A 72,089-nucleotide genomic window follows, 5' to 3' on the forward strand; every position below is an offset into this window, starting at 1 on the left:
AAAATGGGATGACTGGTTATTCTCTTGGCATATTATTATTTTTACCGATCATGTGTTTCCCTCACCAGCTTCCCGACCTCCAAACCGCCCGGTTCAGCTCCACCGCATGAGAAGAAACAAAGAATTGGGAGCGGATGGCGAGGGAGTGTGAGTTTCCCCATTGGATCTTTACAACTATCTGTGGGTCATGATCACGGAAGGAGGGGGGGGTGTGCGTCTGCATGTGTGTGTGCGCGTGTGTGTGTGTGTGTGTGTGTGTGTGTGTGTGTGTGTGTGTGTGTGTGTGTGTGTGTGTGTGTGTGTGTGTGTGTGTGTGTGTGTGTGTGTGTGTGTGTGTGTTTGTGTGGCGGCGGCGGGGAGCTCTGCCATTATGGGGGGTGCGCCGAAGTAAAAAAAATAAAAAATAAAAATAAATAACTAGTAGGGAGCCTTGGCCACATGTCAGCGGAGCGGTTTTTTACATTAACCATACGTAAGGTGTTCCTTCCTCTCGCAAAGCAGCAGGGCCACGGCCATGTGTGAATAATCACGCCGAGGTCCTTGGAATGGCCCCCACCGCCAAGTGCAAGGGCAGACCAGCGAGTGGGGGAGAAAGAGAGAGAGGGGGGAGAGAAAGGGGGGCTCGGTGGGGCCGGGCCCGTCGTAAATGCTAACACGTTGGAGGATTTGCATGTGCTCACAAGCTTGGCTCATTAGCCGCTAATTGGCAAAGCTCTCTCTCTCTTTCCCCGCTCTTGCGCGTTCTTTGTTCTGCGTTATGTTTCTCTGTTTGTTTTATCCGGCATGCGGGGTAGGGGGGAGGTGGAGGGGGGTTTGAGAGAGCGACGGACACACAAGGTAAGCAAGAAAGGGTGCGAGAGAGAGCGAGAGCGAGGGAGAGAGGACTGTGCTATGCATTAGATCCTCCATTTTTCAAATGTAAGGACCTAAGCCCTGAAACGCAATGAGGGATCAAAATTGAGCACTCAACCTGCTTGAGCAAATTAGCAGTGAGATCAGGAGGGGGGGATAGTGCAAAGAGAGAGCAAAGGAGAGAGAGAGAGAGAGAGAGAGAGAGAGAGAGAGAGAGAGAGAGAGAGAGAGAGAGAGAGAGAGAGAGAGAGAGAGAGAGAGAGAGAAGGGCCTCTTCTCTTTCCATCTTCTCCCTTCCTTCACTGCTCCCAGCTGGGAAATGGTAGGAAAACATCAACACAGCTAAATGGCAAATTATTACCAAAGCTCCCCCAGCGCTGAAGCAGAAGTAGACGTATTGGAGTTGTCATGCAGGGCGATGGCCAATGCTTCCCTATGATTGTTCTCACTATTGGACTGTTTGATCAACATTAAACAAGACAATCAAATGCAGAGGTAAAGGTAAATGTTCCTGCAGCAAAGGAGATCGGGGGGTGTAGGGTGGGGGCTATAGGACGGGAAGAAAGAAAATAGGTCTGAAATGGCCTGTGAATACATACTTGGCAGCCCCTCCATTGCGTGAACCCTTCCCAGAAGGCCTCAGGGCAGCAGCCATTTCATGATTGGTGATTTCAAAGGGCTGGGTGCACCTCCAGGATTTCTGCTGTCATTGACACTTTCTGTTTCCGCATGCGTCTCGCTCACTTTCTCTCTCTCTTTCCCCAACAGGACCACCAGCCAGAGGCCGGTGGATGGGGGGGGGATAATTGTCTGTTCCTGTTGGTTTAGGATTTTATTTGTTTTTAAAAAGATATAAGATTTCAGGACTGAATGTGGTTTTCTTTGAGTAACCCAATGCCACAACATTGACACTGCAGACGGACATGCAGACTGCCAGCCAGACAGACAGACAAGACAGGACAATGGAACAGGGAGAACTCTGAACGGATTTGTATAATTGAATAAGAGAGTGAGGAAGAGAATAAAGAGTATGGATTAGGATTAAACATCGGTCTCAGTTGCTGCTGAACACACTGATGCAAGCAGTCATCAAGACTCAAGTCCCACCATCTCCTTTCACCACCAAGTCTACAATCATATGAACACACATCGGATCAGAACCCCAGCGGCCAAAAAAACACCGTCCCTGAACAACAAACGCCTTGCAGTGATTGCCTTGTTTTGGTCGGGCAGCTTCACCGGGACTCGGACAAGTGGAGAGTGTGACCCCGAAAGAGGACCAAAGAGTAGGGGCCTCAAACAGACTGCACCTGAGTATCTTAACCAGTATAAAGCGTGTCAAGGGCTGGGGAATAAAGCCGTTCAGACACCGACCCCGGCGAGACCCTGGCGACTGAAACAGCCCTAACAAGGCCTCAGCAACACTGCGTCTTCGGACACGCAGCTGTGAGGGAGCGTGTTCCGGGCACCGGGCGGTCGCAGGCAGCGAGCTGGCGGCGGCGGCGACGGCTCCGGGGTCACAGAGTCAGAGCGATAAAGGACGAGAACATTTCAGTTAGTGTGCGTGTGTGCGTGTGCGCGTGTGTGTGTGTGTGTGTGTCACGGGACTTTTCCTTTTGCCATACCAAATTTTGCCATCGTAGTATTGAGTTCAGTTTGTCCTCTAAAACGTGATGTGGTTGCATGTGATTGTGTGTGTGTGTGTGTGTGTGTGTGTGTGTGTGTGTGTGTGTGTGTGTGTGTGTGTGTGTGTGTGTGTGTGTGTGTGTGTGTCTGGAGGAGAGAGAAGCCTCATCTGTTAGCAGCGCGGCGGGGCCGGGCGCCGCGTGAAGGAGAGCGACAGGGCGTCACCGACGACGACATTGATGGATGCCCTGAATTCCGTAGGCAACTTGGGCAATTGGACACATTAACAACAGGCACCTGCTTCCCCCACCCGTACAAATCTATTAAAAGATAACAGCAATGGCGGCTCCCGCGCTATTAGTAAATTATAGCCTCTGTCTGTGAGGTAAGTGTAGGCCTGCCTTCTCTGACCCCCCACCCCCACACACACCACCACCAACTCCCCTCCTAATACACCACACACACACCCCATAGGCGGTGTAATAATGCCACCTAGTGGCCAACGTCGGTAACTAATATATAGATATCTTTTTGTCATTCTGCTCCATTGAAAATGTCTGATACCCAACATACATTGTAATAATGTTTAATGCAGTGAAAAAATTGTTGTCCCATTAAAAAATAACATAATTAATCAATCTAAAACAAGCTTTCCATGCCTTGCGTCGATCAAAACCGGGAGTTTTAAGAGTGCGTTTGGGTGGGCTTCCATGAGTGAATACACATGAGCGTGTTTGCGTATGTGTTTTACAAGGGTTGTCCGATAGCCCTGGCACAGTAAAAACTCTTGTTGGGACAGTTCAAAGTCCTTCATTGTTATTTCGCCCAAGTACAAAGCACAATGACACAAGGTAAAGAAAAGCATCACTTGCAAGCGTGTGTCAAACCCCAAACATCTTAACATTGAACACTCAAGTTCAACAGATCACTGATAGAGGACATGCGATACATATAAAACTGCCCCAGCATTAATAGCCGATTTACATCCTGACCGCGGGGCTTGAAAACACCAAGTTCAAGAAAACATCACATACAGTCGTTTTGAGCAAATACATTTCAGAGTGATCCCTGTCTGTTTGTCTGGTGTGTGTGTGTGTGTGTGTGTGTGTGTGTGTGTGTGTGTGTGTGTGTGTGTGTGTGTGTGTGTGTGTGTGTGTGTGTATGTGTGTGTGTTTGTGTGCGTATGTGCGCGTGTGTTCGCGTGCGTGTTAGGAATGGACAAGGTGGACACAAACCATAAATACTTTAACCCAAGGCAATTTGTCAGGATGTGTAAATGTCTCCAATTCCCCAACAGCATTGCAGTAAAATGTACAGTCACATCAGAAGTAACAATCCACAAAAGGATCACACTTTTAACTCTCTCTCCTCTGCTTCAGACCAGTATAAATCTCCCTTTGTCTCCCCACCCCCTCACAAGATCGTCTGCTGTTGTCAGATATCATGCTTTGACAAAGGCTTCCACCATCATTCTCTTGACAGAAATATGATATGTGAAACTGCAATGTCACATCTCTTAACATGATTTAGCCCAAGCTAGCCAGCACCATTTTAATCAATCAGACTTGTCACCTTTTTTTTCGCTGTAATGATGGCAGAGGTATAGGATCTCTGTGTTAGGCTGATCTATAAGACTTATCTGGGCTACTGATTTATGACTTCTTGCAGCTAATGTACCACCAGAGCCTCTTCCTGTGAGCAAGGCTTCCATCAAATTGGCAAATAAGTTGAACAGCCTTAGCCCTTTGGCAAAGAAACACATTTTTTGCCATTGATTCAGATTTTGAATACTATACATCCCTATTCACAGCAATAGGACAGGCTCTGTTCACACGCCCGGCATATTTGTATCTCTCTTGTATCTCTCTAGGAATCGAGCACAAACATCTCTGCCCAGAGAGGTTTAAATGCTGCATACCATAAAAAAAACACCTTCATTTCCCATGACTACAATACAATATAACTTTTCCACAAGGGTTTTTCACAACTGCCTTTCGCATTGGATTACGAACATAAAAAAACACCAAAATCCTTTTAATCTTTGAATGTTGGTATCATCTGTTGCAAAGTTAGAGTTGAGGCACAATGCCTAACTAAACTCAAAGGCCTACTTTGAGTACGACTGAGGAACCCATGATGACCGTACCTGTGCACACAATGGAGTGACTGGATCCACAAGCCAGCAGCTTCACCTTCCCCATGCAGCCCTGTGCAAACGGCCGGAGCGGGAGATCCTCGTTGGCTATCGCCCCTGGTCGGCCATGCCCATCGTGGCCCAGCTCTCTGCTGCCCCAGCTCAGCAGCTCTGAACCCAGCTGACACTGCCCTCCCTGGGGATGCAGAGAGGACGGGGTGGAAGTGTTAGCTGTTAGGAATCATGGTTAAACAAGTAAGAGACTTGCATTGGATCAAAGAGACACAATAAATGAAAAAGTATAATACTGTTATGAATGCTAATTTAAAGACAAGTTTCACTACCACTGGTATAAGAGTATTTATTTATAATGAACATTATGTTTCCATGAAAAGTTTTCTACCATGCTTTTGAAAAAAACAGCATATCTGAAAATATAGTGTGTAGGCAGGTCATCAATAGCCTCATATTTATATAGAATGTGCCTTCTGCACTTACAGATCCTTACTCTGGCACCTATACACACAAACACACATACCGGCATCATTCCCACATGTATGCAAACTCTTACACGAACACTCCCACAGCAATATTACTAGCACAATTCCATCCGACCGATATTGGATTTTTCTGAAAGAGTAAACCAATAGATAACCTATTACAAAACTATAAAGGGTCGATAGCTAATTTCGTTGCATTGATTACCACTTGGACATTTAACATGCACCCTGTGGCCACAATATGTTTTCAGCAGGCTTAGATCCCCATTGGCCCTCATGAGTATTACAATTATTGATTGAGACAGAGGACTAAAAATGTCAAGCTGTTCATTAATCTTAATAAAGAGTGGACTTGACCAATACACTTTTCCCCCAATGACACACACACACACACACACACACACACACACACACATACACACACTTTCTACAAGAGATGTGATTTAAGTATTTCCTATTAGTAGATTAACTACACAGGAACACGTTTGTTGTATTATTGCTTACTTTTGGCTCTTTTGCAGCTCAAAATAACTAAAAACTAAATATTAACTGATTTCTTATTGAATATAACTCAACTATTTTAATATATAACAACTTTACAACAGTACAATATTAACACTTTAAATTGGAAAAAATTGAGTGTTCATCAGGAGGTTAACTGATATATTTATCACAAATCAAACCTGCTTTTAAAACCATTTCTCATAATTCTATGTATTTTGTGTAGGTACGCATGAAGTGTGGGTCGATTCCAGAAATAGTCTTGCTGTTATTTGTTGGTTAATTTGTTCAAACCTATTTGAGTTTCTGACCAACAGAAACTCAAATGCGGTATGCAAAGGAGAGTTACCAAGGCAACCCTCAGGTTAATTATACAGGGCAGAAAAATTAATCATTGGCTACAAAAAATGAATATGATGTTTAAGTATAAATAGACTTATGGATGAAGGCATGTGTAATCGCCATTGTTAGTGCATAATTTTACAAGAGAGGAAAATCAAAGATAAACTTCAATGTTAAACAACTTTAACAACTGACCTGTGCTGGAGTTGAAGGATAGGGCTCTCCCATTATTATGCCATCATGCCAATCAATATCTCGTTTGATCTGTGAAAGGTATGCCTCTGGTACAATGTGTGTTTCGTCTGTGAACCTAACATGGTTTGCCCGGTATCCATGACTCCGCACGCCCCACCGTCTCCATACAGTGCAAGCATATTGCCACGGTAACCGTCTCCATAGTTACAGTACCACCCATTTAAACAACCCAGACACAAAACTTGTAAATCTTTTTTTTTAAAGACATTGCAAAGCAGATTCTTAAGTTGGTAGTATGCGGGAGCATGCAGTGGTCATGTTTATTCATAATGGATTGTAAATAGAATACCAAATGTGTATATTGTTTATTACTTAAGTAGTAAGTAGAGTTTGTTTTTCACTTTAGATACGCTGTTTCAATTGAGGGGATAAGGTGGAGCCAAGGGTGGTGGCGATCCGTCTGGGGGAGTAGTAATGACATGATAAGGGGGCTGCCTGCATGCTGTGCATGATGCAAAGATAACCAAGTTAAAGCTGTCAACAAAGAAAGGTCAGAAAGGACGCTCCAGTCGCACGAGTAAACTGCAAAGATTACCTTGTTGGCACAACCCAGATGTACGACTGAAAATAACCCAGCTCAGTGAATGGGAGCAGCAAACACAGAAGCTGAGCCAGAATCGTGCCTGAAACTGAACACCACTGCATACAAAGTCACAATCTGGTCCAATCTGTAGCTTCTCATAGGCCTACTACAGGTGCCTGATCAAAACTAAAAAGCACTTTGTAAGCATTATTTTTAAAAAGTGTTATTCACTAGTGTATATTATCATATTTTCATTTTTATTCCCCATTAGTTTCAACAAACAAGCAGGCACATTGGATGGAAGTTTTTTTTATTTTATTATTAAACTCACATCATGAGTTTATGTGGAATATGTGGATCGTTCTTGTTAATTACTTTGTCCCTTTGTTTCTTCCAAAAAAATATGTAACACGTTTTTTAATGCATTGTTAACGGTAATCACGGATATACGAGGTAACCCTATCTATCCGTAACATATCGATCCCCAGTTATTAGGTTGCCTACTAAAAGAAATAACGTCCGGGTCTTTTCAAGCACGTGTCAAAATTATACAGCAGATGGCGCTAGAGTTTTGCTTTCGACGTGTGAATATTGAGATGGCAACAAACCTCACCCTGCAGTGTTGCGGAGCAGCAGGCGCTCATGCCAATCTCAGATTTCAGTATGGGCGTGGCAAATTCCACCATAGACTCCTCCAGCCCAAAACAAACGGTATTTCCGCGTTTTACCTCTACTACGACAATGCCTAGAATAAAGGATTTAACGTTGACTTACGATGCACTTAACGAGGAAAGGACGTTTTCCGAGGGAGACACTTTAACGGGCACAGTGACGATGTGCATGGAAAAAGATACGAAAGTTGAATCCTTTTTCGTCAAACTTAAAGGCGACGCAAATGTGCATTGGAGCGAAAAGAATGGTGAACACGATGACAGTTATAATGCACACAGGCGGTACTTCAAACTTAAACAATTCTTGATTCCTGAAAACACTAAAGGTAAGTGAAACGACGGTCTATGTCTATGGTGGTCGGAAACGTCATAGCATCCGATACATGTTTCCACCATCCGCTAGAAATAATGAATGGTGGTGAGAAAGTGGTTCATGTCAACAAACAACAGTGAATTTACCCATATGGATTTTTAAATCATTCCAAATATCTTATGGAATACGGATGTGTTCTTGGAGCAGCATTACCAGATGGGACATGTGAAGCCAAGCTGATGTCGTCTCCCTATTCGCCGCCAGTGATGTGCGATCAGGAAACAGTTATTTTAATGACATACTGGTTACCTCTGGTACTGTGCAATTATAATTGATTTAAAAAAAAAAAGTATTTGTAGTCTATTCTGTGTTATGCCATATATCCCCAGTAAAGGATTCAGTCTGGCCCAAATGGTTATTCCCACTCAGAACCAATCACTCGCCTACAAATCAATCAATGTTGGTTAAAGATTAAATGTATGAATTGCTGATGGGGTTGGCTTTTATAATAATCAATCTTATAGCAGTGGCCAAACATTGAAACCAAAAGCATAGCTGTTAATAAACTAAAGGCTGTAGGCCTACTATTAAACTATAACAAAATGTGTTGTAGCCTTTTCAGCATGTGGGAAGAGATGCCTTAACACAGACGGAGGATCCATGTTTTAAGAAGCTTGACTTAGCTCCCGATTCGTAGACCCTGAAATCAGACTGAGCCTAGTATTCGCAGCTATTGATTTTTGACCAGTAACGAGTCGAACAGTTTATTTTTTAAGGACAAACTGGAAATACTAAGTTACCACTGGTACAGTGACACGTGTACAAGGGCGTAACCATGGTTTAGACATTGGGGGGGTCCAATTTTTTATTATTATTTGTTAAGTGCATTGCCTACAATTCTATATTTATATATGAAAATGTGGACATTTAGAACATAGTTTCGAGGACTACATTGACCATTTGAATTCACATCTAAAGGAATAGTGTAATCATGTAATGTCTGCCCCGCCCCCCCCCCCCCCCCACACACACACACACACACATACACACACACACTTTGTTTTGGTTAGTTGCTTACTGACCTTAAACACACCTACCAATTACAATTATGCTCTTCCAGTAGTACTGTAGCAAAAAGGATAGCTTCCAATGGAAAAATACCACAAACCCAAAGCATGTTTTTTTAATGTTATTTTAATTAGGACAACTACTGATGTACTTTTGTGATGTACAGACTTTAACAAAAAAATTTGCTGAGGACTTTTAATTCCAGGGACTTGCACAAAGCATGAAACTTAAAATCTTGATTTTTACTATAAAAAGCAAGTCTGATTATTTACACTGAAAATTATTTACATTGACTGGAACACAGAAGAGAAATGAACATGGGATGTCTATGTAGGTGTAAAAGTGCTACAGCCAAAGGAAAGGCAGCATAGGACTGAGATGGAAAAGTATTAACTAAATAAATGACCCAAAAACCTGGAGGCGTTCATTATTAAGCTCAACTAAGCTCTGACAGATCTGTTTCCTGTCCAAAGCATCCAACTTTTCCTGATGAACATGGCAAATGGCAACGTTGTTCAGCCGGGTCTGCGTCATCATGGTTCTCAGCCATGTCTTCAGCCGTCTCAAGGCGCTGAAACTTCGCTCTGCCTCTGCTGAGGAGGCAGGAACAACCATCAGCAGTCTCAAAAGGATCTCGACTTGCTTGAAAAGATGTCGCACCTCTGGCACCATTTCCCGGGAAAGTGTCTGCTACCTCTGAGGAAGTTGTACAAGTGTAGTTGGCCTGGAACATTTTCAGCTGCACTTCTAAAGCCATGGCATCCAACTCTGGGTATTCATCCACAACTGCATCAATGTTCCCAGAGATGAGTACATCCTCTAATTTTTGCAGTCTTTGAAGCCCGTCCTGGCTGAAGCGCTCATTGCATTGCACCACAGCAGTGTCCAAGGTATTGTAGTACTGCATTCTGTAGTACGCTTGGGCAGTGGAGTGAGAATGTGATGTGGCTGGACCAGTGAAGCGCTTCGGAGGCTGCCGCACATGAGGCATCTTGATTGGCTGCAGATTAAGAGATGTGACAATCTGAGAACCTCTGGAGTACAGCCAGTCAAAGTGCACTTCAGATCTTTTGGCCTGGAGGCCTCTTTTCACATGGTCTACAGCAGCCAGCATCCCTGATGTAGTTTGGCTTCTCTGCTGCAGAGAAATGTTCAGCTCCTCCATGACAGCCATGACATCTTCTGCCAGAATGATGCCGAGAATGGTATTGCCCCTCAAAAAGCTTTTGTGAAGGCCACTGGCTCTTGCAGACATTTCCATCGTGGTGGATTGAGACATCTCTTCTGTGGCTGTGAGCACAGATTCATATTGTGAGAGGACAGAGCGCATGGCTGGCGTTCGGACTGTCCATCTGGTGGGGCAGAGAGGCTTCAAAGATGTATGCGTAGCTGTTCGATCTGACTTTGCTACAGCTGTGAAGATAGCCTTGAACTTCCCAGACTGATTGAATAAAACGCCCAACTCATGCACTAACTGCATTGCATCTCTTATAACGGGGGCGGATACACAGGCAGCTTGGGTGATCAAATTGACACAGTGTGGCCCACAATGAACATATACTGCAAGAGGCTGCTCTTTCTTGATATGAGCCTGCACACCTTGCATCCTGCCAGACATATTGGCTGCCCCATCGTAGGTTTGACCTCGTAGCTGTGAAAGTGGGAGATTTAGGCGAATCAAAACATCTTTAGCTACACTAGCTATGTTTTCTCCAGTTGTGGATGTGACCTGATACAGGCCTATGAATTCCTCTCTGGGCTGCAAGTTTTTGTCAACAAAGCGCAGACAGAAGGACTCTTGCTCAACTCCTGCTGCATCCTGTGTCCCATCAATTATAAGGGAAAACTGAACCACTGGCAATGAGTGGATTTCCTGTGTTATTTCGCGTACAATTGTGTTGCTGACAATTTGAAGGACCTCATTCTGAATTTTGGGGCTGGTGAAATTGTTGTGCCGCTGAAGCCAGCTTGAAAGTTCTTCATCACCCTCTGCCTTGTACTTAATTAACTGGTGGAAGTTGCCCTCTTTGTTGTCATGCCCCCTTAAAGCATTGCCCTGTCTGGCCAAGCACATCACCCCCCCCACAATCTTCAAGAAACTATTCCTGGCCACCTGCTGCTGCTTTTGCAACTGAGAGGAAAGTTGAGTACTGACAGGCTGTTTTTGGTGCAAATATGTTGTCACCGCTGCTGAATGGCAATCGCTGTCTTCATGTTCAGAGAACCTTTGGAGAGCTTTTTTCCAATTACTGAAACCAGTGTTGATAAAAGCACCATCAGCCTTACTGGCTAAAGCGGATTTCTGTTCTCCAAAATATTTGGAACAATAAAAACAAAGCACACCTTTCAGTGAGGGACTGTAGTGAAGCCATTTGTACTGCCTAAACCAACTGTCCTGAAATTTGAGCGTTTTATTTTTCAGGGACTGAGTTTCGATAAAGCGGGTATTGGGCTGGTGTGGGCAGGTACCAAGCTCCTCCTTATGCTGATCTAAACCACTGCCTCCTCTGCCTGGCTCTGTCTCTCTTTCCCTGTCAGTCTCCTGAAATATAACGTGTAGCGTTGGAATTACCTGTATATTTTCACTTATCATACACAAGATGCAGGTACCTGTAATGCCTTACTTAGCTTCATACTTAAAATGACTGTCTTTGTGCAATACTAAATTGCATTATATTTCACATTCATTCCTCACCTGATCATCTGCATGTCCAGAGCATACCCCTGTCTGGCCACTGCTTTCAGCCTGCCTCTCTGCCTCCCTGTCTGTCTGTGCTGCCTGCATTGTGACCACATGTCATTATGTTATCAGAAGAACAGTGGCTGACCTTCGTGATCATTTTGGTCTATATACTCTGCTTGTATTAGAAGTAGGCTACTTTTATGTATTGCTGACATGTAGGCCCAGTTTATAAACAATGTTGTAAGGCTGTCTAGTCTCACATTCAAAATTCTCACCTTATCACCTGCATGTCCAGTAGGGCTTTGACTTTTGCCCAAAAATCATATTCGAATTTCGTTTGTTTATTAATATTAATATTCGAATATATTCGAATATTTATTAATAATATTTTGACCATTAAATGCCTTCAGTAATACCTGGGCTGAATCCGAATACTTAGTACATACTATTTATGTTCAGTGTCTATGTCTACTACTTGACGGTCTACAGCTATGCGTAGAACGCCTAGAATGGTCTTCTACAGCTATGCGTAGAACGCCTCTTGCGTGTTCCAACGGTTTATTATGTTTCTAATAAATCCCTGTCTAATCAATACTTCATTCACTGCCTCTTCCGTGGTCGTTACAATATTATGAATAGACTGCATCGGGTTCTCCGACGTCTCTCCCTCTTGGCCTGCCCATAAAAGGTTCGAATATTAAGGGCTGCCTAATATTCGTTCGAATTTTGATTTATTGTTTTGATATTCGAATTATATTCGAATCACGAAGTTCGAAGTCAAAGCCCTAATGTCCAGAGCATGTCCCTGTCTGGCCACTGCTTTCAGCATGCCTGTCTCTCTCCCTGTCTCTCTGTGGTGCCTGCATTGTGACCCCACGTCATTTTATCAGAAAAAACAGCGACTCATATTTTAATTAGGCTACTCGTTTTATTTACTCACACATTTAGCTCGGTATCAAGCTACTAATTGTCTGGAGAAAAAAAAAACGTGTACGCTCGGCTGCTGGTCCAGTTTTATCCGCTTTTTAAGTAACCTTAAATTGTCCGTTACCTCCTCTCCAACACGTTAAATAACGTTACTTACATTCAAATGACTCACCTGATCACCTGCATGTTCAGAGCACGTCCCTGTCTGGCCACTGCTTTCAGCATGCCTGTCTAGGCTGTCTCTCTCCTTCTCTCTCTGTGCTGCCTGCATCGTAACCATGTCATTTTATCAAAAGAACAGCGACTGACCTTCATGAGCTATATTTAATATTCTGCTTTTACGAGGCTACTCGTTTTATTTGCTTACTCAAAGCTCGGTATCAAGTTACTTACTGTCTGAAAAAAACTCCGTATGCTTGGCTGTTGGTCCAGTTTCTTCTGCTTTTTACGTACCGGTAACCTCAAATCCTCCATTACTCTTTACTTTCTTGGCTCTCACTGAAGAAAGAGTGTGGGGTAACCATGACAACGCAGAAAGTCGCGAGGTGGTTTCAAACTAAATCGCACAAGTGTACAATTAGGAGGGGGGATTCTTAACAAACGGAAATAAATTGAAAATAAATAAGACATAACAAGAGACCGATCCATTGACAGGGTTCATAAAAAGAGAACATGTCATATATTTTACATTTTATCCTGCTGTATATTGGGGGGGACAGGTTAGTATTTTCTCAACATTGGGGGGGACACGACCCCCCCAAAGAATGCGTGGTTACGCCGTTGCACGTGTATTGATAAAACAATGAATTTGTAATCTATTCAGTGTTTTGCCATATATATTTTTCCAGGAATAAGATTCAGTCTGGCCCGAAAGTTTTCCTGGTAGGCCTAACAATATCATTAGAACCGGTCTTAAAAACGGCCTTTCACGGAGTAAAACTATTTGGGCAACTCAAAACATGCCCGTGATATACTAAGCAGGACTATCTGTTTAGAGTCTGGTCTAATAGACAGCTGAAAGGCAGCTCATTTTTTGCATTTAAAGGAGACATATGTCATATTATGGTGTTTTCCCAACAAGTAAACATAGTATATGAGTCCCAGAAAACATGTTTTTGAAGCTGTTTGCTGGAAATAGCTTTTAGGAAAATAAATCTTGCCTTTTGGCATTATTGAACATAAAAACTGGAAAATGATCGTACAAAAATGATACTGTCGTATATCTCGCAACGCTGTCTGAAACTATCACAATTATCTATGAAAAATCTAAATTGAACAATGGTATTTTCTTCAATAAGAAGATATTTTCTTAAATTGCCACACCCTCTTGGGAAACTTTCCATATGTCTTGTTCAATCAGTGTGACACAACTCAGTTTAACCTTTCACCATGTGAGTTTAAGAATGAGCTTACACAATGCTTGCCTTACTATAGCACTCAAGTGCACTGTTATTTTAAAACCAAGTATGACCGTATTCCATTTTCATACTCTTATCATGCTAACTATATATTTAACACAATGACATTTCTCATGCAGACACTGAAATCTCTAAGGGAAATCACTCATATAAATTCAGCTTCAAATTTCCATCCGGGTAGGTAATTTAATTCTCAATCCAATTCTTATGAAGGTAACGGAATACACCAAGCCTTACATCCCCAGGCAAATTCACTAATGCATGTGAGACTGGGACTTCTCAGTTCAATTTCGATTTACATGGGGCTTTATCAACAGAGGCAGACCCAGAATGCAAATTCATCGGGTTTCTAAAGTGCAATACATCCTATATGTCACATCAGTTGAAACACACCAGCCACTTACGTTACTTTTTTCTCACACATGGACAGTTCTGATTATTTGAGTTGTTCTGCTCTGTGTGCTTTAATAGGAGTATGCCCTCATCCTTCCACGGGTATTATGGTAGGATTGTCTACAGACTGGAAGCCAAGCTTTCAAGAAGCTGGAAGTTGGACAGTTGTGTAAAACAGAAGATCAACTTTACATCGAAGGCCATTTCAAACCTCAGCCACCTGATGGTATGTAGCGCTGGCGTATTTGGCCTGGTAACAGGATGGGTGGTACAGTAAGAATGTCATTGGTTCTATGGGGGGGGGGGGGGGGCACCTTTCTGTATGGAGTCAGTACGTTCTTCTCGTGTTCAGTTAGGTTTCCTCCGGGTGCTCTAGTTTCCATCAACATCGAGAAATCCATCCATGGTTAGGTGAATACTCCTGCCGGTGCCCTTGACCTTGGCACTAGGGTAAAGCCCTGCACTGTGTGGCTGCCCCCTGCTCCTAGTGACGGGATCAATTCAGAGCCCTCACTTTCCTTCTGGATCAATTCGGTATTTAAAAATGTAACTGTTTGTGGAGAAGAGGAGGCCAGATGTTTATGGACATATCCAATCTATATTTAAATTATTTAGGTATGTCACAAGGTCATCATCTGGGAGTTGAAAATGTGGCTTCATTCCCCATTCCTCTCTGGACAAAGCCCTGAACATTTGGACAGCAACAAGCAATAATGTATATTCAACTACAATTACAAATCACTTAACTTAAATCAAAAATAAGTTCACATTTGTTTAAAAGAAGAATATATTTGTATTCACATTTGGTAGAGCTGAATTACTTGACTAACTAATCTTATAAAAAAAAGATTAAGAAGTTACTTAAAGGAGGTTATAGAGAAAAGTATGACCATTGTATGGATCCAAGTTACTTAAGCCATGTATCAGAACGGTTCACCTACCTGTAGCTGGTCAGTTAAGTCAACATTTACGAACATTGTCCCTGCTCACCATGTTCTACTCTAGACCCGCCAGGTTGGCCAAATTGATAAAGACATAGGAATCTTCTCCAAAGGATCCGTACACATGGAGGCGTTTGTGGAGAGTGGAGTATATGCCCCGGGTAATGTCTCTCTTACACTCACACACGCACACACACACACACACACACACACACACACACACACACACACACACACACACACACACACACACACACACACACACACACACACAGTGTGGACTTATCTGTTAATTGATTTTTTTTTTTTGTCCATAGGTCAAACTGTGGCAGTTACTGTTAAAGTCAAAAACAAATCCTCAAAAGACATGACCCCCAAGTTCTCTTTGAAACAGATTGTTACGTTTCATGCGCAAGGCCATAGAAAGTACAGTGGGAGTGAAATCTGTAAGTTAGTTGGGGAGGTTATTGAGAAGAAAAGTGAAAAAACACTCACTTTTGCATTGAAGATCCCTCCTGACACGATCCTATCCATCCAGAACTGTGAAATCCTTTCAGTTGAACATCATTTTAAGGTATGTGCTGAATGTGATGACAAATGTTTATACTATATGCCTAAATTCAAAAAAGGTTGTGTAAATGAAGTGCCGACCGTTCGAAGTAGGATGTTCCCCAATATAGTCCTACCCAAATTATCTATATTTTACATTTAAAAGTCATGCACATGATGAATGGGTATTGGGTTTACATCTCACTGTGTACTCGTTTCCTTAGGTGTACTTGGACATCAGCTTTGCCTCAGACCCACAGATCAAGTTTCCACTGGTCATTGCCCCTTCCGGCTTCATGGTAAACCCAGGGCCCGGGGGAATGAACCAGCCGTACCCCCCTGTAGCATACGGGGGCCCAAGCAACAGCGACTTCCCTCCCCCCGCCGCCTGCTTTCAGCCAGCTCCGCATCAACAGGCCTATGGTCCCTCAGCAGCCTTTGGGCCCCAAGCAGCCTTCGGGCCCCAAGCAGGCTACGGGCCCCAAGCAGCCTTCGGGCCCCAAGCAGCCTACGGGCCCCAAGCAGCCTACGGGGCCCAAGCAGCCTCCGGGCCCCCAGCAGCCTGGGGCCCGGGCCCCTCTGCCCCCGGTGCCATGGGAGCAGCTTATTACCAGCCCGTGCCACAGAACGTGTCTCCGTATGGACCCCCGTCCCAACCCTCGTCGCACGCCCCCGTGGTCCACCCTCCTCCCCCTCCGAGGGGCCCGGTTCCTCCGCCGGCGGCTCCGGGGGCTCTGGCCTCTGCGCCGACGTTCGACCCCGGCCAGTACGCCCCGCCGTCATTCGCCTCCTGCTACAACGCCCCCACGTATAGCATGCCGCCGCAAATGCCGGGAATGGGCACCGATTTTCTATCCCAACAAAATGAGGAACCTCCTTCGTATTTGTCTATGTTCCCCCCGGCAACCAACGATAAACCGCCAAACTAAATGAACGATAAGCGCTGATGATTCAATGTCGTGGTTTTCGAAACATGGAAACGTGCCATGTGATAAATGTGTATATATAAATACACCTCAATATGCAACCTATGGTTCATTCATGTAAAGCATACTCACATGCTATGAAAAGCCTCATTCAATGTCTAAAATGTGACAGTTTAAAGGCCTTTTGTATTTTGTGATTTCCTCTCAGGGTTCAACCATGACCAGTGACGTCATTCGAACACACCTGGTTGCATGTGGTCTTCAACTGCCGTAGTGTGGCCACAATAATCCTACAATGGACCATTGTATATTGAAGACTTTATTCAGTCATGCATTTATCGGAGAAATGTGTGACGTATTTGAAAATATAAGAAATATAATTATTATACACTATACGTATCAATAAAGTAGTATCATGCCTACATGCTTCATGAAAGTGTGAAAAAACAGTCACCAAAGAGTCACTTCATTTTAATGACGCTCTATTGGACGTACTAATATTAATCATTCGTTTTAAATAATCCTGTATCGTCTACGTTTCCTGTTCTCTTTTCTTATACTTTCCAGGGCACATGTCCTACTGAACTTGGGGTATTATTATTTGGTTGATGGCCCACTCTTTGCTTATTGTAGGGCAGCTCACCTATGTAACCAATAAACACACCCTTGTTTGACATTGGAAGGTGTTCCGCGATGTTGGTGGAGGGTGATATACTGAACTGGTTTTCTGAAGTACGGGATGGCTTGAAATAGAATTGCCTTTTAACCTCAAACAAATGCATTAGCTTCGGAGAAACCGTTGTACTACCTCTTGTATAAGCCTGTTTAAATATATATTTATGATTTTTCTTTGTATGTTTCTCTAGCGTGCCTTTAAAATAACTTTACCAAATGTAGGTGTCTGGACCCTTTTGTAAATTGCTTGCTCTTTGCTGTTAATCAATGAATTGTATGTTAAGAATAATTGTACCAATAAAAAATACAATAAAAACCCACTTCTGTAACTTCCATATCCAGATTTACTGTGGATCCACTTGCACATGAGACACTGAGCACTCTGGGTAATGAGAATAATAGCAATTAAAATAATTTGTGGTTGTACCTTAAACATTCTTGCCACAATACTCACACTTATCAGTACTTAAGCATCACAAATAGCCTATTGCTAATTTAAACAATAAGAAAGACAGGACAAGGATTTGTTAAGGATGTGATGCAAGGTTTGAACGTTGTGATTGATACGCGTGTTGCAAGGTCAGTTTTATCATTTCCTGTACGATTTGCACATAAGAACTAACTAAAACACCTCACATGGCTACCACTTTCATCTTGAAGACTAGACTACCAATATGTCTTTGCTAAAACGTGAACGGAGGCTTTTCAGAAGGAGACAACATTAAAGGAACATTGACCTTTGACTTAAAGAGTGATACAAAAGTTTACTTTGTACTGTTAAGTGTAAATGTACTTTTAAAAATGCTGATGTCTTATTCGAATTTCCATGGTAAAAACAAATTATGTCTACCTGTGTTTCTGATTCATTTTCACAACAGTTTTATCTTTCAGAAACTGAGATTCTGAAAGGCATCCATAGACATGATTTTCTGGTGACAATACCAGAGAGGACGTGAGGATGCTTTACCTTTGCATACCCTAATCCCTTTATCATTCAATTGGAAAACAATCTTTATGTTAGCTCTATCAAGCTATAATCTTTCTGTATTGTTCTCTTCTTTACAGAAATCTACCATCCTCCTTTAAGGGTGATAATTGAGAGATTGTTTACACACTTGAAGCCAAAATTACCAGAAAGTGGCAAATGGATTGTAAAGGGCAGACCGAATTTAACTTATTTTCGAGTTCCAGTTACAACACTTACTTCCAAATGGTAATAGAAACTGTTTTCATTTTACTGTTGAAATTATTTCCATGTTAACATAGAAACATAGACCAACATTATGTAAGCCTAAGCAGGGGCGTGACATTTAATAGAAAAATAAATTAATGTATTATTTTACGTCTTTGCATCCTCAGGTTGGTATAGTGGAAAAAGATGTTGGGGCTTTTACCAAAGGAAAGGTCAGAATGAGCGCCAGCATGGAGAGGGGAGTATATGCATCAGGTAGGCTCAATACAACATAGGATCGATTTTGGCATGTACTCCTTTTTTTAATACCCAAATAGTATGAGTCAGTGTCACTTAAGGACAAAAAATATAATCATGTGTTCCTTTGCATAGGGGAAACATTGGTTGTCGTTGTAAATGTCAACAATTCCTCAAGCGAATAACTTAGGCCGAAATACACTCTATGGCAGGTAGTAGTGACCCAGTTTAAACACAACATTAAGTCAAGCAAAAAGGTCCTCATCAGAGTTTCGGGTAATGTGATCGCACCCAAAATAGGGATGGGCCGATGGTTGATTCTATTGACTATCGACGATAGATGGATTCCATCGTCGATCGTCTCAAGTTACAGATTAAAAAGTTTTGTTTTTTTTTATTCCCGGAAAAACAGCGCTGGGGTATGCTGTGTGTGATGTGGTGGCTACTTTAACAGCTTAAAAAGCCCCGCAAATTGTAATTTAAGTTAGCTGGCACAGGTGGAAACGCACTCTGTAGCGCTGACCTGCCGTAGTCACTCACTGCTACGAGAGGAGTGGAGAGGAGAGGGGAGGGGCTCGAAACCTACCGGTCTGCTCGCAGGGCGAAATGACATCACGCTCCGCTGCATGTCACTTTGAAAAACTTTGTGTTTGTGTGTGTGTGTGACTTAAGACAATGGTGGAGCCATTGCGTATGTGTGTCTTGCCGCGTTTACATGGACACTCCTGATCCGATTAGATTTCTAAACAGAATTGATATATTCCTATCATTCCTATACATTATATTATACATTATCTTGCTTATTACACGGCTCCTTGCCAAAACGAAACAATATCTTCACACGTTGTGTCTTTTACAATTACCATTCGTAGTGTTGATCAGCAGAAATATAGTCTGCCAAAGACGTTGACGTCGCTTAGCAACCCGACGCGCTGGGGTTGATAAGTTAGCGGACTACTTGCAGAGTGATAAGAAAGAGGTGAATCAGGCAAAAAATCCACTTTCCTTGACAGCGGTCTACTTTGGTGTGCATAAAAGTACAGACGGACCAATTGCAAACTACTACAGCTGCTCTAAGTTAAAAAGTAGCCGCGCCCACCCCAAACCAATCGGAATAGGTGTATACATATTGATTACAGCGGACTACACCACCTTTTCTTTGTATTGTATTCTGAATGAGGCGAATATACATGATCATTTTTTATTCCGATTGAGCTGTTCTTTCACTTCTCAGCTGATCAGAAGTGTCCATGTAAAAGCGGCTATGTGGCAGAGCTATCGCGTGCGTGTGTGTGTGTGTGTGTGTGTGTGTGTGTGTGTGTGTGTGTGTGTGTGTGTGTGTGTGTGTGTGTGTGTGTGTGTGTGTGTGTGTGTGTGTGTGTGTGTGTGCCTGAACGTCCTCACGCTCTGGCATCAACGGAAATCAATGAGAGCAACTGAAAGCTATGCCGGTAAGAAACTAAAACTGTGATTCTGAAAATCGATCAGATCGACTATTGACAATCGCTAGGATGCGCAATCGGACGATGGAAGCTGGTAGACAATCGCCCAATCCTAACCAAAAACACAGAAAAGAGTCAACTGTTCAGTGCAGATTCCTGTTGAATACGGGTAATAAGCTGCTCCCATGGCACCGGGCGCAGCGGGGTCGGGGCCCCAGGCTGCTGGGGGCCCGGAGGCTGCTTGGGGCCCGTAGGCTGCTTGTGTTGGCAGCTTCAAGCTCCTCTCTGTAGAGTACATCATAAAGGTATGGCATCTGATTGTTTAAAAGCAATCAAAGTGAACCATTTCCACCATCTGGGATGACAAACATCAAGAGAGCGTTACGTCTTTTAATGAGATGAACCGTTTCTCTCCTCACCTCACAGACACAGAGCCACGCCCCTTTATTCGCACACATTTTTCAAGTTAGCCCATCTGAATCACTTCATCACACCCTGCGCTGCGACAGACTTTTTAAGCCAGACCTGTGACCACACCCCTTTCCTTTGTTCAGAGCCACTGAACACCGTGAGAGTTGTGAGACTCTGAACTCCTTGTGTCAATGTGGTCAATGAATTTCGTTATGTAACCTTCTAAGGCTTGTTGAAAGATTTATTGCTTAACGGAATTGTGGCAATGCATTGTGGAGCTGATTGTTGTACATTTTGTTTGTGTCCTAGAAACCACTCATCCTACCTTAGCCACACACCTTACACATCCTACCTAACCACACACACCTATCTACACATTATCATCCTACCTACACATACCTACACACATCCTTACAGTCCTGCACCTTTGGACAATAAAATCTAATAACTTGTAACTCTGATTGGACAACCTTGTGTTCTCACCGACACCCCCATTGTTCTCAAGCCAGCACTTAGAGATTCCCAAAGCCTCCACTTCACACTTGTATACGTGTTTAGCCAGGTGTATTTGGACGTCAAATTGAGTTATGATCCTGAGATAGCATTTCCTCTGGTCACCGTTCCACCTGGTTCAACGGATGTTGGTCAGATTGCTATAGTATCCGGTCTCTACCCCACCGGGACAACATGTCTTTGCATCATGTCATTAGGAGTAGTGACATGAGAAGAGGGCCGCCTGCCTGCGGTGCATGATGCAAAGATGACCAAGTTAAAGCATTCAACAAAGAAACGTCAGAAAGGACTCTCCAGTCGCACGAGTAAACTGCAAAGATGACCTTGTTGGCACAACCAGGATGTACGATGGATTAACACACAAGCAGAGGCAGAATTGTCCCTGAAACTGACAACCACTGCATACAAAGTACAATCTGTAGCTTGTCATAGGCCTACTAACAGGTGCCTGATCAAAACTAAAAAGCACTTTGTAAGCATTATTTTTAAAAGGTTTTATTTACTAGTTTATATTATCATATTTTCATTTTTTATTCCCCATTAGTTTCAACACACAAGCAGGCACATTGGATGGAAGTTTTTTTTATTTTATTATTAAACTCACATCATGAGCTTATGTGGAATATGTGGATCGTTTTGTTAAGTTACTTTTTCCCTGTTTCTTCTAAAAAAAAATTAACACTTTAATGCATTGGTAATGGTAATCATGGATATACGAGGTAACCCTATCTATCAGTAACATATCGATCCGCAGTTATTACGTTGCCTACTAAAAAAAACGGCTAACGAAAGCATCGTTAGCCTAAGTGGTTTTTGAAGTGCGTCGTACGAGCATCGTACAGTTTTCACACCGTTTCCAGAAAGCATCGTTGGTAACGAACGTAGCTAACGAGGACTCCAGGAGTAGACTACTCGTAGGGTGCTAAGAGCATCGGTAGCCTACTATAGCCTCAGTGGCGTCACCAGCGGACATTCTGTGTATTGGATGTGTGTTATTAAAACACATCCAATACCACGGAATGCCCAGCTGGCGCTGTAACCAAGTGGCGTCTTGCCACACTTGGTTCACATAATGAACTGTGAACCTAGAGGGTATAGGTCTCTGTTCTCGGTAGCTAAATACTTCAAGCCATAGTTCGCGCAACCAGGCGATGAGGCAGCGCCGAAGATATGCACCTTCATACGGTACTCCTGAGGCTGCGCGCTGAGATCTCCTTTCCTCCACCAAAGGAAGCGCAGATAGTCCTGGTCCATCTTGCTCACATGAAATTGGTGAAACATCCTTTCTACGTCGCACATCAACGCCGTGGAGTGTAGTCGGAAGCGAAGGAGAACACCATTGAGATTTTTCATCAAGTCGGGTCCGGTGAGCAGCTGATCATTTAGACTGGTTCCCTTGTATTTGGCAGAGCAGTCGAATACCACGCGCAGCTTGTCTGGCTTCTTGGCGTGGTAGACGCCATGATGAGGTACGTACCATTTTTCTCCTTCCTTCCCACCATCATGGACTTCCTCTGCGTCACCCTTTTCTATGACATCCTCCACGAACTTGATGTACTGTTCCTTGTACCTTTCATCCCTCGACAGCTTCCTCTTGAGATGGTTGAGACGAACGACGGCAAGCTGTCTGTTGTCAGGTAAGTTGGGTCTCTCCTTAAAGGGTAAGGGCATTTCGTAGTGACCTTGGCTATTTTTCCTGATGCCAGTTTTCAGTTTGTCCAGGAACAGGATGTCTTCCTGGGACACCGTTTTCCCATCCTCCTTGGCATCCTTAAAATCGGATTCCAGAACACGAATAGCATCTGCAGGGGTGACTGGAGGGAGCTCCTTGACAGCTATCCGGAAACACCGTCTTGCCACACGCCATGCCTTGACGCCATGCGTCAAGGCATGGCGAAGAGCATCCAACTATACTCCATCCTAGATCGGTACAAACTGCGTAAGGCTCTTAATTTCCTCCTGATATTACATCTCTTGGTGCCATTGCCCTTGCACAGTTGTATCCTATTAAAAGACCAACCTCACAATCCTGCAGCGGTGGAATCTTGTCTACGATTGTGGAGAGATGATTCCATTGTCTGGCCGTTTCGCTTGTAGGAATGTGGGTGCGGTTCACTGGAATACAGCTTTTCGTGTAGGCAGGAGGAAGGTCGATGTGGATGGGGGACTCGTAACCTCGTATACGAAGCCCCGAAACTCGTTGGCTTTTCACAATGGTGTCACATCCTATCATAGTTGTTAACTTCAGTGTTACTGGACAGGAGTCTACCTTTAAAGTTTTGCTCACTTCCTCGTCGACGAATGTGGTGTCACTTTGTGTGTCCAGCAGGGCGTAGACAAGTGTTTCAGTTTGTGAGTTATTCTTGGATGACACCCAAACAGGCACAATCATCGACGTGTTGGTAGACTGTCCAGTCGTGACGGCATGTGACATCGCAGTCGTGGCAGGATCTGTTCGATGTGTGTTGCTTGGGGATATGGTTTCCCAAGGTTTGGACCGTTCCCTTTTTACATAGTTTTCATCGTGAAGACAGGTTGGATGTTTGCCTTTGCAGGTGTTGCAGGAATGTCTATGTCGGCAGTCCTTTGCACTATGGCCAGGTTTGGTACAGCCATAGCAGAGCTTGTTCTCTTTCACAAATTCTCTTCTCTCTGCCAGAGTCTTGGCGATGAACTTGGGACATCCGTGTAGCCTGTGTTGAGTGTCTTGACAGAACGCACAAGGGGGCTTTTCCTTCCCCTTCGCTGGCCTTTGCCTTTCACCGTCGGCTTTGGTTTCGGTTTGAGTACTCAGAACACTCGCCTTGTTCCTCTTGGGGTCCCTGTTATTCCTTTTAGCTGGGCTAGACTCGGAGTTGTGGAAGGCATATGGTGAGGTGATCGGATTACAGGCAATCCTTGCCTCCTTTGCTATGAAGGTGGTGAAGTCCTTAAAACTGGGGAATTCTCGAATTGAGTCCAAGGCTTCCGTAGCCTTCCTGTTCCATCTAGATGCTATCCAGTCTGGCAGTTTGTGGACTAGCTTCCTGTTCTCTTCACAGTCGTTCAGTATTTCAAGGTTTTTCACATGTGACATTGCATCTTGACAGGCGTTCAAGAAATCTGAAAAGTCCCGAAGCCCCTCTGCATCCTTAGGTTGGACTTTCGGCCACTCTGTCAGCCTATCTCTAAAGGCTCTCTGTATAACAAAGGGGTGGCCATATATGTGGTTCATTTTGTCCCAAGCGTCCCTGTAAGCCTCGCTATCATTTCTATAGAAGGTCCCTTCCAGTGTCTTACGAGCTGGACCGCCTACATACTTCCTCAGATAATAAAGCTTATCTGCTGAGGCGATGGCCTTTGAGTCAATGAGTGACATAAATGAAGTTTTCCACTCAATAAACTGGATAGGGTCACCATTAAATACTGATGGCTCTGGCACTGGAAGTCTATTTAGGGCCATACTATCTTGGAGGGCCCTGGCTAGGGACGACATATTTAGCTCAGATGACAAGACTGTGACGTTAGGGGGTTGTCTACTTGGAGCTATGGAGCCACTATGACTATTTGAGGAGTGGACGCTGCCCTCTTGTGGAGCTTCCTGGTTGTAGACTTGTAGTCTGGCCCGAGCTGCCTTGATTTCCTTCTCGGCCTGTATGCGTTCAAGAGCGCGTTTTTCAACTTCAAGCTGCTTCCTTTGTTGCTCCTCTAGTGTCCTTTGCTGCTCTTCTAGAAGTTGGATCTTCTCCCTTTGTTTCTCTTCCTCCAGAAATCCTTCCAACTCAACTTCCTTCACGGCAAGCTCTGCTGCAGCGTTCATGCGTTTGGCTTTTAAAGTGTCTTCAGAACCGTTGACTGACTTTGACATTCTAGAGACAGTGGATCCATAAACGGAGCGCGCATAGCCGTTTTTCAGTAGCTCCTTGAGACGGCGCTGTGCTTGTTCTGCATCAAAATCTAAATCGATGTCTACAATCCTCTCGTAGGCGATTTTCTTAATTTCTGTTGTAGCTGCCTCACATGCGTCAACATGGTTTCTCAATACGGCTGACGGTGTGAAGTGAACTAGTGCTTCGGAATATGTTTTCACCACTGACTCTTTATCTTTCTCCAGAGCATCGAGCAGAGATGCCAGCTCACTTTCATTGAGGTCTTTCTTTAACTGCTCTCTTGACTCACGGGCTTGACTCTTCCATTTTTCATACGCTGTGAGGATCTTTCTTTCCTTCTTCTTCGCCTCATCTTGTTGAAGTTCAAGCATTTTTGGAGTCAGGATTTTTGTTCGAGTTGAGCGTCGGCGGCTATCCTCTTCCTGTTCTTGAAGTTGACCTTGGAGGCTACTTAATGTTTCTTCTCTACTTTGAATTTCCTTCTCTAAACGTTCTCTCTCTGTAGTCACCGGTGTTTCATCAAGAGCCCCTTTAAGCCTTCCTATTTTATGCTGTAGGCTATCTATCTGTTTCTCTAGATCTGACTGTGGGGTAGGATTCTCTGCTCCTTTAATATTAAATTCTGCCATTATTGATATGATAAAATGTTCGTCTTTACAATAGCCTATAGACTGTACAGCGGGAAGAAGAATCCTTAATATTTAGACTACACGAAGATAGGAGCAGATAATCTGACATAAATACAGACCACTCAGAGGACTAGAGCCTATTACTGTAGGCTGATTGTTAAATGATTGACTGCAATGTTAATGAAATCAACCTCTCCAATTAATACAAAATTCAGTTAACATTTAGACTGTACATTGTTACACATTGAAACACCCCTTTTTCTTTTTTTTTCTTTTTCTATTTGGAGTTAACAGGAAGGATGATCAGAAAATGTACAGTAGCATAGCAGTCAATAAGCATAAACAAAGTCACAAAATGCACTTGTTTTTCTTTGTGTGAAGAGTACCTTATTTTTTTTTTAAAGGTCCTATAAGCTTTACATTTAGTAGAAGAAAATTCAATAAAGGTCCATTTTTGTTGAAATAATTTTCTTCTTAATTTCTTTCTTCTTAAACCGTTACAGATGAATATGAATGTTCTTAGTGAAGATGAATCGTTCCTTTCCAGTCAATTAAATGTTCCATACCTTTAATGTCTGACCGTCACACCAAACCTTTAAGCCAGCTGCATGATGACTTAAAGTCCCTTTGTCTAGAAGACCCGTAGAATGGAGCCGAGTTGCTCCCTACATGAGGTGTCGGCCGTGGGACATCTATCCCCGGTCTCCCCTAGTCGTGCTGCAACCTGGGTCCGTGGTTCGTCTTCGTAGACCTCTCCTCTCTGGCAGCGTGGTGGCAGGGTTGATGAAGGGTCTAGCTCTTACTGTAGCATTCCCAGCTGGACTTTATTCAGACTTTAATTAGCGATGCACTCCATAAAGATGACTGATGGCCCATGGTGCGGTATCAACCATTTATTTTCACACATCCACACCACAGATACACCGTAAGAGCTGAAAGCAAATAAAAAGGCACAATCATGCACTCGTAATATGACCATGCTTTCCCCACAGCTAGCTACCACCACGAGGTGAATAGCACTAGCTAGCATTAGCTAACTCCAAAAATGCATACTCTTACACATATCAAAAACAAAACGTAACAGAACTTAATTCCACAGTTTATCAACACACATACCTGTTCGCCTTCCAGCTAGGTGCTATTAAAAGGATGAACAATGCTTCATATGTTTTGTGAACAGTTCTAAGCATGAACAAACGTGTTCACCTCTTAAACCTTCCTTTCCGTCTGAGTCGCGCACCGAGAGACGGCAGGTAAACGTCTCTGTGGCCTTTCAAAATAAAGGTCACACAACAAGGTGCAAGTAAAATTCGCTATGAATATTAATCAGAAACATATTTAGGGCACCATACAAATTTGAATGAACAAATGTGATATCCAAGGCACTATAAACCAATCTCAATAATATAAAATATGATAAAACAAAATTATATGGGTCATTTACAGGCGCAATTTCGCAATACACGCCGATACATTACTCATAGACTACTGTTAGATTTAAACAGCAAAGACGGAGACATGTTAGAAGTCAACAACAACATAACTTATTGCAGCAATTTAAAATTCCAAAAATAAATGCGCAGCAGAAAAGTACCGATCAAACGCCTCGTCTCAAGGCATATAATAAAATCAAATGATTCCATTGCACTTGCTGTCTCCCTCTGATTTTAATTCAACAATCGTGGTTAAAATGTCTCACATTGATCAATGACCGAAGACATAGCCTAGTGTACATGAATCATGCTGAGATCAGCGGGTGTCGGTGTCGCGTTTTTTGTTGTAATTGATTGCATTAAGCACTGTAAGCGCTTCGGTGAGACTGTGATGAAGTTCACTATTTATTTGACCGTGTCTAGACAACGAACATCCTTGACCATAGTTAATCGCGTTTGTAGTCTACACTCAAACGTGAACTCATTATTGCATGCGGGTGTCTTCATTCATAAAAAAATAAAAACATCCGGGAGTATGCAAATTATTCTAAAGAGGTCTAGACTCCGTGTGCAGCCCGTCTTCTTCAGTGAACCAAGAAAGAAATTTTACCCCCTCGGTTTTACACAGGAAACTTGAGATAAGAAGGTGAAATCGCCGGGCGTGCCAAGCTGTGACCGAACCGGCTTGGCAGTGTAAAAAGGCCTATACATCATCCTGCCCAACAATATGGGCAGGATCTAGACCAAGCTCTCCTAATCGGGTCAACAATAGCCGTGTGTCAATGCCTAGCCTCTGCGTTTGAATGATTATGAATGAATGGCACGTTGCATTTTTAATGTCTACAAATATTCCAATCAATGAAACCTTATGCGGAATCAGATAAAGTCGTCTCTTTGCTGCGCAAAGCATGTTTCAGAAATCAACACATTGAGATAAATGTAGTTGTCACACAAGCTATTTTAGATTTTTGTAATAGGGAATTATTTCAGGGGGGAAAATGCCATGAAAAAATGTACGCACAGTGCGTTCAGGATTAGGACTGATAGGCCTACATATGTCGGGCCGGCCTAGGCCTAAACAATTGTGTTTTAAATATCTTTAGCATTCATATTATTGCAGTCTATTCTTTTCGTAGGCTATCGTACCTTGATGGGGAGATATTTTTACCCTTTTTAACCCCATTTTCCTGCGGAATTCCTGAGCCCCCCACTCCTACAGAGCCCATTTCAGCACCGTGTCAGTGGACAGTTACAAACCTACGAACGTCGTTAGTGCAGTGCACGCGCGTTCATGTTAAGAGGAGTTTCGGGAAACGCTCCAAAGAAATTTACGATGGTTCGCAAGATCCTTCGTGAGAAAGATCGTGCGAGCGTGGATTCATCGTTGTCGGGAAACTGGGCCCTGGGCCAAGGTCTTCTCAAGCACTTGTCAAACTCAAACAGCAGACGGCGCTAGAGGTTAACTTTCGTTGGGGACCAGCCATGGACCTATAAAGCAGGCGCTCATGCCACTCAGATATCAGGTCTAGTATGGGAGTGGCAAACGATAGACTCCTCAAGCCCAAAACACACGCTATTTACGCGTTGGGTAGTTCTTCAATAAGGTGTTACCGCTACTACGACAATGCCTACAATAAAGGATTTAACGTTGACTTACGATGCAGTTAACGAGGAAAGGACGTTTTCCGAGGGAGACACTTTAACGGACAGTGACGATGTGTTTGAAAAAAGATACGAAAGTTAAATCCTTTTTCGTCAAACTTAAAGGCGAAGCAAATATGCGTTGGAGCCGAGGGATTGGTGAATAACAAATCATTTATAAAGCACACTGGAGGTACTTTAAACTTAAACATTTTTTTTTCTAAAGGTAAGTGAAACGACGGTCTATGTCTTTGGAAACATCAAAGCATCCTATACATGTTTCAGCCATCCACTAGAAATAATGAATGGTGGTGAGAAAGTTGCAAGAGGCTCATGTCAACAAACAATAACAATGAATTTGACCATATGGACTTTCAATCATTCCAAATATCTTATGGAAAACAAATGTCTTCTGTGAGCAGTATTACCAGATGGGACATGTGAAACCAAGCTGATGTCCTCATCCTATTCCCAGCCAGTGTTGTGTGATCAGGAAACAAGTCGAGTTTTTTCGAACATAGTTTTCTTAATGACATTAACCCTATCTATCCGTAACATATCGATCCGCAGTTATTACGTTGCCTACTAAAAAAAATAACGTCCCTGTCTTTTCAAGCACGTGTCAAAATTAAACAGCAGATGACGCTAGAGGTTTACTTTCGAGATGGCAACAAGCCTGCAACGGTGCGGACCAGCAGGCGCTCATGCCACCGATTGGTCCATGTATGCCACAAGTCTAGTATGGGCGTGGCAAATTCCACGATAGACTCCTAAAGTCCGAAACAAACGCCATTTCCGCGTTGGGTAGTTCTTTAATAAGGTATTGCCGCTGCTACGACAATGCCTACAATAAAGGATTTAACGCTGACTTACGAGGCACTTAACAAGGAAAGGACGTTTTCCGAGGGGGACACTTTAACGGGCACAGTGACGATGTGCATGGAAAAGGATACGAAAGTTGAATCCTTTTTCGTCAAATTTAAAGGCGACGCAAATGTGCATTGGAGCGAAAAGCGTGGTGATTACCGTCACCATTATTCTGCACACAGGAGGTACTTCAAACTTAAACATTTTTTTATTCCTGAAAACACTAAAGGTAAGTGAAACGACTGTCTATGTCTATTGTGGTCGGAGACATCAAAGCATCCGAGGGTGACCAGATCCAAATTCACCAGATGTGGGACAGTACGTTTGTGTGGGACAATGTGGGATACCAATGCATTGAGGTAGTCTAAAATAACTTTAAAAAAACAACATTTCTATTCTGCCCCTTTGCTTATAACATTACTATGCTTTGCCATCTGATTGATTCAGTCGCACACAACAGCCTGCAAATAAAAACGTAACAAATATATCTTATTTAAATGGAACTTTCCCAAGTTCTCTCACTGAGAAAACATAGTAAGCATGGAGCTTTTATGCTATTTCACAGCGCCTCAAGTTAACACACCTGACTGTATACAATCAAACAGAAAAGACAGTCAACGCTACAATTGTTATTTCAAGTATCGTACTTTAATGTGCCTTTTCTCCAACAACAGAGAGCAACAACCTAACCCCAGCAGAACTCAAAACACCACATTAAAGTGTTTGCTCTAGTAGAACAATAAACTGAACCACATATTCAAGTAGAGCATTCAGTGGATTAGGCTACATGGAGTAAATAGGCTGATTATCTGAACAAAACAAAACTCAGCTCAGAATCACAGATTAACTACACAAAATAAATGCATTTGAAAATGATCTGCATTTACTGGACAATGCCAACTAAAGGCACACCTGGGTATACAATTAGGCAATAGGCACTGCATAAAATAATAACGTTGTTTGTGAGTCCCGCATTGTCTGTGTGGTTTCACGTCGTATTCCCCCGTGTGAAATGGAAAAATTACTCAAGCAAACTTCACACAAAACTTTAGCTGCATTTCCTCTTCTTAGCCGTACGAGTCGTGCTTTCCTCCGTCTCGTATGGGGTCAGAACAGTCTCATTAATAATGAATGCACAGAGAAGGATTCACAATATTTATATATATGTAACCCAAATGTCCTGCTGTCTCTCTATGACCCTGGACTCTGCGTTGTGTTTGGTTGTTTGGTGTGATGGGTAGAGAAGGACCACGGGACACAGTTGTTCGGGATTGTGGGAGACGCTTGGCAATTTATTCCCCAACAGTGGAAAGTCTTCAATATAGCCTTGTATCTTGTATCCATGAGGGTCAAACACAAAAACAAGAATTAGAAAAAACTCTTTGACCCAACAAAATGTAAAAATAAATACATATAACTATAAACTATATAACTTAAGAAACATTCTCTTTCAAATAAAAGACAAAAACATTAAATTAAACAGTAGACAAAATCATATCGTACGAGATCATATAAGACGCACACACACCACATATAACACTCAACAGGTAAACGAACATATTTTAATATATGCAACATATTGACCAAACAAACTGAACGGATGGGTGGTTTATATTAAAAATATAGCTTGTGCAAGATAACTTGCTCACCTTGTATCCATGAGGGTCAAACACAAAACAAGATGCCACCCACACGAACTACGGTGGCGCACAAGGGACACAATATTAAAATCGCGGTAAACAGCGCTCCATGGTGGCCTGTCTAATTAACAACCTTACATATAAATGACTCTTCTCACAAATATATTTCAATGCACACACGGATATTTACGGAACCCGTAAAGGGACATGGGGAAAAAAAAAACGTTTCTGTTGAGCACGAGAAAGTATCTGGTGCGCACGGGAAAGTATCTGGTGCGCATGAGAAAGTATCTGGTGCGCACGAGAAAGTATCTGGTGCGCACGTACGTATATCAGTGTGTGTGTGTGTGTGTGTGTGTGTGTGTGTGTGTGTGTCGTCAGCGAGTGAGTGGACGAGCGAGGAGAGCGAGCGATAGCGTGCGTGTCAGTTTAGTGAAGTAATGAACGAGTCCAGTTGCGTGTAAGAATAAAGTACCCAGCCTGTCAAGAATCGGCCGCTTCATTCAAACCATATTCCGACCTATAAGCAGACCCACTGCCGGTCAAAGTGAAGGGTGTTGCCCCCGAGAGAGCATCGGCCCTGGAGGGAACGTCTCCCCTGTGCTCTTCGGTCTGGGAGCAATCAGTAGGAAAGGTGTAACTAACCATCTCGTAGTTGGAGGCGGAGCCAAGAGAGTTTACGTGCTCCAATAGTGCGAGATAAAAATAAAGCACATAATTTTAATTATTTTAGCTTGTATGTGATTTATAGCGGGCACGGGCACACACAAGCTAAAATCGTTCAAATGAATCTGCTTTATTTTTTTCTTGCACTATTGGAGCACGTATACTCTCTTGAGGTGCTGCATGCAGAAGCATGACGGCGGAAGGATGTAGAGGTGCTGTTGGTTGTGTTAGAATTCGAACAAAACCAGATATATACACAGCTGCTGATGGGAAAGTTATTGTGGAAGACTAACTCTTAAACTTTCTTTCTGTCATAATGAAAACTGTCAAGATTAAATAAGAACAACTTTCCATTTGTTCACTTGCTTTAATTAACGACAGCAGTGAAATGACAATAACCAAACATGTCACGAGCAGCTGAAAGTGCTGGCAGGTTTTCATCTAACAGAGTCATTAACTTCCTGTTCCGCTATGTGCAACACCATAGAGGTCCGTAGTGCAACAACATAGAGGACCGTAGTGCAATATTCCCTAAAGATGACATTGTTTTAATGGCTGTAAAGCACTTCGGCTCCGAGTGGTTTGAGAACTCCAAGAGAGTGTTTGAACTCTGCCCAAACACTCAGCGCAAAGTGACACACAAAGGGACGCAAAAAGGGGCAAACAATGTCAAAAGCTGTTTGAAACTGCTTAACGAGGTTGGTGAAAATGTCCCTCGTTTTGTGGCTCATTACCTCGACGAACTCCCGCCAGTGACTTTCAATAGCCTGGATGTTTCTTGCCTGCTTGGCAGGATTGAACATCTTAGAGCGGAGGTCGCTGTTATGAAGCAGGCTATGTTTACGCAGACAAGTGCCTGCGAGGATCTCCGTGCAGTAACAGCGGATATTAGAAAATGTCTGTGCGTGATCGAGAAGCCTGGTACGAGCGGAGTGACTGCGCATACTCCCCGGGCTCGTGAGGTGAACCAGGCCGGCGGAAGCGGGGAGACTGTAAGGGCTCGAGGGGTCTCCGTGGTTACGCAGTTGAACAGCGCATTACGCAGTTGAAGAAGTATAACCACCCCTTAACGTGCTTCCCTGCTATAAAACTGGACTGAATTGAGTTTATGATTGGTAAACTCGAAACAAGGTTGCTGATAATATCAATATGGAAATAGTCCGTGATAGTAGAAGTCTTTGCGTGAGTGAGAGAGTAAAAACCTAATAAACTCAATTCAGTCCAGTTTTATTGCAGGGAAGCACGTTAAGGGGTGGTTATACTTCTACAACTGCGTAATGCGCTATTCAACTGCGTAACCACGGAGACCCCTCGAGCCCTTACTGTGCATTCACACCAAACGCAACATTTGTCGCCCGTTTGCGTTGTCGCCGAAGTTTTGTCGCGCCACAAATCGTAATCTGTCGCTGTGCAAGTTTTGTCAGGCGAATTTGTCGCGCCACAACTTTTGGCCGCCAACGGCATGCCAATTCATTCTCAACCAAGGCCGAGATAACCACCATCGCATGTCTTTACCTTTTGTGGAAGAGGGAGAGACGTCGGAGGACCCGACGCAGTCTATTCATAATATTGTAATGACCACGGAAGAGGCAGTGAATGAAGTATTGATTAGACAGAGATTTATTAGATAGGCCTACCTAATAAACCGTTGGAACACACAAGACCGGAAACCATAGCAACGCCGGTAAACAAACCCCGAGAAGCCCAATCCCTATGAGAGCTCCTCGCGCTACGGCCATTGGAGGCGCACAGAGCTTTTGGCCGTGATATTATATATACTATTATATTATATTATATTATATACTATTATATATAGAGCTCCGGGAGTCGTAAACGGCAACAATCACTTTCTCCTCCATGCTGCAGTTTGCCGGTTGAACGCTGATTGGCTGTTACGTTACACACGTCACTCAGTGGCCACGCTGTTGAACGCTGATTGGCTGTCATCACTCGAATTTCGCGTCAAAGTTGAAATATTTCAACTCGAGGCGACAAATCAAAACTTGTCGCCGGTTTTCTCTAGCGAATAATTCGCCCGATACGCGTGTCTACGCACAGTTAAGGTGAAGGCTGTTTAGCTTTTAGCGTAACGTTAGCCCAGTGGTCCGCTTTCTTCTTCTCTGGCTCTAGACGCTCAGCAGACTGTAGCGAAACTACAACTCACGACTACTAACATTACTGTGAGGCCCAATACGTTAGCAGCAGCTGTCTGTTCCTATGATAAACACTGATTATTAAAGTGAAGATGCTGTAGGCTATTTAGTGTTTTTTAACGGTTTAATCAGTTGAAACAAGGTTGCTGATAATATTGATAGGGAAATAGTCAGTGATAAAAGTAAGAAGTGTGTGTGTGTTTGTGTGAGAGAGAGTAAAATTCAGTTCGTTTTATTGCAGGGAAGCACGATGAGGGGACGGCTAGAGAATTGTGTGTGTGTGTGTGTGTGTGAGCCACATGAGAAGCTGCAGAAACTGACAGCAAAGCACCGTCTGTCTGACAGAAAATTGTCGGGCAATAATGGCTGTTTAACTACCAATTTTACTTGACCTTTTTCTGTGTTGATTGAGAGATCCCAAGCAGCAGAAAATTACATATTGTGAGATATAATATCTGTCCTGAAGCTGTCTTTGAAAGTATTTTGTGGAGAGGAGCAGGGTATTGCTGTTCAAGACTTAATACATAATGTAACTGCATTATGAAGCCTACATGAACTGCATGGTGTTCAGGGATGAATAGTCTCTCCTATTGCTATTGTACTATTTTTTCAGCTATAGTTACATTAATCGTCAATAATGTAGCAGCCTACTTTTGAATGACAGGGTCCCTGCTATCACATGTTGTTAAAATATAACATTTACATAATAAAGTCAACTACAGGCTTCCCAAATGCTGTAGTAAATTAAGCATGATGAGCTGAGTATATGTCAGCATGTGGCCCCACTTTTAACTCTCGTTTTTTCAAACCCTTATTGTAGATGGATAGACTTAAGTCTAAAAGTGCAGTTTGGAAGTATTACACTGAACCAACACCAGCGAAGGCAGTCTGTAATACATGCAATGAAGGTGTCAGTATGGGAGCAACAATGAGGAAAAACAAAAATACCTCAAACCTGTGGTCCCATCTTAGGATTCATCACCCGGAGTTGTATGAAACAGCACAGAAGAAACAGGAATCTGAATCTCATCAGGATGAGGCAACTTCATCTCAGCCAACAATAGAGGACATGTTTCAGAAACAAAGAAAATGGGCAAACTCAGACGACAGGTCGAAACTAATGGACAAACTAGTCATAGAAATGATAGTCACTGACAACCAGCTGTTCACGGTGGTGTCTGATGTTGGCTTTAAGCACCTCATGGCTGCAGCAGAGCCACGATATGCACTGAAAAGTGAGAAGTATTACCGAACTGAGAAGCTGCAAGAAGTTTACCACAAGATTGTGGACAAGATAAAAGTCCTGAATCAACCGGAGAATGCTGGCTACTCTCTCACCTTCACCACAGACTGCTGGTCTGGTGTGACATGCCATTTCATCAACGCTGAATGGACAAGAAAGCAGGTCATCTTAAATACAAGAGCGATGCATGGGTCCCACTAAACTTTGTTCGAAAAAAATCAACTCGTTCCTGGTCGCACATCACAAGCTGCGAATAGGGATCGGGGGCTTTAGCTTCATCCTGATCGTGACACAACATTTTTAAATCATTGTACAATATTGGACTTTTGGCATTATTGAACGTAAAATCTGGAAAATTATCGTCCAAAAATGATACTATCGTACATCTGGCAACGCTGTCTGAAACTATCACTATTATCTATGATAAATCTAAATTGAACACTGGTATTTTCTTCAATAAGATATTGCCACACCCTCTTTGGAAACTTTCCATATGTACTGTTCAATCAGTGTGACACAACCTTTAATCTTTCACCATGTGAGTTTAAGAATGAGCTTACACTAGGGATGGGCATGATTAATCAACGATCGACTAATTGCACCCACCCCAAACCAATCGGAATAGTGTATCCATGTCGATTATAGCGGACTACACCACCTCTTCTATTCCGTGTGGAATTCTATTCCGATCAGAGAATTGTATTCCGATTGAGGCGTATATATGATCATTTTCTTTTCGGATTATGCTGTTGTTCCACTTCTAATCGGACAAGAAGTGTCCATGTAAACGCGGCTATTGTGAGTCTGGCATCGAAGCAGAACTTCAGAACTTTCTGAGGGAGCCCCCCCCCCCCCCCCCCACGTTAGCACGGACTTACCTGTGCATCATGGCAACGTCGGTCCTATTATTATTATTATTATTATTATTATTATTATTATTATTATTATTTCGGGAAAAAACGGGGGTCAGTTGTGTTTATGAGCACCGGCTTCTAGGTACAGGCTCCGTTGCTTTAGAGCACAGTAACGCATATTGAGTGTAACCATTGGAACGGTTCCGGTTTAACTCCCACAAGAGTTGTTTATCTAATAACAAAGATCTCAATGAGGAAAACACGCTGTGTTTTGGTATTTTCATTGCATTTTTAATATAGCATATAAATAGTTAATTTTAATATAAAAATATTAATGATTAATCAAAAATGTATCGTTAATTCTCCCAACGATCGAATAAGACAATTTAATCGAATACCCATCCCTAGCTTACACGTCGCTTGACTTTCTATAGCACTCAACTACACTGTTATTTTAAAATCAAGTATGACCGCATTCCTTTTTCATACTCTAATCATGCTAACTATATATTTAACACAATGACATTTCTCATGCAGACACTGAAATCTCCAAGGGAAATCACTCGTATAAATTCAGCTTCAAAATTCCATCTGGGTAGGTAATTTAATTCTCAATCCAATTTTTATTAAGGTAACAGAATGCACCAACCCTTACATCCCCAGGCAAATTCGCTAATGCATGTGAGACTGGGACTTCTCAGTTCATTTTCGTTTTCCATGGGGCTTTATCATCAAGGGCAGACCCAGAATGCAAATTCCTCTGGTTTCCACAGTACAATACATCCTATATGTCACATCAGTTGAAACACACCAGCCACTTATGTTACTTTTTTCTCACACATGGACAGTTCTGATTATTTGAGTTGTTCTGCTCTGTGTGCTTTAATAGGAGTATGCCCTCATCCTTCCAAGGGTATTATGGTAGGATCGTCTACAAGTTGGAAGCCAAGCTTTCAAGGAGCTGGAGGTTGGACAGTTGTGTAAAACAGGAGATCAACTTTACATCGAAGGCCATTTCAAACCTCAGCCACCTGATGGTATGTAGCGCTGGCGTATTTGACCTGGTAACAGGATGGGTGGCACAGTAAGAATGTCATTGGTTCTATGAGGGGGGAGGGGCACCTTTCTGTATGGAGTCAGTACGTTCTTCTCGTGTTCAGTTAGGTTTCCTCCGGGTGCTCTAGTTTCCATCAACATCAAGAAATCCATCCATGGTGAGGTGAATACTCCTGCCGGTGCCCTTGACCTTGGCACTAGGGTAAAGCCCTGTACTGTGTGGCTGCCCCCTGCTCCTAGTGACGGGATCAATTCAGAGCCCTCACTTTCCTTCTGGATCAATTCGGTATTTAAAAAAGTAACTGTTTGTGGAGAAGAGGAGGCCAGATGTTTATGGACATATCCAATGTATATTTAAATTATTTAGGTATGTCACAAGGTCATCATCTGGGAGTTGGAAATGTGGCTTCATTCCCCATTCCTCTCTGGACAAAGCCCTGAACATTTGGACAGCAAAAAGCAATAATGTGTATTCAACTACAATTACAAATCACTTAACTTAAATCAAAAATAAGTTTACATTTGTTTAAAAGAAGAAGATATTGGTATTTAAATTTGGTAGAGCTGAGTTCCTTGACTTGACTAACTAATCTTATAAAAAAAACAGATGAAGTAGAAGTTGCTTAAAGGAGGTTATAAAGAAAAGTATGACCATTGTACGCATTGTTCAATAATGGGCTACAATTGAATTATACTGGACACATTCTAGCATCACTGTGAGACTAACTGGCATGTGTGTATCTCCACCTAATTTCAGGAAGCTCCTAATTTTAGGATGTTTAAGTTACTTAAGCCATGTATCAGACCGGTTCACCTACCTGTAGCTGATCAGTTAAGTCAACATTTACGAACATTGTCCCTGCTCACCATGTCCTACTCTAGACCCGCCAGGTTGGCCAAATGGATAAAGACATAGGAATCTTCTCCAAAGGATCCGTACTAATGGAGGCGTTTGTGGAGAGTGGAGTATATGCCCCGGGTAATGTCTCTCTCACACACACACACACACACACACACACACACACACACACACACACACACACACACACACACACACACACACTGTGTGGACTTATCTGTTAATTAATTAATTTATTTTTTTTCCTTAGGTCAAACTGTGGCAGTTACTGTTAAAGTCAAAAACACATCCTCAAAAGACATGACCCCCAAGTTCTCTTTGAATCAGATTGTTACGTTCCATGCGCAAGGCCGTAGAAAGTACAGTGGGAGTGAAATCTGTAAGTTAGTTGGGAAGGTTATTGAGAAGAATAGTGAAAAAACACTCACTTGTGCATTGAAGATCCCTCCTGACACGATCCTATCCATCCAGAACTGTGAAATCCTTTCAGTTGAACATTATTTTAAGGTATGTGCTCAAGTATTTGCTAATGCAAATGGTTATAGTATATGCCTAAATTCAAAAAAGGTTGTGCAAATGAAGTGCTGACAGTGCGAAGTAGGATGTTCCCCAATATAGTCCTACCCAAATTATCAATATTTTACATTTAAAAGTCATGCACATGATGAATTGGTATTGGGTTTACATCTCACTGTGTACTCGTTTCCCTAGGTGTACTTGGACATCAGCTTTGCCTCAGACCCAGAGATCAAGTTTCCACTGGTCATTGCCCCTTCCGGCTTCATGGTAAACCCAGGGCCCGGGGGAATGAACCAGCCGTACCCCCCTGTAGCATACGGGGGCCCAAGCAACAGCGACTTCCCTCCCCCCGCCGCCTGCTTTCAGCCAGCTCCGCATCAACAGGCCTATGGTCCCTCAGCAGCCTTTGGGCCCCAAGCAGCCTTCGGCCCCCAAGCAGGCTACGGCCCCCAAGCAGGCTACAGGCCCCAAGCAGCCTTCGGGCCCCAAGCAGCCTACGGGCCCCAAGCAGCCTTCGGGCCCCAAGCAGCCTACGGGGCCCAAGCAGCCTCCGGGCCCCCAGCAGCCTCCGGGCCCCAAGCAGCCTTCGGGCCCCAAGCAGCCTTCGGGCCCCAAGCAGCCTCCGGGCCCCCAGCAGCCTCCGGGCCCCAAGCAGCCTTCGGGCCCCAAGCAGCCTTCGGGCCCCAAGCAGCCTACGGGGCCCAAGCAGCCTCCGGGCCCCCAGCAGCCTGGGGCCCGGGCCCCTCTGCGCCCGGTGCCATGGGAGCAGCTTATTACCAGCCCGTGCCACAGAACGTGTCTCCGTATGGACCCCCGTCCCACCCCTCGTCGCACGCCCCCGTGGTCCACCCTCCTCCCCCTCCGAGGGGCCCGGTTCCTCCGCCGGCGGCTCCGGGGGCTCTGGCCTCTGCGCCGACGTTCGACCCCGGCCAGTACGCCCCGCCGTCATTCGCCTCCTGCTACAACGCCCCCACGTATAGCATGCCGCCGCAAATGCCGGGGATGGGCACCGATTTTCTATCCCAACAAAATGAGGAACCTCCTTCCTATCTCTCTATGTTCCCCCCGGCAACCAACGATAAACCGCCAAACTAAATGAACGGAAAGCGCTGATGATTCATTGTCGTGGTTTTTGAAACATGGAAATGTGCCATGGGATAAATGTGTGTATGTATATATATATATATATACACCTCAATATGCAACCTATGGTTCATTAATGTTAAGCATATATACACGTATGCTATGAAAAGCCTTATTCAATGTCTAAAATGGGGAAGTTTAAAGGCCTTTTGTATTTTGTGGCTTCCTCTCAGGGTTCAACCATGACCAGTGACGTCATTCGAACACACCTGGTTGCATGTGGTCTTCAACTGCCGTAGTGTAGCCACAATAATCCTACAATGGACCATTGTATATCGATGACTTTATTCAGCCATGCATGTATGGCAGAAATGTGTGACACATTTGAAAATATAAGAAATATAATTGTTATACACTTTAAGTACAAAGAAAGTATGATCAGTATCTTGCCTACAAAGAGTCATTTAATTTTAATAAAGCGCTATTGGACGTACTAAAATTAATTATTTGTTTTAAATAATCCTGTATCGTCTACGTTTCCTGTTCTCTTTTCTTATACTTTCCAGCACACATGTCCTACTGAACTTGGGGTATTATGATTTGGTTGATCGCCCACTCTTTGCTTATTGTAGGGCAGCTCACCTATGTAACCAATTAACACATCCTTGTTTGACATTGGAAGGTGTTCCGCGATGTTGGTGGAGGGTGATATACTGAACTGGTTTTCTGAAGTACGGGATGGCTTGAAATAGAATTGCCTTTTAACCTCAAATAAATGCCTTAGCCTCAGATAAACTATCGTACTACCTTTTGTATGAGCCTGTTTGAAAATATACATGTTGTTATTCTTTGTATGTTTCTCTGACATGCATTTAAAATTACTTTACCAGATGCTAGATGTGTATTTTACGAATAATTGTACCAATAAAAAATACAAATATAACCGCAAGCGGTGATTAACGGGGTCCGAGCAAAATTAAAAGTCAAGAACACACTAATGGAAGATATATAAATACAACATATAATTGTCATATTTAAGGAAAGATGTTCCACTTAAATAAATCTGAACTGCAGCCTCATTCACATGGTCAAAATGTCTATTGATAAGCACACAACATCCAGAAAACTCAAAGCACACATTTCACAAGAGAATTAAGGGCTTTCTTAAAAGAGTACAGATCTGAAAATGTGCACTGTTAATGGTATCCACCTAATGATAGCCGTATGGTAGTTATACAATAACAAAATGGTCATATAGGCAAATTGGGTTGAGACTGTGGACGTTTGGTTTTTCTATGAAATTGTGGGAAAAGTAAACAGTTTTGGAGCAGACAGGGTGAAAAAGATGCATCTGATTTTAGAGATTAATATGATGAAAGAAATTTGAGTCCAGGTCAATCTCTTAAGGAGAAGGCTAGTTCATATTTTTTTTAAAAAGCGCCAGCTTTGGGTGCAGTACCACAATTTAGCAGTGGGGGGTATTGGTATCCACCTAATAATAGTCGTATGGTTTCTTTAGTGCTGTCAGTTTAACACGTTATTGCAAACCAATTTTAACGGCGTTAATTTTTTTATCGCGCGATTAACGCTCTTTTGGCTTGGCAAACGTTGTAGTTTTTTAACCTGCTGTCTAGCAACAACTTGTCACGTTAGAAAAACAACAAATGATGGCTGAGCTACACTGGAAACAAAACAACAAGCACGCCGCACAAACTTGTTGGGGCAAGCAAGGATACGGAGCGGATGAAAAACTCCTTAAAAGTGTGTGTGTGTGTGTGTGTGTGTGTGTGTGTGTGTGTGTGTGTGTGTGTGTGTGTGTGTGTGTGTGTGTGTGTGTCACTCTGTTCGAGCCTGCACGAGAGTTCAATGCTGTTACGTCTTTCTGACCAATCGCAGTTCAAGGCCCACCTGGGCTGTACCACTTCGGGAGGGGCCGCTCAGTTACTCCCCTCTAGACAAAATCGACTTGGTTGCGACGTTGAAAGTTTGTGAGGGTCGCGTTTGTTGAGTGAGTGAGAGGTTGCGGGCGCACAGCCCAGGCTGCCGGACGGCACTGCAAGGAACTTTTATAAGCGCAATATTGTTATCCCGCAGTAATCAGTGATTGAAACAAATAAAAGCCTGGGCTATTGAAGTTTTATGGTAGGCCTACCACTGTCATGCACCTACCCGATGTCAAGTGGACCGGGTTGAATTCACTGCCGGTCTCTCTTCTTACTGTCCTTCTCAACACTCTCTGATCTCACTAAAAGGCTAGCAGCACGAAATCAAGGGATATTTAGAATAGAAAAAAATGTGTGATTAATCGCGAGTTAACTATGACATTAATGCGATTAATCGCGATTAAATATTTGAATCGCTTGACAGCACTAGTTTTTTTATACAATAACAAATTGGTCATATAAGAAAAATGGGCTAACTGCTCCAACTTTATTGGCCAATATTTCTCAAATGGAACTAAGTAAAACAAATTTTGTTCGATGATTTTTGTGAGGCTTGGTCTAAAGATTTTATGTGGTGATTTTGGTGAATTTTTGATTATTTTTGTAGCCTGTGAATCTTTTTATCATATTTAGGTTTAATATGAAATTGTGGGAAAAGTATACATTTTTAGGGCATAAGACTGGGGTTTTATAAATGTGTCTGATTCTAGAGATTTATATTCTAAAAGAATTTGAGTCCAGGTCAATCTGGTGAGGAGAAATAAGCCTAATTCATGATTTTTTACAATAGCGTCAACTTTGGGTGCAAAAGTAGTGAGTTGTCGTCTTTTGATAAAAAGTTTAAGTTCATCTTCAAAATGGAACACATGACAAAAGTTGAGAAATCAGAGAAAAGATATGCCCTAGCAACCAATGATGTTACAAGGTCTAACATTCAAGAAATGTACCCAGCGATCCGTCTACTTAGGGGTCATGAAAAGGCTCTGGATAAATAAAATTTCCTCCTACAGGAGAACCTTGATTTGTCCAAATCTAAAAGTATCCCTGAGAGTTTTCCTGACGATGCCTGTGACCGTTGCCTCTGCGGAGAGATCGTTCAGCAAGCTAAAATCTGATAAAGACATACCTTTGTTCCAACATGAGTAATGATTGCTTAACCAAATTAGCAGTAATTTTAATTGAAAAGTGTGGCACAAACTATTTAATTCGATGCAATAGTAGATAAATGGACAAGTGCAAAGGAAATGCACTTGCCCATTCACCCTGTGTTACAATTTAGTCGCAACTAAGAATCTCTAGAATCTTTGCTAGCGACATTGTTACATAAGCTACATTATTGTTAACATAGAGGGTTCTAATGGATCTTTGTTTGTAGGCTTACTTTTGCTTTTTTAGGCATTATGTTGCATTTGTTACAATGATAATGTTTGTCAATTTGTAACTTTATTATTTGTTAACATAGTTAATGTAATATATATATATATATATATATATATATATATATATATATATCCTATAATTATGGTAGGCCTACAGTGGCTGATATACTTGAAAATAAACCTTTTATCATTCAAAGCCCATACGCGATGTCTGGCACTCTGTTTTTTTATGGGGGGGGGGGCGCCAAAATTGTTGCGGCATACCCCCCTGATACTGGGTAGTTGCGCCCTTGGATGCCACGCGGGAAAACCTAAAGACAATGTTACAAAACAAAACGCTTGCTCCGACCACAGACGGGTGGACATCGCTGGCCACACACGCCTACATAACTGTCACAGCTCACTGCATTTCAGACCTGTGGGAACTAGACAATAATGTGTTGTGCACTTAGGAGCTGAGAGGAAGTCACGCAGCTGCAAGAAGCGAAATTAAACCAAACATGTTCCCAAATGGAACGGAGAAGGGAGGGAGCGGGGGATTAATTGTTGCGGCGCACTGAAACCCTCACCGTAGTACGCAGGACAATGTGATAAGCCTAGGGCACCGAAACGGCCAGCGCCGGCCCTTGCTGGATGACTACGATATCTCCCGTGAAGCAGTTGTAGTCATAGCCACGATAATGCTCTGAACTACGTTAACGCCATACGGAATGTAGGGCTTATTAATGTTCCCTGTTTAGCCAAAACGCCAAACCTGGCCGTGTGTGACGGGCTTGAGGTGAAAGCCGTTGACATGGCTCTTTCCCGGCTAAAGCAGACGGCAGCTCATTTTGGGAGGTCTCCGTCCGACACCTGCCTGCTGCAAGAAAAGCAGGAGCTCCTCGGCTTAAAAAAGGAGAGGCTGATAAATGACTGCTTCACCAAATGGAATAACACATATGACATGATATGCCGCGCATCTGATCAACAGGCAGCAGTGGCTGCCGTCATCTTTGAGAAAAATATGTCACATTTAGAACTGAGCAATTCTGAGTGGACTATAGTTGAGCAACTAAAAGACACACTGAAGCCGTTCAAAGTTGCGAATTACGCCTTCTTCACACTACATGCGTCCGTCGACGGACCTCGTTGACTTTGCATGGGGCGCTCCAAAAATGGATTGTGGGTCCGTCCGTTCCGTCGGCTCCGTGGTCAAAAAGTTGAGAAATGTTCAACTTTTCAGGCAGCGACGGATCTGTCGGCCAATCAGACTGCGTTATGCAAATATACGCAAGGACACTGTCCAATGAAATCAACTTTGTAACACAACCCGGAAAAACTCATGGATACGTCAAAAAGCCTCCATCCGTCGACGGACGCATGTGGTGTGATCGGTCCGTTGACGGATCTCATGGACTTTGCATGGGGCAATCCCGAAATGCATTGTGGGTCCGTACATTCTGTCGGCTCCGTCTCCTGCGTTCAGAAGTTGAGAAAATTGCACTTTTCAGGCTGCAACGGATCCGTCAGCCAATCAGATCGTGCCTCCGTCGGCAAATTGTTGGTTGCTATGGCGCCGCGCTAGTGGCAGCCTGTTGCAGCAGCTCCAGTTGCGTTTTAAGTGTTTTTAAGTGTTTTGTTTCGTGTCAAGTCAATTGTTTTAGCCTACGAGTTAGTCGAGATGGACACTAAGTGGATAAGTTGACTCTTTATTACTTTTTTTAGTTCATACCGCTTTTTATAATGTTTCTCGTGTCGGGACAGTATGCCAACGCTAGCGGTAATGTTTAAACGCGCGACGAGCTGTTCGCGCTCTCCAAACCAACACCTTTTAGTTTTACGGGAACGAGACACCAAATGCCAGAAGAGCTAAGGAGTAGACGCCGAGGATGCAGAGCTGGTGTAATGAGGAAAGCAAGGAGGAGATGGTTCAAGCCCTGCATCCCCTCGATTGTCTTGGGGAATGAGAGGTCGTTGGTGAACAAGGTGGACGAACTCGGAGCACTCATAAGATCACAGCGTGAATATCGAGAATGCAGTTTAATGTGTTTCACCGAGACATGGATGCAGGAGGATATTCTGGACGCAAACACAACTATGAATGGATTTATGACGTGCGATTGATGTGCGAGCTGACCGGGATCACAGGCTGAGCGGTAAGAAGAGAGGAGGGGGGCTTGCTCTGCTTGTGAATAACCGATGGTGTCATCCTTCCCACATAACGGTAAAGGAGCACATCTGCACCCCTAACATCGAACTGTTAGCCGTGCGTCCATGCTATCTCCCGAGGGAATTTACCTGTGCTGTTGCCATTGTTGTTTACATACCGCCGTCAGCTGATGCCGACACAGCATGTGACGTCATCAACTCAGTCAATGCTAAAATACCCACACAACATCCAAATGCTTTTGTTGCAATCTCTGGGCATTTTAATCATGCCTCTTTCTTCACACTCACTAGATTCCTTTGACACACAGAGTCAAAGGAAATCAGGTAGAAGGCGGGGCCTTTGGCTACCTCCCCGGCCTCTGATAGCCACACAGACCCTACATCCTCCCCATCACCTACTGCCCCCCCCAACATGTTCTGACCCCCACCAAGACCCATCACTACCCCATACTTCTCTGACCTGTCTGTTTCCAGTGGCCAGGTGAGAATGCAGCTTGAGAGATTAGGCCAGAACAAGGCAGCAGGTCCAGATGGCATCAGCCCCAGGGTTCTGAAAGCCTGCGCAGGTCAACTATGTGGCATTCTACAGCATCTTTTCAACCTCAGCCTCAGCCAGGGGAGGGTGCCAGTGCTGTGGAAAACATCCTGCCTTGTTCCAGTCCCCAAGAAACCCTCTCCCTCTGGTCTCAATGACTACAGACCAGTTGCCCTAACATCACACATCATGAAGGTACTTGAGAGGCTGGTCTTGGCCCACCTGATTCCACAGGTGACCAGCTATCTGGACCCATTGCAGTTTGCATACACTCACACTGCACCACTCAAGGGTGGGGGTTGAGGACGCCATCATCTACCTACTCCACAGAGCCCACTCTCACCTAGACAAGTCGGGAAGCACTGTGAGGGTCATGTTTTTTGATTTTTCAAGTGCTTTTAACACCATACAGCCAGTACTTTTACGTGAGAAGCTGGAGCTGATACAGGTAGATACCACCACAATATCATGGATCATGGATTACCTGAATGACAGACGCCAGTTTGTGAGGCTGGGGAGGTCTGTTTCTGTCAGTGGCACAGGAGCGCCGCAGGGGACTGTGCTGTCCCCTATCCTCTTCTCGCTATACACCTCAGACTTCCAGTATAACTCTGAGGCTGTCATTTACAAATGTTCTCAGACGATACTGCGGTAGTTGGGTGTATCAGTGGTGGAGATGAGACAGAATACAGGCAGCTGGTGGATAACTTTGTTGCATCGAGTGGGGAAAACCACCTTGTTTTAAATGTAACAAAGACCAAGGAAATGGTGGTGGACTTCAGGAGGGCCAGGCCTGAGCTAAGCACCATCTCTATCCTTGGGGATGAAGTGCAGGTGGTAGAGAGCTATGAATACTTGGGTGGGCACATGAACAATAAACTGGACTGGAAGCAACAAACAGAGGCTGTCTACATCAAGGGTCAGAGCAGACTCTACTTCTTGAGGAAGCTTAGGTCTTTTAATGTGTGTAGCAAAATGTTATTTATGTTTTATCAGTCTGTTGTGGCAAGTGCCATTTTCTTTGCAGCCATCATTTGGGGCAGCGGCATCAGGGCTTGTGACTCTAAAAAGCTTAACAAGCTGATTAGGAGGGCTGGCTATGTGCTTGGGACTGCTGTAGTGTCCCTGGAGGTGGTGATGGAGAGATGGATGGTACAGAAATTGTTGAGTATTATGGACGATAACACGCATCCCTTGCACAATCTAGTGAGTAAACAAAAGTGTTTTTAGTGGGAGGCTACGACAGCTAAGCTGCAGAAAGGACAGATTTAAGAATACTTTTTTACCTACTGCAATTGCACTTTATAATAACTCCCCTTTTTAGTATACGAATATTCATTTAAACTTTAGCTTGCGCTGCTTATATATATCAAACTTATATATACTTATATATGCTTATATGTGTATATATATATATATATATATATATATATATATAATTTATTTTTTTATTTTTTTTGCACCTGTTTATTGCACACCTGTTTATTTTCCCACCTGTATATTTGCACACATTTTGTACTGTTATGTCTAAGTAACAGCTACTTCTACTTATGCACATGGACCATTCATTCCACTTTTTCTATCCTAGGCTAGGTATTGTGGGTGCATGGTTTTGTTTAGGTGGGATATGTATGTATACATGTGTTGTGTTGTGTTGTGTATGTATGCTGGCTGCTGGAACACCTACATTTCTCTGCTGAGATGAATAAAGTATATCTTATCTTATCTTAAATACCACTCCCCCATCCGTCAGACACGCCTTCCGTCGTCCGTTGACAGACGGATGCAGTGGGCAAGCTGCAGGCTCTCTCCACCGATACCTTCCCGACAGCATCAGCTGTCCTCCCCCTGCAGCACGTCATGGTGCCTCAGCTGAGCACTCATTAACCACGCATAAACCAGCAATCAAAGAAGTCAGAGGTATTTTCTTTCATGTTTTAAATATTAAGACCATGCCTTAAAGCCAAAACATTACATTTGTGCTGAATTCAGTACAAATAATAATAATGCATTTTATTATTTTCATAGGCCGAATGGTGGCCAATCTGAAAATGTGCTACAAGGAAGGGAGCAGCGAGTGGATGCTTCTCAATAAAGCGGCCCTACTGGATCCCCGGTTCTCTCACTTGGTCGACCTTTCATCTCCTCAAAGAAACCTTGTCACTGATAGCCTATCACACGAGATGACTGACAATGATACTGTATCGCCGGGGCTATGTTTGTTGTATTGCTTATACCAATTCTATTGGTTAATGATGTGTTCCCATCATGCTTTGCTTGAGGAAGTCAGTTAGTGAGGAGTGAGTGAAGACGGTTCGTTAATGTTAAGTGCTCGGTTGAGTTAGGTCTTGGTGTACTCTTGAAACGAGTCAATAAAGTCACTGAAAGAATATAACGCCTCTGCTTTTGACATTCGCTACATTGGTGTCAGAAGTGGGATATTATAAAAATGATACTTCTTACGAAGATTGTGATGTCAAGAAGCTATTTAGTGAAGAAACTTCACAAGATTGAAGTTCTTCTTCAGCACCTTGGTGAAGGTCTTCCTGCGGAGATGAGGGATCGACCCGACAGTGCCAGTGCTCCCCGCCGCCATGCAAGACAGGTGTCAGCCGAAGTTGAGCGCGCTGACCGCCGACGAGTGACCTGCGCAGAGAGACTTTCGCCACTTCCTCTACGGCCAGCGGTTCCTTCTGCAGACAGACCACGCTTCCCTGACCTGGTTGCTCAGCTTCAAGGAGCCCGAGGGTCAGGTGGCCCGGTGGATCGAGGCCCTACAGGACTAGGCTGGGGGAGAGATGTGTGGCAGATACTAGTACACAAGGACTGGTGCTAACGGGTGCTACATGCCGTCCACGGTTCGGTGGGGGCAGGATACTACGGGGTGGCCAAGCCCCTCAACAAGCTGCGCCAGCGTTTTTACTGGCCTGGTTGGAAGGACACAGCGCTTTTCGTTCACTGCTGTGACTCCTGCACTGCTAAGAAGGGGCCGACTGGACGTTCCCATGCCCCTTTGCAGCAATACCAGGTGGGGGCCCCCATGGAGCGGGTTGGGTTGGACATCCTGGGCCCATTCCCCACCACAGACAGCGGGAACCGCTATGATCTCGTGGCCATGGACTATTTCACTAAGTGGCCGGAGGCGTATGCGGTCCCTGATCAGAGTGCGGTGACCACAGCCGAGCGCCTGGTGTGTGAGATGTTCTGCCGGTTTGGGGCACCTCAGGAACTGCACAGCGATCAGGGGCGGAACTTTGAGGCTCAAGTCTTTGCTGAGGTGTGCAAACGCATGGGGGTAAGCAAGACCAGGACGACGCCCCTCCACCCCCAGAGCGATGGGCTAGTGGAGAGGTTCAACCGGACGCTTGCCACGCAACTGGCTATCGTCAACTCACGACACCAGCGAGACAGGGACCGCCACCTACCCCTTGTCCTGTTGGCTTATCGCTCAGCGGTGCAAGAGAGCACGGGGTGCACACCAGCCGCATTTATGTTTGGCAGCGAGCTGCGGACGCCTGTGGACATAGCCTTTGGCGCCCCTCCCGACACTGATCTCCCCAAGATACCGGGCTTCGAGTACCTGCGAGACATTCAGCAGAGTCTGGCAGAGGCTCACGAGTTTGCCAGGCAGCGTCAGGAACAGGCAGGGGCACAACAAAAGCGGGGGTATGACCTCCGTTGCCAGGGCCTCTCCTTCGTGCCTGGGGAGAGGTTGTGGGTCTACAATCCAACCCGGAAAAAGGGGGTCTCTCCCAAACTGACCAGCCAGTGGGTGGGCCCCTGTGAGGTGCTAGAACAACTTTCCGATGTTGTGTATCGGCTGAAGATGTGTGTCCGTGGGCGGGTGGTGGTGTTACACAGAGACCGCTTGGCACCCTACCGCCCCCTGGCGACCGGATGTCCCGACACACCCAGCTCACCCAGCACGGCTCCACTCACACCGACGAGTCCTCCGACTCAAACAGACAATGGGGGGTTGGGGCATACGACCCCACGGGCTCACAGGCAGCAGCGGCAGCCTCCCGGTCGCTATCAGGACAGGCGGCACGCTGGTGAGGCAATGTAGCGCCGGGGCTATGTTCGTTGTATTGTTTATACCACTTCTATTGGTTAATGATGTGTTCCTATCATGCTTTGCTTGAGGAAGTCAGTTAGTGAGGAGTGAGTGAAGACGGTTGGTTAATGTTAAGTGCTCAGTTGAGTTAGGTCTTGGTGTACTCTTGAAAACTAGTCAATAAAGTCACTGAAAGAATATAACGCCTCTGCTTTTGACATTCGCTACAATACAGACACTGCACACAAGAGGGAGAAAAATCTGCTGCTGCCCTGGGTGCAATGGGCAGCCTGTTAGGGGAGAGCAATTCGAGTGGCGGTGGGGGGGTTCGAATGAATTACCAGCATTCGAAATTGTGTGTGTGTGTGTGTGTGTGTGTGTGTGTGTGTGTGTGTGTGTGTGTGTGTGTGTGTGTGTGTGTGTGTGTGTTCTTTGTCAAACCAATTCGTCTTTGTTTTATTACTTGTTTGAGAGTAATAAAAAAGTCTTTGTCTTTCATGAGCTAGACTCCTTGAACGCACTTATTTAGTTTAAGTGTTACAGGTAGTTTATCTACCAGGACAGGCAATTGCTAACAGGATGTCTGACAGGCTGATTACAACGATTACAAGGAGTCCTGGGGTGGTCCCCAAGTTCTTATTCATGCCAACTATTTTTTTTTTTTTTTACTTGTTTGAGAGTAATAATAATAAAAGCGTTGCCGTTACTATTTTTGTGGCAAAAAGTATTAGTGACCGTTTACATAGAGGGGTTGCCACGGAGGTAGGCGTGAACATACGACGATTGACCGAGCCAGGAAATCCCGCGTCTATTGGATAGTGACCGATGATGCAGTGTAGCAAATGTTGTGAGCGGGGTAATATAAATTCGTAGAGAAACACAGTAATTTGAAAAGTGCAGCCACACACATTGGAAACAACGATCCAACCAACGACAACATGCTGATCGGCTGTAAGTATTTCCTAGAACATTGTTATATTTCAGATATATCAGGACTATGACAATGCGTAACTGGTTTGTATCTGATTGATGAGAAGTCTGTTATTAGAAGAGACACTGAGGGGAATGTGATCCACCATCCGGGCCCACCACCAGATATGTTTTTATTTCACAACGGTTATTACCGGTTACTCTATCATTACTTATCATTACTACACTATTATTATTATTATTATTATTATTATTATTATTAGTAGTAGTAGTAGTAGTAGTAGTAGTAGTAGTAGTAGTAGTAGTAGTAGTTTTGTGTAGACAATGGGGATAAAACAAATCCTTGTTATGTGGTAGGTCTGTTTGTTAAATTGAGGATTAAGGTTTACCTAAGTCAAGACCAGCTCTTGGTGATCTGAACAACGTTGGGGCCGGGACCAGCCTTGGTAAGATACCAAAAACATATATATAAAGAATATATGTATATTTATTCTTTGTGTCTCATCTCTACTTCGAAGAAGTTAGAATTGTTTCATACGCATCCTGGACAACACCCAAAAGAAATATGGCTGTACCTACATGACAATCACTATCACTACTTAGTTTTATTTTTAAAATAAAACCTTTATAAAAGGTTTTATTTACTAGGGTATATTATCATATTTTATTCCCCATTAACTTCAACATACAAGCAAGTTTTTTTATTTTATTATTAAACACACATCATAAACTTATGGGGAATATGTGGATCGTTTTAGTCCCTTTATTAGGATGAAACACTTTTTTTTAATGCATTGGTAATGGTAATCACGGATATACGAGGTAACCCTATCTATCCGTAACATAACGATCCGCAGTTAATACGTTGCCTACTAAAAAAATAACGTCCCGGTCTTTTCAAGCACGTGTCAAAATTAAACAGCAGATGACGCTAGAGGTTTACTTTCGAGATGGCAACAAGCCTGCAACGGTGCGGACCAGCAGGCGCTCATGCCACCAATTGGTCCATGTATGCCACTCTCAGATATCAGGTCTAGTATGGGCGTGGACAACTCCACGATAGACTCCTCAAGTCCAAAACAAACGTTATTTACGCGTTGGGTAGTTCTTCAATAAGGTGTTACCGCTACTAAGACAATGCTTACAATAAAGGATTTAAAGTTGACTTACGATGCAATTAACGAGGAAAGGACGTTTTCCGAGGGAGACACTTTAACGGGCACAGTGACGATGCGTTTGAAAAAAGATACGAAAGCTAAATCCTTTTTCGTCAAACTTAAAGGCGACGCAAATGTGCGTTGGAGCCGAGGTTTTGGTAAATACCAAATCATTTATAAAGCACACTGGAGGTACTTTAAACTTAAACATTTTTTTATTCCTGAAAACACTAAAGGTAAGTGAAACGACGGTCTATGTCTTTGGAAACATCAAAGCATCCTATACATGTTTCCGCCATCCACTAGAAATAATAAATGGTGGTGAGAAAGTTGCAAGAGGTTCATGTCAACATACAACAATGAATTTGCCCATATGGACTTTCAATCATTCCAAATATCTTATGGAAAACAAATGTCTTCTGTGAGCAGTATTACCAGATGGGACATGTGAAACCAAGCTGATGTCCGCATCCTATTCACAGCCAGTGTTGTGATCAGGAAACAAGTCAAGTTTTTTCGAACATAGTTTTCTTAATGACATACTGGTTACCTCTGGTATTGTGCAATGTTAATTGAAATAAAACAAGGTATGAATAATCTATTCTGTGTTATGCCATATATTGAGGGCTCCAGACTTACTTTTGTCACTAGGAGCACTGTGGCCCCTAACAGAAAATGTCAGGGGCGCAACCAGAAATGTTAGGGGCACACACCGTTAATCAACAAGCCAACCAAATATTACCATTTCTACTAATTTTCACTGTATTACTAATAAATATTTTGATAATAGATGCAGAAATGACAATGTGCTGTTTCAAATTCAGTGTCACATTTTATTGTGATTCTCATCTATCCCAACGGTTTCCAGGTGTGCGCGTGCATGCATTCGACAAGCAGGGAAGCGACAGTTTCACGGGAGTGCGCCCGCTTGTCGTGCTGCTTGACAGGACGCTGAGCCTCCTCTCTGCCCGCCCGCCTCTCCATTGAGAATGCATTATCAGGCACGACAAACGCCTCCCTTGTGAAAAGCCCTTTTATTGCACCTGAAGCAGAGCCATGCACTGGTTCGGGTGACCCACACACTTTGGATGAAACGAGTCGGTTCGGACGCCGTTTTGCAATTGCGAGCGAGACTTCTCCGGTGCTGGATATATTAATCAGGAGCGGAGGAGTCAACTTAAACCGTCAACAGTGGATGATGTGCTTTTTTAGCACAGCAATCTAAAGCACCATGCCAAACACCAGAAAGTGTAATTCCTCGGCGTTCCATCCAATGTTTCTAATTTTCCATCGGGTGCGGGTCGGGCGTCGATATCAATTCATAGCGAGTCTGGTCGGGCGCAGAATGTAATTCGCGCTACTGTCGGAACACGGGTCGGATGCGGTTTGAAGTAATGCACACTAGCCGAAGGTCGGAAGAACAAGTCAATAGTTCGCTTGCTCATTGTAAACGCACGTAGCAGGTTGTGAAATCTTTCTCCTTTAGTGATGGGTCGTTCGTGACCGAATCACTTCGAATGAAGGAATCTTTAACAAGAGCGAACCGAACTGATTATTCTTTCTCGTTCGTCTCGTTCGTCCTCAGACTCGACTCCTCCCAGACCCACTAGTCGCTGGCTCGCTGTTTGTTCACTGACTGTGAGTGGTGAAGAGGGAAGAGGCTTAGTGAGCAAGCGTATGATTCAATATCAGCGAAATGGGTAATGCATGCTGTCTTTGTACTTTCTGTGTCATGCCAGATTAATCAAATATTTGAATGTCTCGTCAATCTGCCTCTTCGTTCTCCACCTGGGACCCCCACCATCATTGCTGAATCAAGTATATTATCTTGCTGATATGTTAAAAATCCAATAATCAACTACACACTCCATCCTGCTGCATTTGGTTAAAGTTGTAATGTTGTGTTGATTGATGAACGACTTCCACGATGGTTTGAGAATGAGAATGAAGGAGGAGCTGAGTCTGACTGACTCAGCTGAGAACCATGCATTCCATGATTCGATTCACCGCTACCAGAAACTCGACTGAACGAACGAACTTTGGTCGCAAAATGCGACCATTTGGTCGCATTTTGAAACCTCAACGTCTTTGGCGGACTATTTCTCTGCTGATCAACACTACGAATGCTGGAAACACACCAGACACACTATGTGAAGTTATTAAACCCGATTATTGTTATTTATATCCGAGATTATTTAATCTTACTCGATCTAAACTCTATCATGCACCCAAACACGGCGGCGTTTGGGTTTCCTACCTCAGAATCCTAAACACAGCGCAGCGATGGTGGCTGCGTAGGCACGTTGAACCATTTTTGTGACACAATAATCAAGCGGCAGGTTAGGCGCGTTACACGCGTTATCCAACGCGAGAAACACGTTTAGTGTGGCCGTACCTTAACAGTGTTAAAGTTCCGTTTTTGTCGTTTTTGGTAGTAACGGGTGTTTTCTAACGCCATTCGGCGATGACGTCACGTTGGGGAGACGTGGTGGAAGGTAGCCTGAGCCTAGTACTAGAACCATGGCATCTAAGAGGTGGCAAGAACCACAAATAACATGTATGATGGCCCACAGCCGTATAATTTAAAACCTGTGAGACGTGAGAGGGCGAATGAGGAATTGCCCAGAACTGTCAAAGCCAATTAAATGCATGGTCAGAGGAGAATGAATGGAGAGTTGCTGTCATTTAGCAACGCAGCAACGAGCGCTGGAGCTAGTCTATGAACAGCAGAGCATACAATAACGAAACACTTTTTTTTTTTTTTTACTGTCAGTGAATAGCGCCGAATGAAAGTCAACGTTTTCTTTATATCTAGTGACAGTGATTATTTTGTTATTTCGTGCAGATAAGTAGCCTACCGGTGAACCAGAAGATCTAGAAGTAGAAGGCATAATACTAGCTATGGGCTAACTTAAAGTTGCCAGTCCCACCTGTGAAATCCCCTCCCAGATATTCCCTAATTAAGTTTTTCCCCTGACGTTGTAAACACATTTCCGATTAGTTATCCCACATTTTGATGGTAGGCGGTAGCCTACTAGCTCCATTAACAACATCTTTGCCTAGTATTTATTTCTAAGCTTTTACCCAGTGTGCGAAATACCCGTCACACGCTGACCCGTCTCAATATGCAGTAGGCCTATAACATTACAATGTTTCGCGGATGCAAGCCAAGACAATCAGTCTATAGCCTACATGACAACACACACACTTAAAAATGTTGATATTCCAATATGCTATAGTATTCGTAAAGCAACACTCGGTACGTTTACATGCACAGCATAATCCGATTAAAGCTATTGTTTGACTATGCTCCTAAATTGGACAACTGCAATTGTCCGAGTTTACATGGCCGTGAGAAAATCAATTCATTGGCCGAAGCATTTCAAACCCCAGTACGATAGGTTGCGCTGTGCCCATTTCAACTAGTGGTAATAGAGCCACCGGTTGACCTCTTTACGTCACTAGCAACACCAACAGCTGCAGCTGCAGCCTTCGAGAAAGATGTTTTCAGTAGACAGCTCTCTCTCGCAATGAATGAATAAAAACATTTATTTTGACAAATGTGCCCGAAGTTACTACTTTACAACCTCGTTGATGACCAACATTTAGAAGGACATGTACTATTAATTCAGCCTTGTGTAAAATCGAAGTGTTAGACCTTTCCTGCTGTCGGCTCCCAGACCGTAGTCGAGGAGCACAGGAGAGACGTTCCCTCCGGGGCCGATGTTCTCTCAGGGGTATCACCAATGACGGATTACCGCATGGGCAAAGTGGGCACATGTCCAGTGCCCTGGCCAATTGGGGGGCCCTTGATGTGTATATATATATATACACACACACACACACACACGTGGACAAAATTGTTGGTACCCCTCTGTTAATGAAAGAAAAACCCACAATGGTCACTGAAATAACTTGAAACTGACAAAAGTAATAATAAATAAAAATTTACTGAAGATTAACCAATGAAAATCAGACATTGCTTTTGAATTGTGGTTCAACAGAATCATTTTTTTTTTAACTAATTAAACAGGCCTGGACAAAAATGATGGTACCCTTAACTTAATATTTTGTTGCAAAACCTTTTGAGGCAATCACTGCAATCAAACAATTTTTGTAACTGTCAATGAGACTTTTGCACCTGTCAACAGGTATTTTGTCCCACTCTTCATTAGCAAACTGCTCCAGTTGTCTCAGGTTTGAAGGGTGCCTTCTCCAGATGGCATGTTTCAGCTCCTTCCACAGATGTTCAATAGGATTTAGATCAGGGCTCATAGAAGGCCACTTCAGAATAGTCCAATGTCTTGCTCTTAGCCATTCTTGGGTGTTTTTAGCTGTGTGTTTTGGGTCATTATCTTGTTGGAGGACCCATGACCTGCGACTGAGACCAAGCTTTCTGACACTAGGCAGCACATTTCTCTCAAGAATGCCTTGATAGTCTTGAGATTTCATTGTACCCTGCACAGATTCAAGACACCCTGTGCCAGATGCAGGAAAGCAGCCCCAGATCATAACTGAGCCTCCTCCATGTTTCACAGTAGGGACAGTGTTCTTTTCTTGGTCTGCTTCATTTTTGCGTCTGTGAACATAGAGCTGATGTGCCTTGCCAAAAAGCTCCAGTTTTGTCTCATCTGTCCATAGGACATTCTCCCAGAAGCTTTGTGGCTTGTCAATATGCATTTTGGCAAATTCCTGTCTCGCTTTTTTATGATTTGCTTTCAACAGTGGTGTCCTCCTTGGTCGTCTCCCATGAAGTCCACTTTGGCTCAAACAACGACGGATAGTGCAATCTGACACTGATGTACCTTGACCTTGGAGTTCACCTTTAATTTCTTTGGAGGTTGTTCTGGGCTCTTTGGTTACCATTCTTATTATCCGTCTCTTCATTTTGTCATCAATTTTCCTCCTGCGGCTACGTCCAGTGAGGTTGGCTACAGTCCCATGGACCTTAAACTTTTGAATAATATGTGCAACTGTAGTCACAGGAACATCAAGCTGCTTGGAGATGGTCTTATACCCTTTACCTTTTACATGCTTGTCTATAATTTTCTTTCTAATCTCCTGAGACAACTCTCTCCTTCGCTTCCTGTGGTCCATGTTCAGTGTGGTACACACCATGTCACCAAACAGCACAGTGACTACTTTTCACCCTTTAAATAGGCAGACTGACTGATTACAAGTTTGAAGACACCTGTGATGCTAATTAGAGGACACACCTTAGTTTAACATTTCCCTATGGTCAAATTATTTTCAATCTTTTCTAGGGGTACCATCATTTTTGTCCAGGCCTGTTTCATTAGTTTGTTTTTTAAAATGATTCTGTTGAACCACAATTCAAAAGCAATGTCTGATTTTCATTGGTTAATTTTCAGTAAATTTTTATTTATTATTACTTTTGTCAGTTTCAAGTTATTTCAGTGACCATTGTGGGTTTTTCTTTCATTAACAGAGGGGTACCAACAATTTTGTCCGTGTGTATATGTTAGTGGTGTGCACGGGTACATGTGTACACGTGTAACCGGTTAGCAAATCATAACTGTTTAGGAAAAATCAGTAAACGAAAACCGAAAAAAAAAAAAATCACGTGCCATTGTTTCAATGGGAATCGCGACGGTCCATACTTTCAACATAAAGGGGGTCTAGGGTCTATAGCATATAACCGCGTTTTCTGATTACAGTTTAATGTAACAGTTAGCTGACAACATCCTAATTAACACCGCAACTGTAAATTAACCACACGGAGATAACCATGGCAACCGGTCAAACAATTTTTTGCGATCATTCTGCTCGCGCATCCGCCGTGTTGATAAACAAATAATCCCCCTATAGCGCGACTGCGGTCCACTTTAAAAATAAATAAAAGAATCATTAATTAATAAAAAAAACGGTTAACCATGTACACGAAAAAAAGTGTAACTATTTAAAAATTTTTGTAACATTCACACCCCTAATATACGTATTTTTGTTTATTCAAATGGCCAAGACTTTGGTCAAGAAAGGATTTGTATGTTTTTGATTTGCAAAATAAATACATCACATTAAAAATGTGACAATTTAACAGTGAAAATGGAGAAACGTGTGCTAGGTGGGTCGGCAAAGTGAAAAAAAAAGTCTTAACAAAAAACGAGAACAAGGTGACAATGCGGAATTCTTTATGTTTTAAACTAACGAAATTCGTTAAAGGAAGTCATTAGGTGCTTTTAAAGTCATGATATTAACCTTACAGATTCCATGTTCTGCCGTTGGCGGCTGGCACTATGCATGCCTGCAGCCGCGGGGTTAGACTCTCTCTCTCTCTCTCTCTCTCTCTCTCTCTCTCTCTCTCTCTCTCTCTCTCTCTCTCTCTCTCTCTCTCTCTCTCTCTCTCTCTCTCTCTCTCTCTCTCTCTCTCTCTCTCTCTCTCTCCTGGCTGCGTGCTGCATTATAATGTGTGTGATTGTGGATTGCATGAGTTGTAATATGCGACCAAATTCGGTGTGCTGGTGCGTGTATTTGCGTGTTGGTAGGGGTCCATGGCTGGTTTGTGTCCAGGGCCCGTGGTCATGTTAATCCGTCCTTGGGTAACACCCTTCACTTTGACTGGCAGTGGGTCTGCTTATAGGTCGGAATGAAGCGGCCACCGATTATTGACAGGCTGGGTACTTTATTCGTAGCTCCACTGATTTAACAGTACACGTTTGCACAGACACAACCGGACTCGGTCATTCACTAAACTGACATGCGCAACCGCTCACTCTTCTCGCTCGTCCACTCACACACACTCGAGCACACACATACGCTACTCTCGTAACAGAAGCATAGTGTGTACTGAATGCATGTTGATGATTATTCACTTCTTATAAGGTATAACTGCATTGGCACGACACCGGCTTCCTCCATCTTCTAGTCCACCTTCTTAAATAAATCGCAGTTTCTCGTTTTCCAACGGCGAAAACAACATGACTATCGTCTCCTTATACTTCCGGCTCAAGGCCCCCGGGAAAAATCTCAAGCATGCGCAGGACGCATAATCCGATTCCAATCGATTGCAGTATACATGCACGCTTAATTAGACTAACAAACGAATAATCGAGGGGTCTTAATTCGACCATGAGAATAGCCCCCTCGACCTTCGGTCTCGGCGGCTATTCCCCACTATTCATTTCGGTTTCGGCAAATAAATTTTAGATATCTATGCATTAATCTATTATCTGTATGATCGGCTGAACACTCTCTTACTAGTCTCTACTCTCAAGGGTCTCAATGCGGCTGTGGTCTGTCGTCTCCCCAACGTGATGTCATGCAATGCATTGTGGGCAATGCAAATGAGAATCAAGCGCAAATCGCTAGAATAGTACCCATTTTTCGTCCTATATTCCGTTTTGTGATACCCAACAACATCAAATACAATGAATAACAGTTTAAATGTCTATTAACAACAAGCAAATTGTGCAATTTTTTGGAAAATTAACCAAGCAACACAGACTTCAACCTTTCACCATGTGAGCTTAAGAATGAGCTTACACGTTGCTTGACTTTCTATAGCAATCAAGTGTACTGTTATTTTAAAATCAAGTATGACCACATTCCTTTTTCATGCTCTTATCATGCTAACTATATATTTAATGACATTTCTCATGCAGACACTGACATCTCCAAGGGATATCACTCGTATGAATTCAGTATCAAATTTCCATCCGGGTAGGTAATTTAATTCTCAATCCAATTCTTATTAAGGTAACGGAATACATCAAGCCTTAAATCCCTTGGCAAATTCACTAATGCATGTGAGACTGGGACTTCTCAGATCATTTTCGATTTCCATGGGGCTTTATCAACAGAGGCAGACCCAGAATGAAAATTCATCTGGTTTCCACAGTACAATGCATCCCATATGTCACATTAGTTGAATCAGACCAGCCACTTACGTTACTTTTTTCTCACACATGGACAGTTCTGATTATTTTATTTGTTCTGCTCTGTATGCTTTAATAGGAGTTTGCCCTCATCCTTCCACGGGGCTAATGGTAGGATCGTCTACACACTGGAAGCCAAGCTTTCAAGGAGCTGGAGGTTGGACAGTAATGTAAAACAGGAGATCAACTTTGCATCGAAGGCCATTTCAAGCCTCCTGATGGTATGTAGCGCTAGCGTATTTGACCTGGTAACAGGTTGGGTGGCACAGTAAGAAGGTCATTGGTTCAATGGGGGGGCAGCTTTCTGTATGGAGTCAGTATGTTCTTCTCGTGTTCAGTTAGGTTTCCTCTGGGTGCTCTAGTTTCCATCAACACATCGAAAACCATCCATGGGGTTAGGTGAATACTCCTGCCGGTCCCCTTGACCTAGGCACTAGGGTAAAGCCCTGGAGTTGGTCCCCCTGCACTGTGTGGCTGCCCACTGCTCCTATATACAGGCCCATATTCGTTCATTTGCAAAATTATTGAAAAAATTGTTTTTAATCAACTAACCTCTTTTCTAATGCTCAACAACTGCCTTGACAACTTTCAGTCAGGTTTTCGGGCCAACCACAGTACCGAAATAGCTCTTGCCAAAGTCACAAGTGACATTCGGCTAAATACAGATTCAGGCAAGGCATCAATCCTAGTATTACTGGACCTCAGTGCAGCCTTTGACACTGTGGACCACACCATATTACTTCAGTGACTTGAGCACTGGGTTGGCTTCACTGGTGTTGTAATCAGGTGACTAAAATCCTACCTATTAGACAGGATCATGTCTGTTACAGTTGGAAACTGTTCCTCTACATCTTTGATATGTGGAGATCCCCAGGGCTCAATCTTGGGTCCACCATTATTTAACCTTTACATGCTGCCGCTTGGTCAATTTATAAAGAAGAACTCAATCGCCTACCACAGTTATGCTGAGGACACTCAAATTTATCTACCGCTAATGCCTAATGACTATAACCCTGTTGAAAGTCTCTGTCATTGTATTTATGAAATAGATAAATGGATGTTTCAGAACTTTTTACAGCTTATCAAAAACTGAGGTTGTAGTTTGTGGAAAGAAGGAGGAAAGGCAAAAGTTTTCTTCCTTGCTTGAAAGGAAAGGCCTAATAGCAAAAGATGTGGTAAAAAACCTAGGTGTCCTTATAGATAACAACCTACATTTTAGCAGTCACATTAAATCAGTCCCAAAATCAGCATACTTCCATCTTATAAATATCAACAAACTAAGGAGGATATATGTCAAAGGACGATCTGGAAAAAATCATACATGCTTTCGTCACTAGTAGGATTGATTATTGCAATGTACTATTCACAGGACTTCCCAAAAACAGTATAAAACCACTACAAATGATACAGAATAGTGCAGACAGGGTCCACACTAAAGCAAAAAGTAGAGATCACATCACCCCAATCTTAAAGTCCCTGCACTGGCTCCCAATTAGTTACAGAATTGATTTTAAAGCACTTCTGCTTGTTTTTAAGTCTTTGAAGGGGGTTGGGCCAAACTACTTACATGACATGTTTAAGCAATATTCCCAAACAGGGTCCCTTAGATCACAACATTAACAATTACTACTGAAATCGACCGTCAGAACAAAGCAGGGTGAAGCAGCTTTTAGCCACTATGCCATCCATCTCTGGAACCAGCTTTCAGAGACCATCAAAAACTCCCCAACTGTCACCATTTTTAAAACAAGAGTTAAGACCAAACTCTTTTTAGATGCTTTCGGCATTTAATGCACATTGTTTTTACATGCCTTTTTTATTTTCTCATTTACTTTTAAATTCACTCTTTGCTGTTGATGTTCCATGCAGGGGCGTAGGAATGAGTTTAACATTGGGGGGGACACATATCGGAAACCTGACAGATCCAGTATAATTTTTAGGTGGGACAAATGCGCCTGTCTCCGATATTGGAGGGGACACGTCCCCTCCGTCCCCCCCGGTTCCTACGCCCTTGGTTCCATGTATAGTATACATTTTACGTATATAATTTGCTATACAAATAAATATGCCTTGCCTTGCCTTGCATAGTGACGGGATCAATTCAGAGTCCTCACTTTCCTTCCGGATCAATCCGGTATTTAAAAAAGTAACTGTTTGTGGAGGAGCCAAAAATTGCCAGAGGCCAGATATTTATGGACACATCCAATCTATATTTAAATTCTTTAGGGATGTCACAAGGTCATCATCTGGGAGTTGGAAATGTGGCTTCATTCCCCATTCCTCTCTGGACAAAGCCCTGAACATTTGGACAGCAACAAGCAATAATGTGTATTCAACTACAATTAAAAATCACTTAACTTAAATCAAAAATGAGTTTACATTTTTTTAGAAGAAGAATTTCTATTCACATTTGGTAGGGCTGGATTACTTTATTTACTAATCTTATAAAAAAAAGATTTAAGAAGTTACTTAAAGGAGGTTATAGACAAAAGTATGACCATTGTATGCATCCATTGTTCAATATTGGGCTACATTAGAATTATACTGGACACATTCTAGCATCACTGTGAGACTAACTGTCATGTGTGTATCTCCACCTAATTTCAGGAACCTCCTAATTTCAGGATGTTTAAGTTACTTAATCCATGTATCAGACCGTTCACCTACCTGTAGCTGATCAGTTAAGTCAACATTAACGAACATTGTCCCTGCTCACCATGTTCTAATCTAGACCCGCCAGGTTGGCAAAGTGGATAAAGACATAGGAATCTTCTCCAAAAGATCTGTACACATGGAGGCGTTTGTGGAGAGCGGAGTCTATGCCCCGGGTAATGTCTCTCTCACACACTCACACACACACACGTTTCACACACACACACAAACACCCCTGAATAGCTTATGTGTCACATGCAAAAATGGGAAATACACATGAAGTTGACCTTACCACTTAGATCTTTGTCGATTGAAGAATATATGTATGCTTACTTGATATTTAAGAGTATGACACCACATTTTTACATTGACAAACAATGGTGGCGGCTCTTTTTGCACCCAACCACCACGAGCCACCTATAGGCCGTTAGACAAACTACACGATGTTGCTTCACAAACAGGCGGTCATGTCTTCCGCTTTGCCCCAACCACAACACCCTGTTTGCAGCTACTCTACACAAACTACAACAAACAATTCCACATAGTTGTTTAATGTGAATATGTGTGGACTTATCTGTTAATTTAATATACTTTTTTTTCATAGGTCAAACTGTGGCAGTCACTGTTAAAGTCAAAAACACATCCTCAAAAGACATGACCCCCAAGTTCTCTTTGAGGCAGAATGTTACGTACCATGTGCAAGACTCTACAAAGCACAGTAGGATTGAAATCTGTAAATTAGTTGGGGAGGTTATTGAGAAGAATAGTGAAAAAACAGTCACTTGTGCATTGAAGATCCCTCCTGACACGATCCTATCCATCCAGAACTGTGAAATCCTTTCAGTTGAACATTATTTTAAGGTACAAGCTCAATGTGATGACAAAGGGTTATAGTATATGCCTAAATTCAAAGAAGGTTGTGTAAATTAAGTGCAGACCGTTTGAAGTAGGATGTTCCCCAATATAGTCCTACCCAAATTATCTATATTCTACATTTAAAAGTCATGCACATGATGAATGGGTATTGGGTTTACATCTCACTGTGTACTCGTTTCCCTAGGTGTACTTGGACATCAGCTTTGCCTCAGACCCAGAGATCAAGTTTCCACTGGTCATTGCCCCTTCCGGCTTCATGGTAAACCCAGGGCCCGGGGGAATGAACCAGCCGTACCCCCATGTAGCATACGGGGGCCCAAGCAACAGCGACTTCCCTCCCCCCGCCGCCTGCTTTCAGCCAGCTCCGCATCAACAGGCCTATGGTCCCTCAGCAGCCTTTGGGCCCCAAGCAGCCTTCGGGCCCCAAGCAGGCTACGGGCCCCAAGCAGCCTTCGGGCCCCAAGCAGCCTTCGGCCCCCAAGCAGCCTTCGGGCCCCAAGCAGCCTACGGGGCCCAAGCAGCCTCCGGGCCCCCGGCAGCCTGGGGCCCGGGCCCCTCTGCGCCCGGTGCCATGGGAGCAGCTTATTACCAGCCCGTGCCACAGAACGTGTCTCCGTATGGACCCCCGTCCCACCCCTCGTCGCACGCCCCCGTGGTCCACCCTCCTCCCCCTCCGAGGGGCCCGGTTCCTCCGCCGGCGGCTCCGGGGGCTCTGGCCTCTGCGCCGACGTTCGACCCCGGCCAGTACGCCCCGCCGTCATTCGCCTCCTGCTACAACGCCCCCACGTATAGCATGCCGCTGCAAATGCCGGGGATGGGCACCGATTTTCTATCCCAACAAAATGAGGAACCTCCTTCGTATCTGTCTATGTTCCCCCCGGCAACCAACGATAAACCGCCAAACTAAATGAACGGAAAGCGCTGATGATTCATTTTCGATCTGATTGGTGTTTGATAAAACAGAGTGGTCGACAGTTGAGCCGAAATCAAGGGATTTTTTATCACTCAAGACAAACCTTCTTCTCCCCCCCCCAACAAAAAAAACAGCGTGAAGGCCTGGAGAGTCTGCCAGCGATCACAACAAGTGAATGCTGAAGTTGTTGTGGCAGAGCCTGGTTCGGCCGTTGTAATCTATCATGAATCTATCAAGGTTTCCTGCTCAGGCTTGTCTCCTGGAAGTTAGGTGTCTTCTGCAGTGATTTCCTGCACTCCTACATCGCTCCGTATTTTTCTTGTGCTTTGATACCGTGCTTTGATACCTCATGTTACACCGGACACACATGAGCACACATGTGCATACACATGCAGCGCTGCACACACACACACACACACACACACACACACACACACACACACACACACACACACACACAGACACACACACACACACATCCAATGAATTCCTAAAGCTTACACACGCATGCATGCATATACACACACACAAACACAGACACACACACACACACACACTAATACAATAAAGTCTTAAAACGTACGGACACAGACACATGAATGCATACACACACAAACACACACACACACAAACACACACACACTCACACATCCACTTACACCCCATTATTCACAATCCCACTTAAGGTTTCTTGCCACCCACCCACATATTTGGTCCCACCAGCACACAGTTGACAAGCAGCGAACCCCCCCACCCCTACACACACACAGCCGGCCCTCCTCAGCCCCTGATCCCCAGTGGCAAGGGTTCATATTCAATCCCCTAACGCCTTCTCCAGCTGTAGGGTTTCTTCGTATGGCCCCCGCCCCCAGGGGAAGGGCGAGTGTGTGTGTGTGTGTGGGGGGGGGGGGGGGGGGGGGGGTATGTTAGTAACTTGTTGCAAGTTTCATCGTATCGTGTAGCTTTGGTCAAGTTTATAGTTTGTAAAAGAAAGGATAGGAATGAAACATTAAATATCAACATTGGACAGTGTATTTATTAAATACTTCAGGGGAGTTTCTGTGTGTGTTAGTGTGCATATGTGTGTGTGTGTGTGTGTTTATATGTGTATTTGTGTGCGCCGGCATGTGTTTGTCAAGGGCTGTTGAGGGTGGTTTGTTTGTGTAAGTGTATGTGCATCTGTCGGTGTGTGTATGTGAGTATTACTAGTATTACTGAGACAAAAAAGGGTTCAGCCAACTTTTTTGATGTATGTAGACCTGGAAAAAGAGGTGGAGGGGTTGCTGCTATATTTAAAAATGTATTTCAGGGAAAACCGATGTTATTTGGTGATTTTCCATCATTCAAATACCTTTGTGCTGTATTGAAATGCTCCCCCAGTGTTCTCCTATTAATTATTTACAGGCCACCCACATACTCAGCAAATTTGTTCAATGACTTTACAGAATTATTGTCTAGCATCTCCACAGACTTTGACTGTCTAGTTATAACTGGTGACTTCAATTTTTATACTGATGATTTGAATGACAAGTGTGCAAAAAAGACCTGGTTATCACTAAGGGCCTCAATGTTTCTGAACTCTCTGTGACTGATCCTTCACTGTCTGCCCACTTTTGTGTTTTCTTTAATATATCTTTTATTCCCGACATACAGACAAAATCAAATACTGTTGAAAAACGGTATATCAATGAACATTTTAATGTACTTTTTAAAAAGGCCATCTCCTTGCTACCACCTCTCAACCCATGTTCTGCTGATGATCTTGTAGAAAACTTTAATTCGAAAATGTTTGCCCCTTATAAGGTTAAAACGTTTTTTCTGGAAAGCAAAAGGCACCCTGGAGAAAAGCTACTTCGGTAACAGCCCAGAAAAAAGAATGCAGGAAGGTTGAACGCATCTGGCATAAAACAAAACTTCATATTCACCATGACCTCTATAAAGAGAGCCTTCGTGCCTACAATTTAGGCTTAAAAAGTGCTAGAGAAACATTTTTCTCCAATATCATTAAAAACAATACTAATAATGCGAAAACCATATTTGCAACTGTTGACAGACTGACCAACCCCCCAACACAAATTCCACCTGATCCCCATTCCACACAGAAATGCAATGAGTTTGCAACTTTTTATACTGATAAAATTGAAGGCATCAGACGCGCCATCAATATCTCAGCTTCAAACAAAAATGTTGGACAGGCAAAAGTAACGTGGCAATGATGACATGCTTTAATGTCATAGACTCTAGAACTCTTGTGGAAACAGTGACACAACTAAAGCCATCCACCTGTTGCCTTGATACTTTACCTACCAACCTCTTCAAGAATGTTTTTGACTGCCTAGCAATAGACATATTGCAAATAGTTAACAACTCTCTCCAATCAGGCAATTTCCCAAAAGCTTTGAAAACTGCAGTTATTAAACCCCTTTTAAAAAAGCGGAGCCTAGATGCCTCTTTTATTAACAACTACAGACCAATATCAAATCTACCCTTCATAAGTAAAATCATTGAGAAAGTTGTCCTCCAGCAACTTAATCACTTCCTGGCATCAACTGGTTGCTATGACACCTTCCAATCAGGATGACACCTTCCAATCACGACCCATACACAGCACCGAGACTGCCCTTATTAAAGTTGTAAGCGACATCTGTCTTAACACAGACTCTGGCAAAACCTCAATACTAATGCTTCTAGACCTTAGTGCTGCATTCGACACAGTAGACCATACAATACTTTTGGACAGGTTAGAAAACTGGGTGGGGCTTTCAGGCACAGTCTTAAATTGGTTTAGGTCCTACCTACAAAATAGGAACTACTTTGTTTCCATTGGTGATTTTGTATCGAAATCAACCAGCGTTGGAGTCCCACAAGGTTCGATCTTGGGACCCTCTTTATTCAACATCTACATGCTCCCACTAGGGCAAATCATGCAAAATAACAATATTGACCATCATTGCTGTGCCGATGACACGCAAATCTATGTATCGCTATTACCAAACGACTATCGTCCCATAGATCTGCTGTGCAAGTGCATTGAGTTATTCAAAGACTGGATGTGCCGAAATTTAAAAAAATTAAATGAGGACAAAACAGATAATTGTATTTGGCACTAAAACGGAAAGGCCTAAGTAACCCAACACCTTCACTCTCTGTCCCTGAAAACCTCAATCAAAGCCAGAAATCAAGGGGTCTCTCATGGTCTCTCAAATCTCATGGATTCAGATTTACATTTAGACATTCACATCAAATCAGTTACAAAATCTGCATATTATCACGTTTAAAATGTAGAAAGACTTAGAGGGTTCATGTCAACCGAAGACTTACAAAAACTTGTACATGCCTTTATCACTAGTAAGCTTGATTACTGCAATGGTCTCCTTACAGGTCTCCCAAAAAAACCTCTAAGGAGACTTCAGCTTGTTCAGAATGCTGCTGCTAGAGTTCTAACAAAGACCAACAAATTTGAACATATTACACCAATTCTTAAATCGCTACATTGGCTTCCTGTAGGTCAGAGAATTGATTTAAAAATCATGTTGCTAACCTATAAATCCCTACATGGTTTAGGACCAAAATATTTAACTGATATTATTCCACTACATAACCCTTCTAGACCACTAAGATCTTCTGAGACCAATCTGTTAATTATCCCCAGAGTAAACATGAAACATGGGAAAGCAGGATTTAATTATTATGCAACAACTAGCTGGAATAAACTCCCTGAGGATTTAAGACTTGCCCCAACACTTACCGCTTTTAAAACAAGACTGAAGACTTTTGTTTGCTTTAGCTTTCTGCTAAATCTTAAATACATTGCACTTTCTAAAAAAAAGAGGCCTTTTTAACTTTACCTTTATTTTCTACACATTGCACTTCCTAAAATGTTTTTTTAATTGTGCCTTTATTTCTATTTATTTTTTTATTTCTATTTCTATGCACATGTTTTTTTTCTATGAATTATTTTTTAATTAACTTTATTGTATGACAATGTTCATATGTGAAGCACTTTGAGTCTGCCTTGTGTATGAAAAGTGCTATATAAATAAAGTTGCCTTGCCTTGCCTATGTGTGTGTATTTGGGGAGGAGGGAGGGGGGGAGTAAAACAGCAGATGAAGGCCTTATGCTCTTGAGATATTTCATGACTGCCTTGACCTTGTAATGACACAGGGTTATCAAGCCATCAGAACAGGCTGTCCAGGGACTGTAAGACACAACATTAAACCGAGAGGAGAGCATGTTTATCCAAGGCTGATGTGATGAACTTTTCTCCCCAATTCGCCATAGCATGTGTAGCGTGTGTGTGTGTGTGTGTGTGTGTCTGTGTGTGTGTTTGTGTTTGTGTTTGTGTGTGTGTGTGTGTGTGTGTGTGTGTGTGTGAGTGAGTGAGTGTGTCTCTGTAAGCTTATGTTTGCACAATAACATTTTCATGTTAAATTTGGGGCTGTTTAGATTAATTCCCCGTTGTACCAGCAGGCCTTGAATGTGTGTGTGTGTGTTTGTTCTTGTTAGTTTGAGTGTGTGTTTGTGTGTGTGAGTGAGAGTGTATGAGATGAGAATATGCGCATGTGTGTGTATGTGTGCGTGTTAACAAACATCTCTGCGGTAATTGACTCAGAATCTGCACGACAACGTGTGTACTTTTTCTCTAATCTTCCCAAAGTTCTCACGCGAAAAGAATGCGTCAGTCTATCCGCGAGTGTGTGTCTGTGTGTGTGTGAGTTTGTGTGTGTGTGTGCGTTCGTGTTAGAGTGTCGAGTGTTTGTCTGTATGTCCAGAGAGAAATAGAAAAAGACAAGAAAAACAGGAATGGGAGAAAATATCCTCCTAGGGCCTGTGGGGGGATGGGAATGATCCGCTCTGGAGGAGGAGAAAACAAACAGAAGAGAATGAAGAGGAGATGGGAGGAGGAGGAGGAGGAGGAGGAGGAAGAATAATAAAAACCAAAATAAAAAAGTGTTTCCATGCCTACTCCAGCTGTTTTCCCATGGAAAGCCGTCCAGTCGTTACAATGGGAGCCAATGAGCTTGGCGGGATCCGAAATGGACAACTTGTGTCTGCTTAGTTACACTAGTTAATGACCCTAATTATCTCCGTCCTCGCTGTGAACAGTCAATAAACAATTACTGTGGCATACGGAGCCCCTAAACTCTGTGTTTTCTATCACCAAGACAACAGGTTGTCCTCCTTGTTCTGCTCGCCGGTAGCGTGGAGTCTCTCACTACAATGGGGAAGGATGTGGTGGAACTGTAATCAATGGCTTATCCTTAAGCTCCTTGCACACCCACCCTACATGCATCTGCTGCCCCTGAAAAGCCCAGATGGGTAAAACAGTGTATGGGAGTTTACCCGTCCCTATGGCTCTTGTCCCTGTAAGGGCAGGCAGTGGTGGAGGGGGGCGAGATGATGCCGCCGCTAATGAATTAGATTCTTGTGCGAGGATTCGACTGAAGCCTTCAGGGCAGCAGCGTCGGGTTGAAGGCCTCTCCACTGACCACTCGTGAGACCGGTTCCCCCTTAATGGGTTCACACGCTGTTGCTTTGAGCGGGAAGGTCCATCGCTCTTCGGAGGCAGCCGATAGAGAGGCGAGAGAGGGAGAGAGAGAGAGGGGGTGACAGCTCGCTTAAGGGTGAAGGAGAAAAGAGCAGAAAAAGGATGGAGCTCAGGTGAACTACACCTGAAACGGTTTACCATTTTGGACACATTTGAACAGTCTCAACATGTGAAAGAGGCTGCTCATTGTAAGGAGCATACTCTAGACCTGGTTATCACAAAGGGCCTCAATGTTTCTGAACTCTCCTTCACTGTATCCCATAACCTCTCTGTTGCCATGGATATGAATTACCGTGCACAATAGCTAAACACATACAAATGCCTTATAGTATTGAAAAAGGCTTCCATGTGTCGGTTCCATTATTCCTATTATGACATTTGTGTGGTTAAAGTTTAGGATGTGTGGATTGTATATCTAATGGTTGTTTCAAAATTAGCATTCTAATGTACCAAATGTATGTTAATTATAAGAAAAGCAATATTAAATGCTTCTGACTCAACCTAGGATCTGGAATTCCTCCTTCCTTCCCCACAGCCTTGTCAAACTAATTGTACACGTCTGTGCAATAAATATTCTTTCAGTGAGCTATCACTAGCCTCCATTTTGGTCCTCTGATTAGATCTAAGCGTGCATGCAGAACCTCAGACGAAGTCACAAAAGAATCAGTGCAAATCTTTCAGCTACAGACAATGGCATGACATTATAGCAGTGGAAGATCCTCCCAGGACTGTGTCCTTCTCTCTGTGGAGAGGAAATAACGAGTGCTGTTCCAAATAATAACAGCACTAAGAAAACAAACCCAGCTCAAATAAATACCATTCAAATGAGGAGCAGATCAGAGGTTGACGCTCTCACATCTTTTCTCACACTAATATCTCAACCAAAAAAAAAAAAAATGCAAAAAGTCAAAGCTAGAGGATATGACAGTATATTTGGATTTATTGGGGCTAGCTATATTTATTTTACTCAAATATTTTTATTTCAGTTTTTTTGCTTACAAAATAATGTTGATATTTTTTCTTTTTAGATTATGTATTCTTATTATGGTCGGACAGATTGTCATTTTCTCTACCTAAATATTAGTATTTCACATATATGTTTAACCCAAATATCACATTATTGACATGTATGATCTATTTGTATGTCTGGAGATACAGTGTTATTCCCCGGATGTCAGGATGTTGTGGGAAACCTTTGTGTTCAGACTTGTACTGTATAAAGTGTGCGTTGGTGTCAAAGCCACTGCGATCCGAACTCTGACACCTCGGGCCCCCTGCGGAGAACTCTACCTCAGAGGTAAACGGGCTAAAAGATGATCAGGTTCCTCAATGTGGAGGAGTGACCAGGCTATTGGGAACCTAAGATCCATCACCTTTCCGCTCTGATGCTAAAACAAAAACAGATGCCATGGTGAGGTGACTCATATCCGGCCTTAAATATACTGGTGAGGAATTTTTCACCCTGTTCTCTACAGTGCTATTGCCTTACCCTCTCTCTCTCTCTCTCCCTCTCTCCCTCCCTCCCTCCCTCCCTCTCCTTCCCTCTCCCTCCCAGTTAAGCAAGAACACTCCTGCTCTGTGATTTTTTTTGTTCGTTGTTCCATTTTTTCTTTTGTTCATTGTATTTAATTTCCTTTTCCTCATCCTGTATTTCTCTCTTTCTTTATTTCTGTCTGTGTCTTTTATTTCAGGTTATTTCCCACATGTCCCAGTGCTCTTCAGAGTTTTCATTAATTATGTTGCCTTGCCAGGCCCTTGTTGTTTCTCTCTATGTGTATGTATCACTGGCATTGGAATGGAATTGTTTATAGTTGTGACCCTTACTGCTTGAAGTCTTAAAACAGCTCCGCTGTCAAGAGCCAAAACTCTGGCAAGGTCAGCTCGTTTCTGTTTACTTACTAGTACTATTTACCCTCTGGGTAAATTCTTCTGCAAGACATCACCACATATCAAGAAAAGATAGAGAAAACATAGAGACAGCGGGAGAGAGAGAGATTCTAAATATCTGAGAGAAAAGAGAGAAGGAGCAGAGAAGCGATAAGAAAAGCATCAAAAGCAAAGATCAAACTTAATTTCATTGATTATTAATATATCAAAATTTTGCTAATCAGATTTAATGTTCTTGAAGTTTTATACCTTTTAAATACTGTAGGTGCTACTCTATATGCTCTACACACACAAACACAAATGCACACACACACACACACACACACACACAAATACACACACGTCACACAAACACAATTACACCCCTAGGGCTGTTGCCTGAATCTAAAGCCATGAGGTTGGGATTAACCCACCAATAATCACTATCTGGCACGCCATGCATTTTCCCCCTGCAGTGCTAATGATTAATCTCCCCTATATGGGACTGATCACTATCAGATTAATGAATGCACCGACCAATCATGTTCCGCCAAACCCCTCTATGTACATACACCAATAAGTGATGAT

General features: G+C 43.3%; 3 protein-coding genes across 8 annotated transcripts; all 3 read left to right on the forward strand.

Moving 5' to 3' along the window:
* Window positions 1-7,438: 7,438 nt before the first annotated feature.
* Window positions 7,439-17,588, forward strand: LOC307074850 (arrestin domain-containing protein 3-like). 3 transcript variants are annotated; one of them, XM_079735236.1, is made up of 6 exons: window positions 7,439-7,730; window positions 13,933-13,990; window positions 14,285-14,432; window positions 15,212-15,308; window positions 15,465-15,721; window positions 15,921-17,588. In XM_079735236.1, the coding sequence occupies exons 1-6, from the start codon at window positions 7,475-7,477 to the stop codon at window positions 16,623-16,625; spliced, it is 1,521 nt and encodes a 506-aa protein (XP_079591362.1). In that variant the 5' UTR covers window positions 7,439-7,474; the 3' UTR covers window positions 16,626-17,588. The 3 variants fall into 3 exon arrangements, with proteins under 3 accessions (XP_079591362.1, XP_079591361.1, XP_079591363.1); XM_079735235.1 differs by having other exon boundaries at window positions 15,212-15,721; XM_079735237.1 differs by lacking the exon at window positions 13,933-13,990 and having other exon boundaries at window positions 7,589-7,730; window positions 15,212-15,721.
* Window positions 17,589-29,463: 11,875 nt separating this feature from the next.
* LOC307074601 (arrestin domain-containing protein 3-like) lies at window positions 29,464-41,375 on the forward strand. 2 transcript variants are annotated; one of them, XM_079734821.1, is made up of 6 exons: window positions 29,464-29,760; window positions 36,625-36,682; window positions 36,977-37,124; window positions 38,026-38,122; window positions 38,253-38,509; window positions 38,714-41,374. In XM_079734821.1, the coding sequence occupies exons 1-6, from the start codon at window positions 29,505-29,507 to the stop codon at window positions 39,614-39,616; spliced, it is 1,719 nt and encodes a 572-aa protein (XP_079590947.1). In that variant the 5' UTR covers window positions 29,464-29,504; the 3' UTR covers window positions 39,617-41,374. The 2 variants fall into 2 exon arrangements, with proteins under 2 accessions (XP_079590947.1, XP_079590948.1); XM_079734822.1 differs by lacking the exon at window positions 29,464-29,760 and adding an exon at window positions 34,815-35,395 and having other exon boundaries at window positions 38,714-41,375.
* Window positions 41,376-51,721: 10,346 nt separating this feature from the next.
* Window positions 51,722-68,017, forward strand: LOC307075033 (arrestin domain-containing protein 3-like). Of its 3 annotated transcripts, none has more exons than XM_079735527.1 (6): window positions 51,722-51,986; window positions 59,373-59,430; window positions 59,725-59,866; window positions 62,377-62,473; window positions 62,902-63,158; window positions 63,358-68,017. In XM_079735527.1, the coding sequence occupies exons 1-6, from the start codon at window positions 51,731-51,733 to the stop codon at window positions 64,078-64,080; spliced, it is 1,533 nt and encodes a 510-aa protein (XP_079591653.1). In that variant the 5' UTR covers window positions 51,722-51,730; the 3' UTR covers window positions 64,081-68,017. The 3 variants fall into 3 exon arrangements, with proteins under 3 accessions (XP_079591653.1, XP_079591654.1, XP_079591655.1); XM_079735528.1 differs by having other exon boundaries at window positions 62,902-63,030; XM_079735529.1 differs by lacking the exon at window positions 51,722-51,986 and adding an exon at window positions 53,234-53,450.
* Window positions 68,018-72,089: the final 4,072 nt, after the last annotated feature.

The sequence above is a fragment of the Pollachius pollachius genome (genome assembly GCF_949987615.1).
Source record: "Pollachius pollachius genome assembly, chromosome: 1".
Lineage (NCBI taxonomy): Eukaryota > Metazoa > Chordata > Actinopteri > Gadiformes > Gadidae > Pollachius > Pollachius pollachius.

Excerpts from the sequence above, each read along its gene's own strand:
- LOC307074601 (XM_079734821.1), top strand. The coding sequence starts at position 29,505 with ATGCCTACAATAAAGGATTTAACGCTGACTTACGAGGCACTTAACAAG. Across the intron at positions 29,761-36,624 it reads TATTCCTGAAAACACTAAAG|ACACTGAAATCTCCAAGGGA; the intron begins GTAAGTGAAACG and ends TTTCTCATGCAG. Across the intron at positions 37,125-38,025 it reads CAAACCTCAGCCACCTGATG|ACCCGCCAGGTTGGCCAAAT; the intron begins GTATGTAGCGCT and ends GTCCTACTCTAG.
- LOC307075033 (XM_079735527.1), top strand. The coding sequence starts at position 51,731 with ATGCTTACAATAAAGGATTTAAAGTTGACTTACGATGCAATTAACGAG. Across the intron at positions 59,431-59,724 it reads AGTATCAAATTTCCATCCGG|GAGTTTGCCCTCATCCTTCC; the intron begins GTAGGTAATTTA and ends ATGCTTTAATAG. Across the intron at positions 59,867-62,376 it reads CCATTTCAAGCCTCCTGATG|ACCCGCCAGGTTGGCAAAGT; the intron begins GTATGTAGCGCT and ends GTTCTAATCTAG.
- LOC307074850 (XM_079735235.1), top strand. The coding sequence starts at position 7,475 with ATGCCTAGAATAAAGGATTTAACGTTGACTTACGATGCACTTAACGAG. Across the intron at positions 13,991-14,284 it reads AGCTTCAAATTTCCATCCGG|GAGTATGCCCTCATCCTTCC; the intron begins GTAGGTAATTTA and ends GTGCTTTAATAG. Across the intron at positions 14,433-15,211 it reads CAAACCTCAGCCACCTGATG|ACCCGCCAGGTTGGCCAAAT; the intron begins GTATGTAGCGCT and ends GTTCTACTCTAG.